Below are 72,089 nucleotides of genomic sequence, written 5' to 3' on the forward strand. Positions count from 1 at the left end.
TGAACAGATCAAAACAAGCTCCTCATAGAAAAAAGCCACCCTAGTGGGCATCAGGCATACTGTGACACCCATGCAATGGCCCAGCAATCAAGGAGCCTCAACCCTCACCACTAACACCAGTGAGGGGCATCCATATAGGGGAAAGGATAATAAATACACAAACAGTAAAGTACAATTTCCCTTAAGAGCTCACACAGATCACAGTCTGGGGCTGGTTTCTTCCTTTCTCTCCAGGTCCCCAATAAGACTCCCCACTGGCACAGCTATAAGGTCCAGATTTCAGCCTAGTTGCTAACAGACTCTCAGAGGTTAATGGCCCCTTTGATCTTGCAGCTGGTCAGGAACCAGAGCAATAAATAGAATTTTAGCAGTGGTGGTGCTGCGGTAGCATTGTCGCCTCATAGCAAGACGTCCTGTTCGATTCTCAGATAGAGCGTCTTCTGTGTGGAGGCATACGTGAATGGGGCATGCCTTCGTTGAAGGTTGTGCATCAGGGCTGGTAACCCGGTATGTAAAAATCCACTACCAATCATTAGCGGACCGGAGTTCCGCTGTGGCGACCCCTAACCGGGAAAAAGCCGAAAGACACAAACATACATGCAAATTCTAGCCATTAACTCTGGCCTCAAAACAATAGGCAGAATTCCTTCATCCAGACATATCGTCTCTGAGTTTTGACATCAAAGAACTGACTTGTCACCTTTTTACAGCAGAGTGCATTATTGTTACATTTTTGCAGTTCCACATCTAACAACATTTTTTCCCATTTAATAGAACAAGCCTGTGGCTTATATTAATATTTACAAATGACAGAATTATCTACAAAATTCTATCTGGCTACGCTGGCAGCCTTCACCTAACTTCACACACCCCCTCGCAGAGAACTCAAGCTAGTTTTTCAAGTGACCCTTGAGAAAGATTGTTTGTGAGGGTTAGGTCTAGCTGAGTATACCTTACCCCATTCCCTGTCTTGACAGCCCATCTGCATTGGCATTGCTAATCCCACTGCAGTGCTGCACTGACATATATACTTGCAACCCTAGGCTCCATCTTAGCAACTTGGCATTTTTCCATTTGGCTTTGTTTAACCATGTTAAGGGAATGTGATCTGTCTCTACTGTGAATTTTCTTCCATACTGATAAGGCTGAAGTTACTGCAGTGCCCACACTATGGTTAGACATTCCTTTAATACAGCTGCATAGTGTTCCTCCTTGGGATGGAGCCTATGACTGAGATAAACCACTGGGTACTCTTCTCCCTCTGAAGAAATATAGCTAAGTACAGCCCCCACCCCATGGTTCAAAGCATCCACCTGCACAACAAATTCTTTGCTGTAATCTGGACTGGCTTACACAGGAGGTCCTCCCAAAGCTTCCTTAAGCTTCTGGAATGCTTGCTCACATGCTAGGATCCACACTACCATATCTGGCCTGTTCTTCCTCATCAAGTCTGTGAGGGGAGTAGCTATAGTACTATAACTGGGGATGAACTTTCTGTAGTACCATGCTGTCCCTAAGAATGCCCTCACCTGCTTTTTGGTAACAGGTGCAGACCATGCCTGAATGGCTTCCACTTTGGCAGGTTCTGGCCTGATCTTACCACTCTTCACTCCATGTCCCAGACAGGAGACCTTGGCCATACCCACCTGACATTTGCTCGGCTTAATGGTCACCCCTGCCCTCTGTAGTATGTCCAGCACGTCCCTGACATGTTGAAGGTGCTCTTGCCTGGAATGGCTGTAGATGGCAATATCATCTAAGTAAGCAAGGGCAAACCCTCTTGCTCCTGCTAGGATATGATCTACCAGCCTCTGGAAAGTTGCTGGGGCATTTTTCATCCCGAAGAGCATCTTTATGAACTCATACAAGCTAAAAGGAGTCACAAAGGCTGACCTCTACCTAGCACTGGGAGTCAAGGGCACCTGCCAGTAACCCTTGGTAAGATCAATGGTTGTAAGATACTTAGCCCCACCCAGCTGCTCTAGGGCCTTGTCTGTCCTAGGCATGGGGTAAACATCTGACTCTGTGTGACTATTTAATTTCTTGTAGTCCACACAGAACCTGGTGCTGCCATCTTTCTTTGGCACCAGTGCCACTGAGGAGGCCAAGGGACTGCTGGACTCTTGAATTACCCCCTAGTTCCAACATTTCCTGTATCTCCTCCCTCGGAGTCTATTTGACTCTCTCAGGCATCCTATAAGGGGCCCGCTTAATAGGGCTTTGGGGTCCTGTATCCACCTGGTGCTGCACCAGGTGGGTGCACCCTGGTTTCCCAGTGAACATGTCCCCAAACTCCTGTAACACTGCTCGGATTTCTCAAACTTAGGTAGGAGATAGCTGCTGGGACATTGCTATTCTTTCCACTGAGGTGTTAGTCCAAGCCTGTCTGAGAAGATCAGCCACCAGATCTCCTTCAGACTCCTCCTGCAATCCACTGCAAATACTCAGCACAAGGGCCTCCATATCATGGTAAGGTTTCATCATGTTAACATGGTACAATTTGTGCTCCTGACTCCTGCCAAACAGTTCCACCATGTAGTTAACATCATTTACCTTTCATACCACCTTGTAGGGTCCCTCCCAAGCTGCTTGCAGCTTGTTGTGTCTGACGGTAATGAGAACCATTACCTGCTGCCACACAGCATACTCTCTAGCTCGAGCATTCCTGTCATATCGCACCTTTTTCTGTTGTTGGGTTTTTGCCAGGTTCTCCTGGCAACATATGCTACAACAGACTCCTTGTAAGATTCACACTCACCTTCACACTCATCTCAAATTAAATCTAGAGATCCTTTCACTCTATGCCCATACAGCAACTCAAATGGTGAAAAACCTGTGGATTCCTGGGTAAGCTCTCTGTAAGCAAACAACAGATGGGGCAAATATTTGTCCCACTCCCTCTTCAACTAAGGATTTGATTGTAGAGTTTAATGTCTCAACAAGAACATTAGTCTGGGGATGGTAGGGGGGTGGTCTTCAGGTGCTTCACCCCAGAGTACTTCCACATGCAACACAGCAGGTCAGACATGAAATTGGCAACTCTGTTAGTCAGTATTTCTTTTGGGAAACCCACCCTGCTAAAAATCTCTAACAAAGCATTTGCCACCTTTTCTGCCTCAATGGAGGACAGATCCACTGCCTCAGGGTATCATGTAGCATAATCCACTACGACTAGAATGTACTTTTCCCCTGTGGAACTTGGAGTAGTCAAAGGCCCCACAATATCCATAGCTACCCTCTGAAATGGCTCCTCAATCACAGGCAAAGGCATCAAAAGAGCTCTCACCTTGTCTCCTGCCTTGCCTACCTTTTGGCACTGCTCACAGGTTTTGCAGTGCCCTGTTACATCACTGGAAATTCCAGGCCAATAGAAGTGCATAATACGTCTCTGTACATTTTATGCCCATATGACCTGCAAAGGGAATATCATGGGCTATGGCTAGAAACTCCAGATGGTAGGCTCTAAGCACTACCAACTGCTGTACCCTCCTCTCACCTTCTATCCCTCCCTCAGGACTCCATTCTGTATACAGTAACCCTTTGTCCCAGTATAAAGATTCCCCCTTCCCTTGAGAATCAGGTGCATCACTAGCTACTTGCCTCAGGCCTTACAATGTAGAGCCTGAGAGCTGAGCCTGTCTCAACTCTCTCTTTGTAACCCTTCCAGCTTCCTTTTCACAAGAAGTCTGGCATCCTCTAACAGCGGTGCCTCACTGTCAGCCGGGTGCTACTATTCACCTCTGCCTTTTCAGTCACTCTATCCAAGGGAACCTCAGTATCCACAAGCAGCTGTGGCTCACCTTCAGTCTCACTGCTACAGTGTAGCTTCTTCCCTGAAGTATCCACCTCACCAGTCCTGGCTGCAAGTATGCAGCCTGTTTTTGTCTCCCGCAGGCTACCAGTCCCACATTCTTGTCTCCTAGCTGAACTGTGTGTAACTGCATAAACACATGGTACTGCCTCACCCAAATTCTTCCCTATCAGGACATCTGCAGGATGGTAGTTCAGTACCCCTGTTGTTTCAAGACAACCTACTATTGGCATTTTGTCTTCCCCACTTACTGGCTCTCTCACCTTTTGTTCCCCACATTGCCTCCATGGACATCTGTATGCCACATGGTCCCACTAGTTGCATCCAAAACATTTAACCCTAGGTCCTGGACATGTATCTGGACTAGTGGCTTTCTCTGCTACTGACAGATTCTGTTGAAGCAGTCTGTGCTGCCCACAATGAGTTCTGTTAGACCCAGGAGCAATACTGGGGGTCCCTTATCTGTGCATGGATGCCCTGCTTGCTAGGTATAAGCCTCCCTTTTTCCCCAACTCATCTGAAGTAGCACATTGTCTATCAGCTAACCAGATCCTCATGTCCTCAGCCAAAATGCTAAGGGCTTGTTCCCTCACCAATAGGTCTGCCATCCCTTCAAAAGTGGTCACCTAACATCCACTCCCCCACCTATGAAAATAAGTGCTCAGTTCAGCAACATATTCACACAAACTTTCATCTGCCTTGCGTCTGTGCTCACAAAACTTTTGCCTATAAGTTTCAGGTGTTAGCGTAAACAATTCTAGCAAATGATTTTTAACAGCAGTATAATCAAAATATTCACAATCTGCAAGTTTAGACAACACAGTTGCAGTTTTACTATGGAGTAAGGGGGTCAGGAACCATACCCAGAGCCTTTGGTCAACATCATACAGTTTACATACCCTCTGAAACATATGAATGAAACTATTAAAATTATCCCCCTCTTTAAATGCGGAAGAAATTTACTGAAATTTTGTGCTGCTGGGGTCCAGTTACTCCCTTCTCCATTACCTCCATGACTCTGGCGAAGCATCAGCATCTCCTTCTCATGCTGCCTCTGCCTCTCCTTTTCCTCAGCATCCAGGCATAGCAGTTTCTTATTCTCCTCAGCCTGCAACCATCGAAGTTTGTCCTTGCCCTCACTCTCTAGATGCCTCAGTCTCTCAGCTGCTTCTAGTTCCAAATGCCTGACCTCCAACTCAAGTCTCTTTAGCTCCAGATGGAGTTTTAAGTCCTCTGCAGAAAGGTTGAGCTGTCCATTCTCTGAGTGTGGTACATCTCCACTGCCCATCTGATTATCCTCCTGGTTGCTGTTTTCTGATGCAGCTGTGACCAAGGCTGCAATCAGGTCTGTCTTATTCAGGTTTCCATGCACTAGTACCCTAGCCTGGCACATCTCAGCCAGCTGGCTCCTTGTCAGCTTTCCATACTTCTCTGCTGACATGCTGCCTACTCTCCCAGACTAACTAAGCTAACAAAAGAAATAAAACAATTGTGATCTGATCTCTTGAGTATTCACTGCAAAACTGATTTAGAGTACAAAACACCTTCAGAGATCACTGAACACAAGCTACAGGAATTCACACTACCCACACCACTACAAGCCAATTAAAATTTGCCAACCAATTAATATGTGGTGTGGATATCCCACCACTGCCAAACAATCAATATGTGACACCCGTGCACTGGCCCAGCAATCAAGGAGCCTCGATCCTCACCACTAACAACAGTGAGGGGCATCCATATAGGGAAAGTATAATAAATACGCACACAGTAAAGTACAATTTCCCTTAAGAGCTCACAGAGATCACAGTCAGTCTGGGGCTGGTTTCTCCCTTTCTCTCCAGGTCCCCAATAAGACTCCCTATTGGCATAGCTATAGGGTCCAGATCTCAGCCTAGTGGGCAAGCTAAAACCTCCAGCACCCTCTCTGTCCAACCAGTGCTTTGTGTCCCTGCCTAAGTAGCTGACAAACCCACACTTTGAAATGTGTTTATACAACCACACAGAGACTCCTGGGGAAGGCTGGCACAGGTTCTCACTGTCACCACCAAGCTAATATTTATCAGTTACTCAAAGGCCCTTATGAAAGGGTGTTCAATTATACTGTGCAATATTATTATCCAAATGGTAAGTGCGGCAACAGTCAAGACTTATTTGGAGCGACTTGGTGCAGTATCACTATATACATGCAATGTACTCTTAGACCTTAAATTATCTCTACACAAAACAGCCAGAGTTGAAAGGTTTAAAAATATTTAATAATACATAATAAAAACCCAATACAATACTTTTTACTACACAGTGATAGTCAAGAGTTCAGAGATCACAGAGAAATACTTAAAATGATACAGTAGAAAAGTTCTGACATCATATAAAATCAAACTAGTCTATTCTTCCAATTTCCTGGCTATATGTAAGAGAAAACACAGTTCTAAATAATTCACATAAAGGGCAAGACAGTGCTGGTAATGTTGGATGTTCTCAAGATAAATGCTCTAATGTTCTCATTCTTTCTGTCCTTAAATTGATAACACAGTACCACTGATTCATTTCAGATTACATAATTTCTTTCTGGTTCCCAGGCTAACAGACTCTCAGAGGTTAATGGCCCCTTTGATCTTGAGCAATAAAAGAAATTATATATGAAAATTCCAGCCATTAACTCTGGCCTCAAAACAATAGGCAGAATTCCTTCATCCAGATATATTGGCTCCGAGTTTTGACATCAAAGAATTGACTTGTCAGCTTTGTTACAGAAGAATGCACTGTTGTTACATGTTTGCAGTTCCACATCTAACACCATTTTTTCCATTTAATAGGACAAGCTTGTGGCTTATATTAATATTTACGAATGACAGATTTATCCACAAAATTCTATCTGGCTAGGCTGGCAGCCTTCACCTATCTTCACACATACAACAAATGGAAGAAACTAATGTCTAAGAACAGAGGGAACTGACTCAGCAGAGGAAGGATACCCTCCACAGCATGATCAGGGAAATTAGCTATCTTGAAAAGTCATCTAAAGCCATGTAGAAACCTCAAGTAGCATCCCTAGCTAAATATGATCAGGAAGCATTCTTTAGCTATGTCAGACATCTAAAAGTGAAGGCCCAGCTTTGTGCCCAATTATTAGTGGATGGTACAACTCTTACTGACACTGAGGGCATTGCCAACCTGCTACCAGAGAGTTTGCAGCAAACCCATCCCCACCAGACATACCCTAAAGTATACCTGTCACCAGTCCTCTATCTGGTAACTTCCTATGAACCTAAGGTGAAATCTGCCTGGGCTCCTGGCCAGTGCCTGATCCTGGCCTAGTGGGATGGTTGCATATGCAACAATCTGATATAGTTGATAGCATTGTCTGTTGAGCATATGGTGATAACAGTGTCCTGCATGCTGGTGTAAAAGGATCCCTGTAATGTCAAGTAGTATCTGTCACACACCCACAGAGTTGATTGCAGTGAGAATAGTAACCCTACTTATCTAAGTACAGAGGATACAGAACACAGTACTATACACAAGCATCATGTCATATGTCTGTCTTTTACAAGTATGCAAGCCAGCTTATAGTGGATGATATCAGCATGCCATGTGGGAGACAAGGGGTTGGGATGGCTGCATGAAATGCATGTGTAGACTTCTGCAAGTATGACAGGACTAGCAAGCCATGCCACTGGAGAAAAAGATAGCACATCTCCACTGCTGAGTAGAAACACACACACACACACACACACACACACACACACACACACACACACACACACACACACACACACACACACACACACACACACACACACACACATAGATGACTGCAGCGAGAACAGAACTCCTACCTATTTAAATATACAGACTATAGAACTCAGTACTTTATGTAAACTCCATGGCACAACTCTGACTTTTGTATGGCTACAGGCAAACTTATATTAGATTGCATCAGCAGGCCATGTGGGGGACAACAAGTTGCGAGGCCTGCATAGGCACATAGTTTCATAGGTTCATATGAGGCCAGTAACGTAACTGTAGATTGTGTCCCAGGTGTGTAGAAGCCTAGCTGTGTAAAAACACAAGTACCCTTATTGAGCATAGTTGGATGTTTGAGTATAGCAGAGTGAGATTGTCAGCACCACCGATTGGCCCTGTTCTTGAGGGAGCACACAACATTATATATTACACTTTGTAGTGTGATTGATATATGTGTGTAAAAATTACTGAGTTCCCAGGTTTTTATTTCTTAGAGTGGGTGAATAGCACATGTATGTAATTGTGAATATATGATGTATACTGAGAATGTGCCCTGAAAAACTGATCATATTTACAGAAGATTAGCTGAACTTGGACTGTCACCTCTGGAGAGAGAGGTGACAGCAACATGATCATGTTGTATAGCCAATTGTACCAAATCAAGTGTGTCAAGTAGACATGTGTTCTGCATGGAGAGTTATGTATGGGGCATTTTTTTGGGGGGGCTGACGGGTGCCCTCTTTTTTTTTTTTTTTGAGAAGAGAGAGATTGGAATGTTGGGGAAAGGACACAGGTATGTCTGAAGCAGGTAGTTTGGCAAGGTGATAAAGCAATTGCTGACAGGCAGGAAATGCAAGACAAGAGACAGGGATGGTGAAGAACCCAAGAGATGGGTGAACACCATGGTTGGGGTAAGGGTGTGAACCTTGCAAACCCATGGATGTCAAGCCGGGTGACAGTGAGAACTGAGTCCTCACCCACTGGACTGTCATCACTGTCACCTCACTGTGCTGATGGTTGCAGTGTCTGACATCTGCATCTCCTTGTGTTATTCAGTACCGTGATGGAAAGTAGTGTCCCCTTCTGGTGTAGGTGTGTAGCCACAATGCGGCACACAATCCTACATACCATCCCTGGCAATTCTTTTCAGTTGATAAAATCACCCCCTATGCCACTGCTCCAGGAGGGAACCACAGGCCTGTCCTCTGCAGCAAAAGTACCTGAGGGGCCAGGTAGTACAGGGGCAGCAGAAAGGGTGCTACCAGGTTGTAGCACAGACATGCTGGGCTTTGGTATCATAGACAGTGGAATGGGAGCAGGTGGATCCAGTGGGGCAGGCCTAATGTGCTATGCTGTGGGGGAAAGAAAAAAAAGAAAAAATAAGAGTTGGGGTTAGAGATTGCAGAAGTTGTCTTATTTGCTTGTTTAGGCTGAGGAGGCTGGGCTTCCAGTTCTGGGTTCTCACTTTTGGATTTGTAGACAACTTCTTTTTCTTACTATACAACCTAGCAGGGCAAGATAACAGTGTCCCACAAGCTGCTATAAATGATTCACTGTAAAGTACAGTAACAGCTCATACATACACAAATAAACCCTCCCCATTTGACTACAGTGAAATTAGAATCCTTATCTATCTAAGTACACACATTACAGAACACAATCCCTAACTCAAGCACCACAGATCAAGTCCAACTTGGAGAGTGTCAGACAAAACTTTATAGATGATGGCATCAGCAGTGTCTGTTGAGGACAAGAAAACAGTGCCCCACAGGCTGCTGTAAAATGTGCACCATAAAGTCCAACAACAGCTACACACACACACACACACACACACACACACACACACACACACACACACACACACACACACACACACACACACCCAGATGACTGCAGAGAAAATAGAACTCCTATCCATCTAACTACAGAGACTACATAACACAGTACTTATTGCATGAGCCACTGCACCAGGCAGATTTCATTAAGACTGCAGGCAAACTTATAGTAGATGACATTGATAGGCCATGGGGGGAGACAAGAATTTTTGAGGCCTGCATAAAATGGATGTGTAGGCTTGTGTAAGTCTCAAAAAATGAATAAGTCATGCCATTGGAGACAAAATTGTGAGATGCACACTTCTGCTCTTCTCTATAGATACAGACAGATGACTGCAGGGAGAATACAACTCCTATCCATATAACTACAGAGACTGCATAACACAGTATTTTTTACACACACCATGGCACAAGTCAGATTTTGTTAGGACTGCTGGTGAACTTATAGTAGATGATATTGACAACCATGTGGTAGACAAAAGGTTTGGAGGCCTGCATAAAATGGATCTTTAGGCTTGTGCAAGTCAAAAACAAAATGGACGGCTAGGCCATTGGAGAAGTAACTGTGGCATACACACTCCTGCTCTTCTCTGCAGACATACACACACACACACACACACACACACACACACACACACACACACACACACACACACACACACAGTTAAATGCAATATGAATAAAACCTCTTCCTATCTAAGGACACAGACTACATAACACATTATGTATCAAACATGCCACTCACAAGCCTGATTTTGTCAGGATTGAAGGTGAACGTACAGTAGATGACATCAACAAGCCATATGGGAAACAAGAGGTTGGTAGGTCTACATAGGTACATTACTTTATAGTGTTATTTGAGGCTACTAGCCTAATAGTAATAGGCTGTTTGGAAGCCTAGCTGTGTAACAACAACACAAGTACCCTTACTGAGCAGACCTGTCTCTTTGAGTTTTGCAGAGCAAGGCTGTGAGCAGCATGAGGAGTACTCAACATTATGTATAACACTTTGTATTGTGGTTGATATATGTATGGAAAAAGTAGTGAGACCCCAGAGTTGTAGTGCTGGCTTAGATGTATTGTGCATAACATATAATAATAATAATAATAATATTATTATTATTATTATCATTATCATTGCTAATAGTATTACTATTATTGGCATAACAATATTATTATATTATATTATATATAATAATATATTATATTATATTATATCATATTATATTATATCATATTATATCATATTATATTATGTTATACTATATTATATTATATTATATTATATTATATTATATTATATTATATTATATTATATTATATTATATTATATTATATTATACCCTTAGTTTGCAATGTTTCCACGTTTAGTTTTATGTCATACAAAGGAAGTGGACAATAAACAGCAATAATAAAATATCATATGTACAATTCCATAGCGCAACGAGCATTGGATTTGCGTGCTGGTTAACAAAATGTGCACGCATGTGAGATAGGCCTGTTAGTGAACATGGAAACAGTGGAAACAGGGAAACACATTGCTAATGCATACCACTATACCCTGGTCCCATCTGTACTCCAGACTGGCTTTTCACAATGGCTAAGAGCATTAATTGAATGTATCCATTTTCTATTTTTCTTTCTAGGAAGTCTGGTTTTCCCCTTTTCACAATGCTGCAGATTGCGCAAACAAGATAAGCTTAGCCAAACAGTTTTTTGGGATGTGGTGCATTGTGAAAAACTGGAATAAAAAGAAGACAAATAGCAAACAAAACTAAAACTAAGGAACACGTACACAAAATCTATACAAGCACAGCAAAACTTAATAGCACACATCACAAATTTCTACATATGTTAGGATTTGAATCCCCGCACCAATACAGCTTGAGAAAACAGGAGGGTTGTCTTAATACTCTTGGCCACACAAACAGCTTTGCATAAACAAAATGGAAATTTATTCTTCACACAGTCAACTGCATCAGAATGTACACTGCTATCAAACCGTCAGCTGTGATTTGTACATTTAATTCTCTTTAGTATATTTGGACATAGAGCAGTTAGTGATCACACAACTTGTCATAACTGTGTTACCTTTCTGTGTTTCTTGATTATTCATCAGTTATCTAACACATGTGGTGTGTAAGCCATTCTATATCATTGGCCTTAACATGTGAGAGGATATTAATTGGGAATAATATGATATGCAGTTGCCAACAAATTAATCCAGGTTGGAAGGCACAAACACACATATGTCGTTTTTATGGGGCTAGCATATCTGAGTTACTTTTATGGCAGGAAAAGGGTAAACTCCTCTTTTTTTTTTTTTGGTGGGGACAAAGCTTAATTACTGTTATGACACAAACAAGTCTTAAGTCTGAAACTGCAGTGTGTATCATCACTTTCTAACTTTTGTCTTTAATGCTTTACCAGTACAAAGGTATAGTGATAAACTGAGGCAATGCAGGGAATACCTGAATTCTTCAGAGGTATGACTATGTGAACCTTTCAGGCCTGAGGCCTAATAATTACTAATGGACAAATATAAGTAATGTAAGTGTCTGGTGTCACGTTAAGGTACTTTCTGTACAAATCCACCACTATTTACTTGGTTATTGATCCAAGTTAGGAGACACAAGAATATGCCATAATATTATTAAAGAATGTACTCTAGGTTCAGGACTTACCTTGCAAATGCAGCAGTTGACACACCTTTAATTCAGGGCTGACTTTGTCTGATGCAAGCAATACACAGCCAATACAAGTGGAGGTAAAGGTTGTTTGAGTTGCCTGGCATCAATTTTATTAAATGCATGTGAGTAGGAGAAAGATATTAGGTCCCTGGGTGGTCAGTGAATGTGCTATGCATTATCTCTTAGCCAAAGCAAGGGCATACTGAGCATGCCTACATCTGTCTACAGGGACAGCAGCTGGGGGTTCCTCCTCCATCCTCTGAATGTGGCTGTGGTGACCTAGGCATTGGATTCCCTTCCCATTTATGATCTTGCTGCAGCTGTTTCCACAGGATCAGATTGTGGAGCATAGCACATACTGTGAATATTTCTGTACATGTGCATGGATTATACTAATCTAGGCACTGGAATCGTGACTTCAGAAACCCAAACACACACTCTATGATGTTTCTAGTTTGAGCATGTGCTCAGTATGGCAGTCTTCTATTGGTATGTGTGCACTTCTTATAGGTGTCATCAGCCATGGTTCCAGGGCATAGCCAGCATCGCTCAATAAATGGCCCTGTGGGATGCCCCCCCCTAGCAAAAATCTGGTACAGCTGTGACATATGCCAGATATGGGAGTCATGATAATTGCCAGGGTTGCCAGCATACACATTCAAGATAATTCCATGGGCGTTACACATAACTTGGCAGTTGATGTAGTTGTATCACTTGTGGATAATGTAGATTCTACCCTGCTCATCAGGTGGTGCCTTAATATGTACATGAGTGCAATTTGTGGCACCCAGTACTTTAGGTTAGTGAGCTACATGGTAAAACAGTTCCATATTGTTGTCCCTTTCTTCAGAAGTATGTACAAAAATATGTGCTCACTGGCATGTATGAGCATAGAATTCAGAAACTGGTGGAGGATCCTAGAGGTTGATACCTGTGGCACATCCATCATTTCCCCAGTTGGTCTTTGAAAGGTACCAGTAGCTAATATTCTAAGGGCTACACTTGCCTTAGTTTCCCTGGATGGGTTCCTCTCAGTTGGCTCTGGCTCTGAGTTGATGGTGGCAGAGCACAGAGAGTTCTTGTAATGTGTTCCTGTCCACACTGTAGAGCTTTACAATCTCCAGCTCATGTAGCTCCTGGAAGGTTACCCCAGGTTTGAACATTCTTCTTCTTCTTGGCCTAGGCCTATTGTCAGCAGCACTGGCTTCAGCCTTTAACACATGCAGATGTAGAATAGCTGCAGCAGCCCCTAGAATTGTGTCAGTTAAAATTTCCTTGTCTCTACTCCAATGGCATTGAAGGATAAAGGAAAAACCAGGATGAAGGCTGCATGGATACTTTATACATTGTTGAGTAGTTCCACTGTGTTGGCATGTGATTCAACTGTTTATGCTGTAACTCGCATATATTAAACACATCTGTTACTTGCTCATTAGTGCGCTATGCACAGCTATGCACACTTATGTGCATCTCCATGCACCTTTGTGCACCTTTAAATTGATATTTCCTCCATTCTCAGGATATCGCACAAACATGGACCATAAAAAGTGAAGGAAAGGTTGCATCATGGAGTCAATGTCAGGACTATCCATATTCCAGCCCTAACACATACATGTGCTGCCACAAGAGTAGTCACATACCAACATAGAGAAACCTGTCATTCACTCCTCTATTCCTTGTGGTTGTGCTAAGCATCGTATCTCACAAACTAGGATGAAAATTAAAAAAATACATTTTAAATTAATGTGGACAGATCTGATTTTAATTGCTGGAACCTGTGTTCTGAGAGACTGCATTCCAGATTATCTGCAAATATACAGAGCTGAGTATATATATATATATATATATATATATATATATATATTTTTTTTTTTTAGAGTTTGTACTGTTAGTTGTTGCTTAGATCTCTGTTGAAACTGTTTTGTCCTACTCATCCTCCCTATTTTTGGTTTGTAGTTTAAATTTGGTGGCTTTTGCAGTTGCCCACCCCACTGTAGATTTGATCTGGAACACTTTCCCAGTCCCATCTCTTTAACACATTCTACCTAATAAACTCTTTCTGCACTTGCTTTTAGTCCTTTTTAATTTAATTGCATTTTTTAAACTGTGATTGGTCTAATACCAGATACATTACTTATTTCTGTTTATCTTAACCTTTTAGCTTTTTTACACCATTTTGACATACTCTTTAGGTAGCAGCTTCTTTCTGTTGGCAAAATAAACTGTAAACCTGTTTCCTGCATCCTGTGGTCCAGGGTTTCATTCTCTCAGTCTCCATTTGATAACTGTGTGACTCTGAACAAGTTATTTAATCAGATATTGCTCCCTGACTGAGTCTCAAAAGCCCATTATTAGGGTGTTTGGTTTAAATTAAATTAAATAAAAATGTAGACAAATAATCGATATCTTGGGATAGACAGGAAGTAACTGTCTGAATTACATGGTAATGATGTGAGGTGGTGAAGATACAAACCTCCCAAAAGGAAACAAAAAGCTTTCATTTGCAATAGTGGTTTAGTGGTAGAATTCTTCCTTCCCATGCAAGAGATCTGGATTCAGTTCTTAGCCAATACAATGCTCCTGTTTTGTCTAGCAGTCAGTGCAGAAGATTAAGGCTGTGAATTGTAATTCTTCTAGTCCCGTGTTTGATTCCCTCAACTCTCATGTGCCTACTGTGTGACCCTGACAAAGTCACTTAACCAGACAGTGCTTGGGGGAAACTGAGAATTTGGGTTAGGCTCATCAATGATCCCTCCTGGACTGCAAAATTAACTACCTATGAACGTATTTCCCATAACTGGCCAAGACTTCACTGTAATAAGTGTGGGGGAGGGAGTATATGAATTATGCTGTGACCTGGGGGTGCTAAACTCCAGGAAGTCATAGGGTTTTAGATGCTCAGAGGTGCAGCTTAAGCAGCTTTTGTTTTTAACAACCTTTTGATTCGATGATGGCCCGAACAAAAATTATGAGCAAGGAAATAAATTTATTCTTAATGTTTTTTTTTCTTTCAAAGCAAACTAAGTTGTGTCTAATGCTTACTGTGCAAAACTAACAAAACAGCAGTTCCACATAAACTGAAATTACAATGCTTGCAAGGATAAATAGTCCCAATCTGGGAATAGAGCCTTACTCCCTACCGTTCCAAAAAAAGGTACCTTCTGAGTGCCTCTTTGTTGTTAGAGCAAGACGGGAGTAAAAACACTACTGGCCACTGGCATACGTAATATAGTCGAGTGTCTGGGGAATGAAACCAGAGTATCTAGATAAAACGTACACCAAGATAGGGAGTATACACAAATTCCACGCAGAAGGAGAAGCAGGGAAAAACTCAAGAACCTAGTGCTGTGAGATAATAATGTTACTCGCTTCACCACTATGCTAGTGATCGCTTCCTAGCACAAACATCCTGCCCCGACTGCCACTTGCAATTGTGTATTGTGTACGTGATTGATATTTGTGATCAAATGAGGACAAAAATATGGCCAACTTGCTACTTGAAGATACAATGCAATCCCTTTTCTTCACAAATAGAAAGCTAAAACATAACGGGGGACTAAAGGACCAAGATCAGAGCAGATATAGGCCTTACATATTTAGAAAGTTTCTAGAATAAATGACTTTGCATTATTATGTTTTTTCTAAATGTTATTAAGCCTGAGACCCAAACATTTGCCATAAGTTAGTGATTGTAATACCCACTGATTTTCTGAAAAAACATAAACTTTACAGACCAAAATATGAGGTAAAATTAGAGATATTTTGTGAAATCCAGGACAGCTGAGTAGTTAAGAGTGTAAACACACACACACACACACACACACACACACACACACACACACACACACACACACACACACACACACACACACATACACACACACACAAATTCTCACTCACTTGCAGCATACTTAAATACATAAAAATACTTACCTTAAAAATACACATCTATATCTATATTTATATTGATATGGACATAGTTGTAGATATAGATATAGATATAGGGGATCTGGACACATGCTCGACTAGCATATGTCCGAATCACAAAACATCGAACACACATACACAAAAGTGCTTAAAATCGACAAGTGCTTCTGTGTATGTGTGCCTGTTTTGTAGATCGGACTACAGTGTGGGTAAGGGAAAATTCCCTTTTTCCCACTTTGGTGCAATCTCGGAGTGAGGGTGGCCATGGTGGTGCAGTGGTTAGCATTGTCACCTCACAGCAAGAGGTTCTTTGGTTCGATCCTCAGCTGGGGTGCCTTCTGTGCGGAGTCTGCATGTCCTCCCTGTGGTCGTGTGGGTTTCCTCTGGGTGCTCTGGTTTCCTCCCAAAGACATGCAGTAGGTGGATTGGACACTCAAATTGGCCCTAGGTGTGAGTGCATGTGTGTGTGCCTTCTGTAGAAGGTTGGGTGCCGGGCTGGCAACTTGACACTGTAAAACTCCACTGCCAATCATGAGGGGACAGGTGATCCACTGTGGCAACCCCTAACCAGGAAAAGCTGAAAGGAGAAGAAGAAGTGCGATCTTGGAGTGAGAATAATAAAGTGGGGTTCAGGGGTGAAGCCCCCTGCAGAAACGTAGATTTTTTTTTTGAACTACACATACATGGAAGCGCTTTTCAGCGTTAAGTGCTTTTGTGTATGTGCGTTCGATGTTTTGTGATTCGGACATATGCTAGTCGAGCATGTGTCCTAGACCCAGATATAGATATAGATATAGATATAGATATAGATATAGATATAGATATAGATATAGATATAGATATAGATATAGATGGATTCCATGCAAACAGTGGAGTGGAAGGAGGAGTAGTTGAGAGTGTCTTGTCTCCTGAACATGACTGACTTCTTTGAATCAGTCTCCAGAGCCGTGGACGAGGGTAACGAAGTCCACACAGCCTATCTGGACCTCACCAAGGTCTTTGACACCATCCCCCACTCTGGAATCATAGATAAACTTACTAAGCTGGGCATTAATCCCTACATCACTCGATGGGTTGCCAACTGGCTTACTGACAGAACCCACACTGTAAAAATAGCTGACTCCAAATCCAGCTCCAGACAAGTGATAAGTGGAGTACCTCATGGTTCAGTCCTGGGACCACTCTTGTTTGGCATCTACTTCTCTGAAGTACACCAATACTAAGAGACTCTGGCTAACAAAGTTCACAGATGACTGCAAACTGAGAGCCATTATTGAATCTCCAAATGATGTGGATACTCTACAAAAGGGCCTTACAGAAACAGATTATTGGTGCCAGAGCCATGGACTCAAGCTCAATGCCAAGAAATAAATAGTTATCCTCTTTGGGAAAAAACATGCACCCATGAATTACCACATAGGTGGCAGTACAATAAACACCAAAAGTGTGATAAGAGACTTAGGGACACAGGTGGACAGTGGTTTCACCTTCAATAACCACATCACCACAACAGTCAGGAAATATTTGTATGTGGCACACCTCATCACTAAGTGCTTTTCATCCAGAAAAAAGGAGGTCATTGTCCCACTGTACTCATCCTTCATTAGACCCATTATAGAATACAATGGCCCATTTGGTATGTACCTCTCAAGACACCTGCAACAACTGGAAAGGTCACAGAAGTACCTCACTAAAACAATCACAGGCCTAAAGCAGATGTCCTATGCTGACCGCCTTAAAAAACTCCAGCTATACTCTGTCTCATATCATCTACTCAGAGGTAATCTCTGCTTAACATACAAGGCCATGTCAAACTCAGTGCTGTTGGACATGCTACACTTAAAGAAATCCCAATCCCTCAGAGCCACATGCTCCAGGGATCTAAACCTTGTCATCATAATAAACAAAACATGCTGGAGGGATAGGTTCCTGACCCAGAGACTCCCCAGACTCTGGAATAGACTGCCCATACATGTCAAGCAGAGCGCCTCTTTGGCCCTCTTCAGAAGGAACCCTAATGATTGGATGGGAGAAAGGAAATTCACCCTGGGGATCACATCAGTTGCCCTGCTAGACAGGGGTCCAGGAAGTAAATACTGTGGGAAGAAATAGCCAGGGAATTGTTAGGGCTAGGCTTGTATAGGTCGTAGGGCCGATAGCCTAGTACCAACCTATGAACCTATGGAAGTGGGATATGCCCTCTGCAAAAAACATTTTTACTTTTTAACCTTAAAATTTGCCTGCTCTGAGGCTATTTCTCAACACATAGTTGTACATCTACACTGGTGTTTTTGATGTTCTTACATAGATATTTTGCATGTTGATGTTGGGTGAATCTGACCTTAAGTAATACACCTAGATTTCTATATCTATCTATCCATGTATCTAGCTATCTATCTATGCTCTTAACTGTGTTTTCCTGGGTCATGGACTGCTCTGTGTGTGAGATAACAGTACAGCAGGGTTAGGGAATTTCCCTTTTGTCCACTTGAGTGTGACTTGGAGTTAGCACAAATAATTAGCAGTGGGAATGGGGATGCAGGGGGCAAATAAAGATGTTTTCATTTTTTAGCTATTTTTTGCCATCAGTGTAAAATGCACCGGTGTTTTTTTAATACCCTTTTGAGTATTTTCTACCTCTTTAGATGCCCATTACTTTCTTTCTCCTTTCAGTCTTGCTGTCCCAGTTATCTGTGGTAACTTTAGCTGATAGAAACAGCTCCTTCCTGCATTAGCCAGCAGCCCAATGAGCCACTTCTTGCGTGAAATTCCTGCCTCCTACTAAAGAAGGCCATTTATTTTATATTTAGAGGTGACACATTGCCAGGCTTTCAAGCAGATTAAAGTAATTTTATTTTTATTTGCTTGCATTCAGATGTTTTTGGAACTCTAGCATGCAAGGAGTCCTGAGCTCAAACTAAGAGTAAGCTACTCTGAAAAAAAAAAATAACAAACAGCGCAACAGCCAGAACCATGATCCTCCTCTGGTACAACAGAATCCTTATCGGCAAGATGCACACATGATAGTGCATCATTTTATATTCAGTAAGTGGCTCTACAAAGTGTGTAGAGCTGCACAAAGACGGTAAACACCATGGTATGCTAATTACAGCATAAGCAGCTGAATTGTATGCTAATCAAGCAATCCAAGATGGATGAGCTATTCAACAAGCTATAAAGCAAGTGTGTAGACTTAGGGCTGGTTTTCCCTGAAAAATTCTAAAACCTATTGGAATACAGCCACGGAAAGGAGTCTACACCGAAAGAATGATAGGCAATTCATGTCTATATGCAACAGGCTGAAGTCCATGCTGCTACTGCTAATAGACCAAGGCTAAGAAGGAGAAGGGTTTTTAGACCCTGTTTAACATTTCACAGTCTGCATGAGGTGGAAATTGTGGGCACTACAGGGTGGACAGGGACACAGTACAAGAATTCTGCAACCTCTGTCATCAGTCCAAGGGCAAACCCAGGAGAACCAATACAGGTGGAGACAAAGGTATGTGTAGCACTTTAGCTACAGGAACCTTTCAGAGACCAACAGGGGACATGCTGGGGATATCACAGGCATCAGCATCCAGACTCCTCCATCAGTTCCTGAGTGCTATGCTCCAATATTCCAGTGAGTACATATATTTTCCCCAAACACCTGTAGCATACTACACTGAAGTGCTGGGTGCCAGAGACTGTACACAAATAGAGACCAAAGCACCACCTGGGAAAAAGGGAAGAGTGTACATAAATAGAAAGAATTTCTACTCCATTAACAGACAAGTCATGTGTGATGCTAAGGGAATCATCCTGAATGTGTGTGCTGGCAACCCAAGCAGTTACCATGACTCATATATTTGGCACAGCTCCCAACTATATGACATGTCCACTAGGGGTCATTTACTGGGGGATACAGGTTATACACTGGAAACATGGCTGATGACATCCATCAGAAAAGCACACTCACCAGCTGAAGAATACCATAATGAGGCACAAGCTCAAACTAGAAATAGCATAGAGAGTAAGTTTGGGCTGCTGAAGTCAAGGATCCAATGTGTAGATACATATGTGGGAGCCCTGAAGTACAATCCCTGTACATGTACTGAAATCTTCACTGTCTGTGCAATGCTTCACAACATCATCCTGATGAAACAGCTTGAGTAAGATTAAGAAGCAGAAGGGCTGCACATCCCACCATCACTAGCGAGGTCACCATAGCCACACACAGGTGAGGAGTCAGAGGGGAAACTAGCAGCTGCCATGGGTGCAGGCGGATGTAGGTGTGCTTAATATGCTCTAGCACTGGCTAAGAGGCAATGCATATCACACTCACTCACCACTTAAGGGGCTAAAACCTTTACCCACACACATGCATACAGTAGCACTGATGCCAGGCAACAGTCACAACCTTTACCTTCCCATGTAATGGCTGTGTACTCCTAGCATCAGACAGAGTTAGCCCTGAACTAAAACTGTACCAACTGTCGGATTTACAAGGTAAGCGATGAACATGGAATATTAAAAAAATTGTGTAATAATACAAATGAATGGCATATCCTTCCATACTGCGACTTGGTAAAGTAATAAAGTAAAAGGTGGTTGATTTGTACAGAAATGACTTTATGTGACAGCAGTGACATATTAATACATGTGTCCTTTATCAAGTAATAGGCCTCAGGCATCAAATATGCAGACATTCATACCTCTCAAATGTACCAATTGACACAGAGTCCTCAGTTTGGCCTCATACTTTTGTACTGGCAAATCTTGAAAGAGAGAAATTAGAAATTCATGATACACATTTCAGTTTCAGACTTCATAGCCATCAGACCAATCTTAAAAAAACAGTGATGAAACGACTGTTATTCTATCAACTGTCTATGTTTGTAAGACCTGGATATTTAAAAACTCTCCCTATTTTCCAACCTTTTGCCCACTTTATTTATGGCTTGGACCAAGTTTGCTGCTGTAACAGATTGGGAATCAAGTACAGATTACAAACACCTGTACGAAAGTAATGTAAGAAACAGTATCATAAACACATGTACACTAAGCTCTAAGTCAAGTATGCACCCTGAGCATCAGACAAAAAGACTTATGTATCCCTGAATCCAAAAGATAGAAAACAAGGATATGGCACAGTTATAATCATTTGTACACATTGTGTGTGTGCGTGTGTGTGTGTGTGTGTGTGTGTGTGTGTGTGTGTGTGTGTGTGTGTGTTTGTGTGTGTGTATGTGTTGGGGGCAGGAGACAGGAGGCTTACACTGACATAAAAGGTAGTGAGTGCACGTGAGTATATAAGAGAAACAGAAAGAACATTTTCATTAAGTATGAAATGTCCACTGAGACACAATGAGCTGTAAGCCTCATGACTGACCCATTTAATTGTTATAAGTGTGTGTCTGTATGGGCCCTGCAGGTGAAATTGGTGTGTGACTGTCTGCAAGAACACAGCCAAGCACTGTGCTAGCTCTGCATCCTGGTATGTTGGACAGGTGTGAAACATGCATGGTAAAGGTGACAGTTCATTGTCGTCCTCCCTGACCCCGAGAACTGGCTCTGCCAGGAGTTGCAGTTATGGGAGCATGATCAAGGACAGCCACATTGGCTAACATCAGATGATGTAGCTGACTAATGCCCACGTGGATGCCATCATCCTCCCAGCAGACATTCCATTACAGATACCACCCATTCCATCGTGTCATACATCTGATCCATTGAATCGGTAACATGGAAACGTATCCTCTGAGGCCTTATTGGAACATGCCTGTACCTCCATGATGGCCCTATACATATGTCGAGTGGCATGGAAAGACACACCTGGATGAGGTTGAGGGTGGACAGCAGGTCTCCTCCGAGCAACCCAACCAAACTTCATGAGTGGCACCTCACTCACAATTTGGCTATGGTCACAGAAAACAGACACTGAAGCCACAGTAATCACACAATCCTGATCAATTATCTCACTCTCCACTTGTCTAATAGCTGAGTGCTCACTGGAATGAGTTTGGGTAGGCCTACTGGCTATGCCTGATGGAAACACAGAGAATGGCTGAATGTCAACCTTAGTGTCAGATCCAGCCTCTGCACCCCTGACTGTGCCTGTGTTTGGCCACCACCATCACCAGAGTCTGGTGATACTCTGATACCAGGTGGTAAAAGTCCTAAACTTCCCTGTCAGGATCACCTGTGATAATAAGCAACAAACACAGTAAAGAAATAAACAGGTACACTACTACAGTTCAATATATGCTAACAAAATAACACTGGTGCCACTATCACACATGGTACAGCAGTACACACACAGTCCTTACACCAACCTCATACATATGGATAAAGGAATATTTCTGTTAAATGTCCATGAGCACTGAAATAAAAAAGTTTGACGTACCAGGTGCAGATGAATAAAATGTTTCTATGGAGGATGATCCTGGAAGAAGTTAAGCAAAATTTAAGGACACCATCAGCACAATAACAGTAACAGAGGAAGAAACACATTTTGGCCTATATATGTCCATTAACAATACATTTTACTGAAACCCGGATGGTACCTCCACCACAAGTCCATGTGTAATGAACCAGAATGTGTTAAGTCTATAAATCTAAAACTAGTCCCCCCTTACATAAAAAAATATTTTTGACCTACTGACGTGAGCATATCCAGTATGCAACAGAAAGAGTCAATCAAACATTAGCAAAAGAAGTAGTCTTCTGTGCAGATAAATCCAAAGTAATAGCAATGTTCTTCTGTGTTTTCCACATAAACCAGTCTCCTCACCTTCAGATTTCCTAGCTACACGGTTACCTTTTATAGTGTAGATTCAGGGCTATGTGCATGGTGAAGATGCAAATGAGGTGTGAATTCATTAGAATTGCTGAATCCCAAACTCTTGCCTCTGTATAGGAGATGTAAACTTAGTGCAGGCACTCCATCAGTGTTTGTTGCTAATGGATTGCAGCTGTGACTAATTACTGATAGGGAGAAGGAAAACACAACAGCACTTCTTCAGATGCCCTTAACTCCAGTAGGTGTGTCTGCCAGGTTAGACTTACAAAGTGTGGAAGTAATTGTATAAAGGTTTTAAATGTAGGTAAGCGGGACACATTTCACAATTTCTATTCATTAACAACCAAACTCCACTGCATTTTTTGAAAGCTGTATATTATTGGCGTGTAATATTTTCACATACTGTAAGGAGAATGATAGAAAAATGCTCATATAGAATAAGAATGAACAGGATACACAGGTAAGACAGGGCTGCATTTGCACAAGTATTAGTCCCAAATGTTTGTGTGATCACTCATTGTACTTACATCTTAAATTAATGCATGTACAAGCAAGTCAGAAGTGTACAAGTGACATATGTCTTGTTAATACTGTGGGCGATTTTAGACTTGCTTGTATGCACAACAGTTTTCATCATATGCTGCTAAGCTGTGGCTGTGGGAAAGAGGGATAAGATACTCTTATTTTGTTTTGAAGGTCCATTGGTGTAAGAATTCAAATTCAGACTTCTACAAAATTGTTTATGTGTATCAACATTTACTTTGTAATGGTTGTTTATTTCATATATCTGTTTTTTTTAAATACCACTGTTTGCACAATGCACAGCTTAGTGCAAAGAGGGAAACAGAGAAATACAGTAAAATGTACTTCTATGATAATCAAAACATCAGTTATACCTTTGAATCATCTGCATGTGTAGTACATCTGCTAAACACGTTGATCTACACCTCATAGGCTATATGTAGATCTTGGTTCAGTCTCACCTTTGTCTTTTAAGGGTGAAACTTGATAAACACTGCTCACAAGGCTAAAACAAGCTTAGCTCTGCTTCTCACATTTATGCGATGTTTACCATTGCACAAACTTGGACTAATGTCTGACTCACAAAGCAGACAGAACATTTGTGGACAGGATGCAGACAGTTTCAATTTCCAAAAGGATGCATTGTTGCATTTTTTGCTTTCCATTCTATAAGCTCACTAAGCGGCATTGTGTGGTGGTTAGCAACCTTCCCCAACACCTGCAGGTCCAAAACATGTGCAGCCAGGAAGCAAACTGTCAACAATTTCAAAACAGATACATTTTATCAATTTTGTTGGGCATTGTACAAACATGCTAAGTGGAGATGCATGGTGATTAACACCCATAAGTTAATAATGAGCGGGGAAATATCCAAATGTTTTATAACTGTTCCTGTGGTCACAGGTGTAGGGCTGCAATACAGATGGTCATGAGTTCTAATACAGACAATTCCAAATATTTTAACTGTTGTTCCATGTAACTTTGTATTAACTGTCACATAAAAAATATATATAATTATAAATAACAATAAATAAGTATGTATAGCAGAGGAGCTCATATGAATCATATGTATGACTGAGGGTATAATGACTATGTTTTTGTAATTAAAATTCTGGTATCTGTCCTTGGATGGCCTTCAGACATCAATAAAGCTCATACACACATGAATGTATAAACCCCGGGATCTTGTCAGGTCGCACACATACATGGTTAACCCCTCAATCTGTCATGTGTATTTAAATGTAACTCTTGAAAAAGTCTGAGAAGCACTTCTTCTGTGGCACGGATGATAAATCACCACTGAGGAACAAACGGGTTTGTCTGTTATGCATAGGTTTGAATTTCACATAGTAAAAATTAATTTTATCAGTGTATAAACCCATACAATAAATGTGTCAGGTCATAACATTTATGCCAGCAGTACATGTTTGCAGAGTTAAATCACCTGACAGTCACAACAGCAAACAACCCTAAAACTAATGACAAGTGTCAAACTAACCTTCTTCTCTGTTTGATACTGTTGCTCTCTGCTTAACATCCTGCCAATGTGGTTGGCATCAATGTTCAGGTTTGTGCACTACCAGTATATGCGATAGCATGTATTGGCAGAAAATCATAGGTTCATATGTTCACAGGTGTGTACTAGGCTAATGGCCCTGGAGCCTTTACACGCCTAGCCCATATAAGTGCCCTGGTATCGTGCCACCTGAAGTTAGTTCCCAGTGCCTCTATCAAGTAGACCCGCTGCAGTGATCCCTTGGGTGAACTTTCTATTTCCCATCCACTCATCAGGATTTCTGTTGAAGAGGGCCAGTGAGGTGCTCTGCTTGACATATATGGGAAGTCTATTCCAGAGCATGGCAGTCTCTGGGTTATGAAACTGTCCCTCCAGCATGTTCTGTTGATTGTGGTAATGAAGTTGAGCACATTTCTAGTTATTGCAGTTATCTGTTGCAGTTATCTCTAGCCAGACATGTCTGCTGCTAGAAGGGAAGGCACCCAATTTAGGGTGCATGGCTGGGTTGTGGAGGAGCCCAGGATGTTTATTGGATTCCTTTTAATGCACCGTAACTGAAGGTTTTTGCAGGGGGACTATACAATCTCCCAGTACAAGTCTGAAGCTTGGAATAGTCTGGCCAAGGCTGTGTCCAGTATGACTGGCATTCCACATACTAGAGAACACTGAAGAACAGTGTAAGGATAATTTTAATACCTAAAAACGTGAAACAGGGATGCACTCAACCAGTGGCTGGACGAGTTCAGGACTGGGAGTATCCCACAACTATGTAAGCATACTAATAAAGAGAATTTATTGTAGACAGAAAGCTACATATAGGCCACGTTGGTATGCAAAACTCTCTTCTCTTGTTCTCATTCCTTCACAGCTAATGATGAGACATCTGTGAACAGGCAAGCCCATGCTGAGTGTATGTAGAGTCTGGGGGAAGCAAGGAGTATGTATGCAGCACAAGAGCAGTATTATTGTATTTTTTCAATTAAAATTCTTGTTTCTATGCAGTTGTATCAAAGTAAGCATGCATATTCTAACTGTAAATCAAACATGCATGCTTCAGTCTGTACCACAAACCAGGTGTAGAAGTCAACTTTAAGACTGCAGTCAGATGTGGTAGGTTCAAATACCACATGTAGAAAATAAAAAATGAATACAAACATCCTTCAAAACTTTAATTGCGTATATTATTTACTACACAACTGGTATGAATGGCCTTCTGTTAAGCTAATCTCTACAGCTGGACCAGGCATATGTGCATTAACTGTACATTGCAAAAGATTAGTCTAAGCAATCAGTAATCATAGTTAGTCTGTGTTAAAAGTATAGTTAAATATAATGTTCAGATATAATAACAGTTATTATTGTGATGGTGAATAGTATGTCACATATGATGGTACTAATGTTGTCTCTGTTTTTTGTCTTACCCCAAACCTTATCTCTTTTTTTTTATTTTGCTATGTGTTGTCAAGACATTTCCATGTCATCCATGCCTGAAAAATCACAAAATGCTTTACAGCACAGAGAGGTAGGCCAACCCCAGTGGCTCAGCCTGCCCCTGCTCCACCATCTCCGGCACCGACACCCAGCACATCTGGGACCCAACCTGGTAGTACTGCATGTACTGCTGTCACACTACCTGCACCCTCAGGTAGAACTACCCTGACATCTGGTGCTGTGGTACCCTCCAAGAGTATTGGCAGAGGTGATGATTTTATCACCCACCAGGAGATGCCAGGGTTGGTCTGTAAGGTCACGCACAGCACCATTGGTGCATACCTATGCTGGATGGAGAGGCTGCTCTCTCTCATGATCTATAGAGGAGACATCAAGCACTCCAGCAGCCAGTGGAGTAAGATGATGGTGATGATAGCCCTGTGGTGAGGACAAAATTCTCATTATCTCCATGTTTGATGGGTATGGGCCTGCATTGTCCCCTCCCTAACCCCAGTCATGGTGTCCCCGAACCTTTTGTGTCCCTCACCATCCCTGTGTCATGTCTTGTTTGTCCTGTTTGTTTGCATATGCTTATTCACCTACCCTACTTACCTGACCCAGAAAAACCTACATCCCTTACACAACATTCCCATCTTATTGAATTAAAAACGTGGGCATCTGTCCCACAAAACAATCATCATCCTATACAGAGTTCTCCACTTAGTCTTGTTGAAACACTTGATTTGGTCCAATTGGTTATACAATATGATTGTGTTATTGTCACCCCTCTTTGTTGAGGTGACAGTCCAAATCCAGCTAATATTCTGTACATATATCCCTTTCATACTATTGAAGAAATTGATAGCTATGGTTCTTACCTACCCCCTCCTGCATATTCCTGTATTGATTTTCCTTTGTTCTTCTCCCTGCTTGCTTCTCAATTTCACCACTTTCCTATCTACCCCATTTTAGCACCTTTAGTCTGGTCAAAAAATAGAATCACACACCACACACATAAGTACAAAAGGAGCAATGGAGTCCTTCAAATTTTGGCCTCTGTTTCTGTGTGGAGTTTGGCATTGAGCACCAGTGCTAAAAGCTAATGGTATAGCTACCTCCACACAATTCCATTTAAACAGACTGTGCTAAGGTAACACACAGTGAATGTAGACTTAAGAATGATTTCATTGCTGTATAAATACTTATTTAAAACTAATACATACATTACAATTCAAACGCTATCTCATCTGGGCTCCAAAAGAAATGTGTCAGTGCATTTAAACCTACTGCCACAGAGTCAGCTAAGCAGCATATGTGTTCTATACACGCAGTGCTCAAAACTCTAATAATTTTAGAAATTACACTCGTGTCTGCTTGCTGCTTAACTACATGCAAACAGAGAAAGCAGTAGAAACTTTATCTATCACGCAAACTCACTGCTCAACAGTGTACTATGGAAAGTACACAATAGCATGTATTACTTATGTTTATCATCTATTTAGTCTTCATCCCATGAAAGTACATGAAAAAACATAAACAAGGGGAAGGCACTTATTAAGTAAAAAACACATAGTTACACTGCAGCCATCTCTTACCTCCCCCATAGACTGCAAACTTGGTCTCACAGTGCTTGTTCACAAAAATATCAACTACACTACAGAAGTAAATCACAAATGCCATATTATATAATATATATGATATGCACATCTTTATAATGATAGTACACATTCAGATTTTCGAGTAGTTGTAGTAACTGTAATATGGATAGCTATTCCATACACTTTGTAAAGCTGGCTCATAAAGCGCACCTGTACATTTATTTATTTTATTTTATTTAACTTTTTTACTGGGAAAGTCTGACTAGGACAGAACCTATTTTCAGTGGATCCCCATGGAGAAGTGCTCCAGAAGCATGTCTTTGTAACGTTAGAAGCACAACAGAAAATATTACACTTTGCGCACTCATCAATCTGGTAACATGCAGAAATCAAATATCCTGACAGTTAGACATGGCTAGCTATCCATTTCATGCAGACTTCCCAACAGCTTCTCTCTAACATCCAATGATGATGTCATCCACTGTAAATTGTCCTGCAGCCTTGTGCAAGTCAAAGTTTTGCCGTGGTGCTTGCATTAACTACTGAGTTTTCCAGTCCATGTAATTAGCTAGGTAGGGTGTCTAATATGACTGCAGTCAACTGGTGTGTGCATCTGTTTTCTCAGAAGAGCATAATTCTGTATCTTACAGTCACCACTACAATCCCACAGAGTACCATTATTTTGACATTTGAACATACCTACACAAACATTTCATGTAGGCCTCCCAATATCTGCTCCACAACATCTAATGATGATGTCATCCTCTATAAATTGTCCTGAAGTCGGGAATAAGTCAGACTTGTGCCATGGTACTTGCACTGATTACTGAATTCTCTAGTCCATGTACTAAGGCAGGGGTTCTAATCTCACTGCAGTCAATTGGTGTGTGAGTGATTGTTTAGTCAGAAGAGCATAATTGTGTATCCTGCAGTTATCACTACAATCCCATGGAGTACCAATATTTTAAAAAGTAACTAAACAGCTCAGAGTGCAGAGAGGTGCAGAATAGCAAGACCAAGTGAAAAAAGAAAGCTGCATCAAACTTACACAACCACCACATTTATTAACAAAAAATAAAAATAAGATAACGTTAATGTTTTCACGACTCCTCTTGTTGCCTCTTCAGACAAACTGAACAACTCTCCAACCAGTTTATATCACATGTTAGCTATCAGCTGATAGGAATCAAATGTTCCAATTATACAATTAAAGCAAGCTAATGTTCTAGTCAGAGAATGCTATAGCAAATTACATCTAAAATTTTAAAAAGCCAGCCCATAAAAATGCATATGTGAAAAGATAAATAAACATCTCTAAATATATATATGTAGGAAAACCTATATACATAATATCTATTAGAATATACATAAATATACTATAGTAAATAGTTTAAAAATACAGTCAATAAGTATGCATATCTAAAAGTATATACAGACATCTCTAAATACATATATAGAAAAGCTTGTATGCATACTATCTATTTAAATGTATATATATATATATATATATATATATATATATATATATATATATATATATCAGAATATATTTACATAAAAACCGTATAAAGACAAATTCTTAAAAAACATATATTGCTATCTAAAAATACTAAAACAATCATCTTGGAACAAAAAAAAATTCTTCATATTCTCCATATTTTGGCAGTTGGACATACCTACACATCCATTTCATGCAGTCCTCCCAATATCTTCTCCACAACATCCAATGATGATGTCATCCACTATAAATTGTCCTGAAGATGTGTAAAAGTCAGACTTGTGCCATGGAGCTTGCTTTAATTACTCAGTTCTCTGGCCTATGTATTAGATAGGGGTTCTAATCTCACTGCAGTCAACTGGTGTTTGTGTGTGCATATGTGTGTGTGTGTGTGTGTGTGTGTGTGTGTGTGTGTGTGTGTGTGTGTGTGTGTGTGTGCGTGAATGTACTCTTGCTTGATATTGGAGAGTCCATTTTACACCAGCGTGTGAAATACTGCTATTACCAACTTCCACTCCCAGACACTGCTGATGTCATCAGGTATAAAGTGTTGTCTGACACTTTTTAAGTCAGACTTGTGCTGTGGCCCTTGCATTAAATATGGGGTCTCTAGTCAGTGTAGTTATGTAGTGGCTCGGTTCTCACTGAAGCAAACTGGTATGTGCATGAGTGTGAGTGTCTGAGTGTGTGAGAGTGTGAGTGAGTGTGTGAGAGTGTGAGTAAGTGTGTGAGTGTGTGAGTGTGAATGAATGTGTGTGTATGCACTTGCTGGATATTAGAGAGAGCATTTTACACCTGCATCTGGGATACTGTTACTACCATCTTCCTCTCCCCAGACATTGCTGATGTCATCAGGTATAAAGTGTTATCTGACACTCTTCATGTCAAACTTGTGCTGTGGTACTTGTGTTTAATATGAAGGTCTCTACTCAGTGTATTTAGATAGGTAGGGATTCTGTTCTCAATGCAGTCATCTGGGGTATGTGTGTGTGCACTTGCTTGACATAGGAGAGAGCATTTTACACCAGTATGTTGGATACTGCTATTACCATCTTACTCTCCCCAGACCCTGCTGATGTCATTAGGTATAAAGTAGTCTCTGACAATATAAAAGCTGTAAGTAGGTGTCTTTAGAACAATATGTGAGTCCACAGCTTTTACTGACACTCCTCAAAACATATTGTTGCAGCTTACAATAACTATGTCATCTTGTGTAACATGCCCTCTGACAATATTAAAGACAAACTTGTGCTGTAGGTGTACCATTAACTACTGTGTTTGCAATCTACTTTGACTATGCATATAGGTGTTCTAATCTGGCAGCAAGCTACTTCTGTGTCTATACATAGAACTATTACTTATGATACAATTTTACACAGGGATGTGACTCCACATCCATGCCATACAGTGCTTGCAATATGTTCCCCTCAGCATAAAATGATGCTATCATATGCCATATACTGCAATGTGACAGTGTTGCAGTCAGATATATGTGGTGTTGCTACTGTGACATTAGATGGCATTCACATTCTATTCCTACACAGTTGTAATGTTCACATCAGGCCCAGCGTACTGCTGTGTGTTTGGTTGCTGATACATTCTGGTCATTGTGTGATTTTTAGAATAGCTCTTCACGGCACTGCCTCTCGGGGTCCATTCAAGTAGACCCACACATCCTCCTTTGTCATCTGACCACCTGACATCCTTCCTGCAGAGGAGTGAAGCATGTCCTCATGTCAAATATGTGTACACATATCATGAGGCAGAGTCCTTCCATGAGCCTATGTAAGACATCTCCTGACAACTGCATGTGTGATTGCCAATTCTGTTATGGTGTGGTGCACATATCTCATATAGACTGTGGCAGAATGTAATGTGATCTAAAAATATACATATACACACAATAATGCTACTATCTTCCATAATATACATATAGGGATTTTTAAGTTCATTTTATAATAATGGCTAGGATTTTGTGTGATGTTGGCCATCAGACTAATATTGTCCTATGATCATATGATCACTTAACATGTCAATGTTGCTGTCAGTGACATATGCTATATTGAGATGTGGCTGTGCTGTATGGCTACAAGAGGGCATTATGACCTGTGACATGAGCTACTGTGCTGATGCTCATTGCTGCCATTACATTACATGCTCTGTCTATAACAGCTGTAATAATATACTCCCTGAGAACTGATGACATAGGTTCATGGTTTCAGAAGTGGTAACTAGGCTGGTGGTCCTACAGCCTTTACAAACTTAGCCATGTTAATCAAAAGTGCATCAATTGTCCTCATTAGGTTGATGCAATTCACCGAGTGAGTATATGGTCAACACTGACTTCTCTGTCCATGAGGGACATGGGTGCCACATCTGGGGTGAATTTGCAGACTCTTATCCATTTGTCTAGGTTGTTCTCAAATAGGGTCAGTTAGGAGTTATGCTTCATGTGATTTGGAAGTTTAGATTGCCATTAGATTTGCAAATGTGCAGCATTTCTATCAGTGCAAGGTCAGAGCTTATCCTGTAGGCCAGGCACATGTCACCTCTCAAAAGCCAATTTGATACAGAGAACAGTGACAAGGCTTTCAGTCTATTCATGTACATATTGGATTGTTTTGAAGGCCATGTATATTCCTGTTGAGAAATCTCTGTGATCTCTCCAGCTAATGCAAGTGTCTGGTGGGGTACATGGAAAGGGGAGCATTGTACTCCATTAGTGTTCTACTGAGGGTCAAGTACATTGGTGTTATAACATCTGCAGAGCTGGATGTGATGCCCTTACTTTTAAGGTGCACAATGTAGAAAGCTTTCCTCACCAGTGTGGAAACTTGTTGGTCGAATTTCAGATTGCTATCTACCTGTGTTTCCAGGTCTGCTAACACTGGGTTGGAGCTTAGGGGTAGTGTTGTCAATAGATTGCTTAGTAAGCAACCTGGGATGTTATCTGGTAACTGTGAGACCATGTTTCTAGCCTTAGTCAGTACAGATATGACCTGATCTCAACAGATGCATGACAGAGGACTGTTGTCAGGTATGCTTTGGAATATGGCCTGTGGGACCAGGGGTGTGAAGTATTTGCCAGATCTGTCATCTTGTAGCTTGGCAATTTCCTCTAGTGCAGCTTCACATTTATACACCTAGCATTAAACAACAGAACCTTGAGTTTGCCTCTAGTGGATTTTGTTATGTTGGAATTATTTAAACTGTGACATTGCCTAAAAAAGCCACTATGGGTGAGGCAAGCATAGGTGCAGACCATCTCTGGAAAAGCAGCATAGCCTGTCAATCATCTAATTTCAAGGTAAAAGTTACTGGATCCACCAGGATTGACACCAGAAGCTAAGCCAATTGTTGATGTTGATAATTTCTTGTTTATAATATAGCATAATCCTGGGTGCCAGTACATTCTACATATGCATTCACTGTGCAGTCTGTACTGTATCATGTTGATATGTGATTAGTGTTCATGTCACAACTGTCTTCATTGACATGTCCTCATCTCCTGAATTAATGTTTCACATGTCCTTTTTCCCTGTGTTCATTCCTACGATTCACCTCTGCGTCCTTATTCAAGACACACTATTTCTCCTAACTGCTGATTTATAATGTAGTCTATGTACCCTTACTGACTGATCATTTACACAACTTTTGTTCAGTATACATGAAACAGGTTTCCACAATACCCTACTCTGTATAGACTGTCATTTAATATGTTGGCACTATGTACAATTCCTTATTAATAACCCTGGTAATCACTATGGTGTTTTGTACAAACTCACACACCTAATTTACTCGTAGGTGAACAGGTTTACAAGTTTTCTGTTGTCTGTGCTGCTTTACATGATTTCCTGGCCAGCAACAGTGTTGCTAGCCAAAAAACAGTGCCTATTTACATTTAGACATGGTGCATGGCATGAATATATAATTAGCACTCATCATGCAAACGCATAAACTCCATGTAGGCTTCCTGGTAAGCCTACAAGGAGTTTCTTGAATCACCTAACCTGAACAATTTTTGCTTGCTGTTGCCAGGAAAAGTATTACAAGAAAATTTAAAAATCCTTCAGAACCACAATTTGAAGAATTTTTGTATCTGCTTGAAAGATACTGCCATAAAGAAATAACAACTAAAAATTATAATTTTTCTTAGTAATCTTAAGAATAATCCTTGAAACTTTTGTATCTTAGATAGGCACATATTTGATATTTGAAATCTTATTAATAGTTTGTGTCAATTGTTTATAATCTGGTCTCAGGCATTTTGTAAATATGTTAATACTTTATTCATATTTTCATTTGTTTAAAATTTGTATTGTTAAATGTAATTAGTATAAGATATTTAAACGCTGAATACTTTATGTAATCTTTTATTAATAAAAACAATAAAATATTTTTGAGCAAAAAAATAGTACTAGAAGGTTTTCGTTTAATATTTTTTCAATTGTTTTTAACTATTTAATGTTTTATAACCTCACTGGTTGGTTTTTTTTTTTTTTTTCTTGCCTAAATGTTAATTGTTAAAGGGACTTAATTAAACAATTTTCTTTCAGGAGAATTAGATGTTTAATGCTGATTTGTTTGTATTGGATGTTTGTGAGCAGATGATTTAATCTAATTTTATTTAAACTCAAACTGAAACTCTGGGTTGTGATGAAGTCCTATGAAGTGTAAAGGACAAAATCTCATAACCTGTTGAGTTTTTTGTTATATTAAAATTTTACAGTTTTCAGATTTTTTTTCACCAACTGTTTTTTTTTTTTTTTAATTTTGGATATTATTCTAAGAAGTATGTGGTATACAGGTAATGGCTAAGGCTGGTACACTATGTGAGCTTTGAACTTTTCTTGGGTTTACATTTTGGCTGCATGTATACACATACTTTTCTCTGGATAACTACATTTGCTAATTTGCTGACTAATGGATGTTGTCAGAAGTCTACTGTTACCTTCCTATAAGTTGCCTCTCTGTCTGTCAGTCTACCAATAAAGATGGAGTTTATACTGGATCAGCTAGATGTTCATCTTTTGGTAATTTGTCTGCTTCCTTTCTCACAGATCAGAATGGACCACTTCACATTATGTCATTTCATGGTTTCATATTTTTGGCACCTGACACCTGTCAAAGTGATTATTTATCAAAATGTATAACTATGCTGGTTGGTGACTTCTGTCAGGCTATGTGGAACATTGCCTAATTTGGTACATTGTTATTGCTTCTCTCTAAAAATACACTCATGATTTCACAATGAAAGTTGTGGTCTCAAATTGACATGGAACTTCTCATTCCTTTTGATAATTGTCTGCAGATCATGTGGGACATTGTCTGCTTTTAGGATATAATCCTTGCTTCTGGGTTAAAAACTCAGTTCATAGGTGAATACTAGGCTAGCCTTGCAACCTGAAGGCATCCCACGAGTTATGCTGCCTTAGATGTTACTTGAAGGGGGTATATGCTAGTTACAGCATGATTTAATGGTTGTTTTTTAAGGACAAATTTTTGATTTCTCTTCCACTGGTCCAGGTTGCACTTGAATAGGGTCAGAGAAGGGATCTACTTCACATGGATGGGAAGCCTGCTCCAGAGAATGGGTATTCTCTGAGACAGATATCTTTTCCTCCAACATGTCCTATTTATATCACAATTGAAACTTAAACCCCAGATTTAGTAGTTTTAGTACTGTTCATTTTATGGATATGTAAAAGGTCCATCAGAGTGGGATACATGGATTTTGTGTATGCCATAAATCACCTCTCAGCAAATTGTAAGACATGGAGAACAGAGACAGGGCTTTGAAGTGACACTGTGTTTCTGTCCTGTATTCTTTTTGTGAGGAACCATTGGGGACATTCCAGTTATTGCATGTGTCTGATCAGGTACATACAGAGGACGGAGTTATGCTCAATGATGAGTCTGATAATGGCTATGTAGAATAGCACACTGACTTCCCTGGACCTAAATGCTATGCCCTTACTTATAAGTTGAGTGACACAGAATGATTTTTTTACAATCTTAGACACATTATTAGTTGAAAGCCAGATTACTATCTACATAAGTCCCCAAATCCCTGACTACTGTGTCTACTTTTATGGGTGTTTTATCAATGAGGTAATTTCCCTGGGTGTCTGACTTCCCAAAAGGTACTATTATGCATTTCTTGGCACTGAGTTTTAAGACATGGCTTTGACACTAGTCATTTGTGTTAGGCCTTCCTGTAAAATGTTAGTATCTTTGGGGAGGGTGTTCCATGATTGTTCCTAGCTTGCAATCATCTGCAAACCTGATAAGCTAGAGGCCCTTGGCATTGGCCTTGACTTCCAAAAAATTTGTTGTACAACCTGTTTAATTTTGGATTCCACCATGGTGGTTTGTTTTCTGAGTTAGTTTTGGGCTTACTTCTGGTAGGCACAGCAGCCTCTCTACAATCACTGACATGGTTACTGGATTGATTCTTATTATGAAGGAAACTGATTTGTGGTCTGACCTTACCAGAGAGGACATGACGCTTGAAGGGTGCAGTGTTCTCCCATATTTGTGAGTACCACACCCAATATGTTTGTACCTCTAATAGGTGTATGCACTAACTGGTCTGGAGTGTTTGTGTTTACAAAGACTAGGAATCAGTGCACCTGCAAATTTAGGGTCATGTAAGATTCCCAGTTTATTGAGGAATAATTAAAGTCCTCCATGAGTATGGCATTTGTTTGAATAATGAGTGTCTGCAATAAGTCTAATTATGAGCTATGGGTTTTATGGGACAGAGAGTGACCTATAGCTTGCTAGGATCTAGGATATGATATGGGACTTTGCCTGTGGTAATCTGGACATGGAAGAACTCCAGTACGTCATCCAGTTTAACCCACCAAGAGGTACACTTGTAATTAATGTAGATCAAGACACTTCCATATTTAGTCCCTGTCTCTGCTGTTGTTAGCCTAAATGTGTGGAAGGCACTGAAACTTTGTACTGTTAGGGTACTCTGTGCGATAGCAACAACACCTTTAGATTTTCTTGGGGTGATTTTGTTATGTTGGAAGGTTTGTCAATCTGGCATTGTCTAAAACAGGCTCTGTGGGGAAGGACAATGTTAGCCAATATTCTAAAGCCTAGAGGGGACAGGTGCAGACTATCATTGGTAAAATGATGTGGTTTCCTAACCAAGAACTCCCACACAGACAAATATTGTGAACCCCCCCCTAGAAAGACACCAAAAACTAAGCCAGTTGTTAAAGTCAATCATCATATGTTTGCATAGTGGCATCATCCCTGGTGAAGGTAAAATGTTGCTCAATGTTAGGCAGACACCAGCCTGTGACACATAGACTGAGAGCTCCATAAGCCTCTCTTCATATAGTCAAGGGAGGTATGTCTTAGGTCATTTACACCTAGATGGTTTATGACTGAATCATACTGGTACCTGTGATGCAGTGTCTTGAGTACATGCATAACTTGGTGGATCCTGGCCTCAGAAAAGGTAGCTGACTATTATTTTCTCTTTATTTACTCTCATGAGTGGGATATCAGTATGTCACACAATGGAGTCTCCTATAACAGAGTCCTGGGTAGTATATTGGCTTGCTTATGGGTTTGCTAGTTGAGGCTCCACTGGGTGTGGCTCTATGTCTAGTGTTAGGTGTTGTTTATGTTGAGTATTTTTGGGATTGCTGAGAATAATTTTTGCAGATGGAATGTCTTGGAGTTCTTGGGGGTTTGGGAAGATTTTATTTAATTGCCTCAGCATAAGTAAGTCTATGTGTGGCGTGCATATTGGGTTGGGTGCATATTGTATATGGTTCATACTATATGTGATGGGCATAGCATGTGTGTTTCTTTCAACCGAATTGTTACCATGAGTGTTTGCACATGAGTTTTGCCTACAGAGTCAATGTGTAGCTACATCTCTTGTATACTGTATTAGTTTCTTTGAGGATTAAATGGTTGTCATTGAACATTAGAAAATTGTCTCAATATACCCATATCCACCAAACTGACTAGGGATTATCAGGAAAGTGCATATCCATGATGCCAGGTACTTTATTGGGTGAGCTACAAGGGTACGGTGCACAGGAGGTTTGTAGTTGGATGACTAAGGGTGTTTTGGGGGCTACTAGTTCCAGTCTCCTTCCACATCCCAAAAAATGGGCTGTAGGTAAACTAGTGACCAGAAATAGGTATATGTCCCATGGTACAATGAGTGAGAGTTTGTGTGTGTGTGTGTGTGTGTGTGTGTGTGTGTGTGTGTGTGTGTGTGAGTGAGTGAGTTAGTGAGTGAGTGAGTGAGTGAGTGAATGAGTGAGTGAGCAAGTGTGTGTGTGAGTGAGTGAATGAGTGAGTGTGTGAGTTTGTAAGTGAGTGAGTGAGCGAGAAAGTGTATGTGAGAGTGTGTGTGTGTGAGTGTGAGTGTGAGTGTGTGTGTGTGTGTGTGTGTGTGTGTGTGTGTGTGTGTGTGTGTGTGTGTGTGTGTGTGTGAGTGAATGTGTGTGTGTGTGTGTGTGTGTGTGTGTGTGTGTGTGTGTGTGTGTGTGTGTGTGAGTGTGTGAGTCTGCGCGTGTGTGTGCACGTGTGTGTGTGAGTGTGCGTGAGTGTGTGTATGTGAGTGTGTGCATGTGTGCGTGTGCACGCACGTGTATGTGTGTGTGTGTGTGTGTGCGCGTGTGTGTGAGTGAGTGAGTGAGTGAGTGAGTGAGTGAGTGAGTGAGTGAGTGAGTGAGTGAGTCTATTTTTCAGTGGATTGACAGTTTATTCTGGGAATTAAAGATCTTCTGCCTTTGCATGTTTTGGGTCCCATGATAGTGTCTAGCTCACCACTGACCCTGCTTTGGGTTATGTATGTAAATTAAAAATTAATAAGTGAGTGAATGAATGAATGCCAAATGAAAATAGAGACAGAAAGTGATTGAGTTTACAGTACCCTGGTATATTCCCCTAACTCCAAGGTACATCAATCTCATAGTTAGCATATATAAATAGAAATCATGTGTGGAGCAAAGTGCCTCTTTTTTGTGGGAAAACAAAGTGGAAAAAAATGCAAATATATTTTAATGGCATTTTGGAGACCTTTGAGATTCACTGCATTTTTGGAAATCAAACCTCATATCTTATATTTACAGAACTTGCAGTTACGGGCATCAGACTATGTCCACAAAGCCTGTAAAACCACATATAGTGATATCTAGTATTATGTATTCCACAGATTAATCCCCTTATTGTCTAGTTGCAGACAACAACACTCTTGTTTACTAATTTATAATGAAATGTCACTCTGCAGTGTAGTTAATCTTATTCTGGTGTTATTTGTAATCATTTACTATTGTTAAATTCTTACAAGCTACTGAGTTCTTTTCAATTTGTCATTTCCACTTGTTTCCCTCTAACAACTTAGATCAAGATTCCAAGAGTTTTCCGGTTCATACCAGATGTTGTTTCATTAAGGAATTTGTCTTATTTGTGTGAGATAGGCCAGCATTGAAAATTCTGTCATTTTTACTGTTGAACACAGCCCACAATGTTATATCTTAAGACTGGATCTTGCTGTGGTTTTTAAAGTGCTATTAAGAACATTTTAAAAGTTAATCTGAAACTCTTTTTCCAAAATGTTAGCTGCTGGATAAACTCTAACATCACGAACAGGAAAGAAATAAATTATTCTGCAACACTACATAATCATGTCTACAATTGCCTTCATTTTGTCTCTTTTTAATTTCTCCAAATCTTTTGGGTTTCTAATACCATGACAGGATTGGACCCCATTCCTAAGTCAAAGTATGATTAAAGTTCATGAAATTAGTATTGTTTCAATCTTTGATGTCAGCCAGAAGTGCTGTTCACAGCACCTGCAATGTGCCCAGTAATGACTCCTTCTGCAATTCATACGGAGTTACATGAATCAATAACATATCTAAATATGATTGTAGATTCTTTTTTATAAGACCCGTTGCTCCTACTACTACTGGAACTGTCTGGGTATCTTTGTTCCACATTGCTCTCATTTCTGCCTGCAAATCCCAATATTTTATGACTTTGTGTCTCTCTGTATGCAAGACACTGTAGTGACTGGATGTAGCGATTTCAATGATCAATGCTACTTTTGTCTTCTTTTCATGGACCACTATGTCTGGTTTTCTTGCCTCTGTCTTTTGAACTGTAGGTAATGGGTGATCCTATGTGATGCAAACTTCATATTTTCTATGATGATTTGTGGCTCATGTTTCCAGTGTTTTTCAGCTTCTTCAATATTATAATTTTTGCACAATCCCCAGTGCAACATCTTGCCACATTATTATGTCTTTCAATATACAATCTTTCTGTCATAAGTATTTCACAACCAACAACAGGGTGTGCAACTGTTTCCAATTTGGTTTTACAAAACCTACATTTGTCTGTTTCTCCCATATGTTCCATGCACTTTGTAAACCAGCATGTACTTAGTCCACTATCTTGGGCTGCCACTGTTAACCTTTTGTCTTTTGGTTTGAATTTACCTCTCCTTAACCATTCCTGCATTCGATCCTGACCAACATGAGGTTGTTCCAGGAGTTTTCTATACTTGCAACTATAGTTATGCATTTTCCACATTTCTTGCCTTCTCATCTGATCCTTCACCTTATATTCTTTCTTTTGTTTTCTGGCACATTCAGTTGCTGCCTGATTTTTATCTACTTCTGGTTTGATTTCCATTCCTGCTTGATGCTGATATGCTTCTGCTAGACTAAGGGAAGACATTGTAGATTTAGTCTCCTCATGTTTCAATGCTTTCACCATGTTTTGGTCTACTGAGGTCAGCAGATGTGTATGCAGTCCCACGATTGCAGATCTATACTTGCAATCAATTTCAAGGAGAAATATACTACCTTCAGAATGGGGAATATATAATCTTGGTATGCACTGATTTTTATAAATCATTTGAGCATGAAGCAGCCTTCTTGTTTTCCTGTCTAATCTATCCAACACCTTTTGGGGCCAGTCAGTCATTTCAAAACTGTAAGTTAGGACAGGAAGAACAAATCAGTTTATAGCTTGAACTTTGTTCCTAGATGTCAGCATTGTTTTCAGGATTAATTTAAGTCTTCTAAAATATTCCTTACTCAGTTTTATTCACATTTGTTCATGTTTTATTTTTGATCCTTCATCAGTTCGCAAATATTTATACACTCCTCCTTGCTCAAGTTATAACATTCTTGTCCCAAACTGATGTTTTCTCTGTGTTGCAGTTTTCCTGCTTTAAATGTTGCTTTTGCACATTTATCAAGACCAAATGACATTATAATATCATCTGAAAAAATTCTGACCACTTGCAGCTGGGCTTTTAGTTCCTTGTTGGATGAACTATACAGTTTTAAATCGTCCACAAAAAGATGAAAAGTCTTTATACTTTGTTGTTTTCTGGGAGCCAAATTATAGCCATGACCTAATCTGTTAAGCAGATAGCTAAATGAGTTAATGACAAGACAAAATAGCAACAGTGACAGAGAGTCACCCTGGAATATCCCCCTTTGGATTTTTATCCCTGGAATAATAGTTTGTCCTTTATCATGGCTTAACTACAAAGTGGTTTACCACTGTCTCATGGTCACTGTGATGTAGTTTATCAGTGCAGGGTGTGTATTATATATTTTTAAGCACTTGTTTATCCATGAATGTGGGATACCATCAGATTCTTTTTTTTTGTAGTCTGTCCATGTCATACTTAGACTCTCCCCCTTTTTACAGTTCTCCACTATGACTTTATTTAACAACAAATGATCCTTTCTATGACTTTCTTTCATTAGCTTTTTGTTCTATTGCCATAATTGAGTTTTCCTCTAAATGACTATAAACTGTCAGCATCATTTCCAGTGTATAGTTTATATGTCATCAGAAGGCAAGTTATCTGTCTATAGTTTTTAGGGTAGCTTGCAGGTTCACTCTTAAGTAGGAGCATTGTTTTTCCTGTTGTTAGCCAGACTGTTGTCTGTTCGGAGTGCACATATAAATAATTTTTACTCATGGCTAAATCTTCATGCACAGGTGTTAAAATTTTTAGCCTGAAGTTAGATACTACCTCTGAGCCACGGGTTTTCCAATTAGAGGATGTTCTTAACTTTGTTTCAGTCTCTCTGGCTGTTACTTCATCCCATTTCATATCCTGTATATTTGAACTTGTTATTCTTTTTTTTTTTTACTTCTATCCATTTAGCGTCTTCATTATGTTCCATAGGATCTTCATAAATATTTCCCCAAAATGTATCTATTTTTTTTTTTACTTCTTCTATCTATTTTGCATCTTTGCTATGTTCCACAGAATCTTCATAAATATTTCTCCAAAATGTATCTATTTCTTCTTTTTTTTTTTTTCTTTTTGGTGATCTTTCAATTCATTTTACCTTGTTTCCCAATTCTCTATAAAGCTTTTTCTGGTCATCAATAAATTGCTTATTTTGTACTTTTCCTTTATATTTATCTGTGTATCTTCCACATTTTTCTGCCTGGGCTGATATTTTCAGTTTATTATTTGCAATAGTTCATGATAAATCCTGATCTGTTATAATACTGACCATTGCTTTTATCATGTATATTTTTTTGAGTATTTTTGTAGATCTGCTCCCTCTTCGATACTCTTCTAACAGTGACACTTCTTGTCCTAATTGCTTTATAGTTTTCTCTGTTCGATACTTACATGATGGCATTTGATTTCTCCCCATAATTTCCCTCACTTCCCTGTGTTCTTGTGGTAGAACTTTTATCTGTTATTAATTTGGCTGCACAGTAATGTATCCTATTTCCTTCTGTTATATCACATGAATCTCTATGGACAGTCCTAATTACTGTGTTCATTTATTTTATCAAATTTTTAACTTTTTGGGTTTTATTGACCTTCTGCATTCTATTTCTTTCATTGATCTTAATACCTCTATCCATCTCTATTAAGTCATGTAACTCTTCTCTTAAATCGCTTTCTTCTAGACTGAGGGCGCATTCTTTGTTCGCCATTTCCTGCTGGCATTCTGCAGAAAGTGCAGAGCTTCTTCCTGTGCCATGTTCTCTTAATTTTCGCCCTGTGTCATCCATTGCTCCTTCATAAGTCCAGTGTGGTGTTGCTTATATCCTTGCAATTCCAAACAATTAAGCACAGTATAAAAATTACAGGCCCTGTCATCTGCCTGTCATGCTCTTAGGACTGACAGTGTTGAGACACTGATAAATAGGAAACATATTGTACCTTGTGGTATGTATGCTCAGTAGTGATTCAACGTACTTGTAATTCATTTTTGTCATGCCAATTATTCTTTGTGTTCTTGCATTATTTGTATTATTTTGGAGCTTTTCTCCTCAGGTCTCCACTGAAAAAGGGCTTTTTGCCCAGTTGGACTAACCCAGTTAACAAATGTTAGATAAATAAATGAAATATAAAATAAAATTGACAATTTTTCAAATAACAAGAGCACAGATGAGTGAGTTTATTGGCATCTTGTTTAAGGAGAGAAGCTTTGATCACTTAACATAGTCCTACTGTTTACTTTTTTTACTTTATTAAAATGTAAATGGGACATGAAATGCTTTTTTCTACCTTACAGTAAGCACAAATTAGAGCAGTTCAATTAACTCACTCAATCTTATAACACCTTTTTGTATACTTCCAGTTTACACCCATACCTTCTTATGCCATTCAGAACTTTTTTGGATCTAGCTTCTTTAACTAAGTGACTTAACAGCTAATAATAGGCAATATTAGAAAGGGCATGGAGTTATTAACAAAATGGCACTAAGATTGTTAGCCTAGGATGGCCTGCAGTGGAGAAAATAATCTTTATTTGCCCCTTTTTATTCATATTTTTATAGTTATGTTTACACTTTCATAACTGCGAGTCCTGCAGGTGTATAATGTGAAACACTAATGTGGGAGATATGACAATTCACTGAAAATGCCAGCTTATATCATACCATGTTTGAAATATTCTTAGATTTTTGTTAGTAAATATGAAAATAGAAGTTCTATATGTCATTAATGCTTCAAAAACCAAGTGGCTTACAAAGTTTTGCATGAGCTTGGGTGCAGAAAACTGCCTTTAATATTGGCACTGTAAGTTGCACATCTTGAGAAATATCCAGTATTACTTGTATTACAATTATACAATTAAACATATGGTGGGAATTGAGGGAAGCTTACATGATAATTTTTATTATGTATACATCACAGTGTGATGCATACATGGGTCCAGCAAGTTTTGGATTCCGTAAGCTTCATGTAGCGGCTCTCAATCATGCACACTCACATGGAAATATGGACATTTTCATGGAATACAAATTTCTGCATAAGTAGCTGAAATTCATGCTAATGAAGCAAATAAACATGACTGAGTATTCCAACAACCTAAAATGAAACCATGTACATGTAGGCAGTGTACTCAGAAAATACACGAGTCTACATGGAAACAAGGGCATGTAAAAGTCCTGAAATACTGACCAAACTGACCCATACAGGTAACACCACACATATTATGGGCTCAGTACATACTGTGGACGCTAGAAAATCATTCTTTCAAAAAAATGTCACTATAACTGCCATGACATAAATGCACCTTTGGTCCCCCACCCCAAAATGAAGAATAAACTTGTATGTAATGCAGGCTGCTAACATGGTGAAAATGCATGATACAGAGTATTTTAATGTACTGTAACCATTATGTCATATGCATCACATATTTAGGCAAAGTAATACCTTGCCTTGGGTTTATAACACTGTGCTTATGTGCAGTTTCCCTACTTACACGGCTTCTAACCATGTAGATTCCAGGTTGTCAGCATGGCCATTAGGCAAATGAGGCCAAAACTCAGTAAATTTGTTGAATCGCAAAAAAGAGTAACTCTGTAAGGATGATAACATTGTGTAGGCACCTACACAGTGTTTTTGTTTTCAATGGATGTCAACAGTGAGTGATGACATGGGGGTGTCAGCTTCCCCCTCCTTTTTTTTCTTAACATGTTTGCGCATTGGTGCATTGTGTTTATGTAACTATTCCTGTGGCAGCACATGTATGTGTACGGCTATAGACTCAATGATCCTTGGTTCAAGTATAGAATGTACAAACTTTACTTCACGTTTTATGTTCCATGTTTGTGCGATATGAGGAAAACAGAGATAAAAATATGAATTTTGCTTATGCTTATGTTATTTCGACAACTGTGCATGGAGCTGTAGGAAGGTGCATATAGTGCACTACTGAGCACTAAGCAGGTGTGTTACATTCATGCTAATTACAGCCTAAGCAGGTGAATTGCATCTTAATTAGCCAATTCCACACTGTGAACCTATTCAACAAAAGTATAAAGCATCCATGTAGACTGCAGTTTTATTTTCCCTCTACACTTTAATATCATTGGAGTAGAGACGTGGACATTTTAACTGACACAATACTAGGGGCTGCTGCAGCTATTCTACATCTGTATGTGCTAGAGGCTGAAGCCAGTGTTGCTGGTGCTGCTGGCAGCAGACCTAGGCTGAGAAAGAGAAAAGTGCTCAGGCCAATGGTAACTTTCCAGATGCTACATGAGCTGGAGATTATAGAGCACTACAGGGGGACAGGGACACATTACACAAACTCTGTGAGCTCTACTGCCCTCAGCTCAGAGCCAGAGCCAACTGAGGGGAACCCATCCCAGTGGAAACTAAAGTATGCGTAGCCCTTAGAAAATTAGCTAAAGGTTATTTTCAAAGACCAACTTGGGCATGATGGGTATGTCCAGGCATCAGCATTCAGGATCCTCCACCAGTTCCTGGATGCTATGCTCATACATGCCAATGAGCACATATATTTTCTTCCTTTGCTGAGGAGAGTGTCAGCAATATGCAGCAGTTCTACCATGTAGCTCAGTACCCTGAGTACTGGGTGCCATAGACTGCACTCATGTCCACATCAAGGCACCACTTGGTGAGCAGGGTAGAATCTATATTAACCACAAGTGATACCACTCCATCAACTGCCAAGTCATATGCAATGCCCAGAGCATTATCTTAAATGCGTGCGCTGCCAACCCTGGCAGTTATCATGACTCTCATATCCGGCATATATCACAGCTGTACAGATGTTTGCTAGGGAGGACATCCCACAGGGCCATTTAATGGGTGATGCTGACTATGCCCTTGAACTGTGGATGATGACAACCATCAGAAGTGCACACACACCCATGGAAGAATGTCATAATGAGGCAAACACTCAAACTAGAAACATCATAGAGCATGTATTTGGGCTGCTGAAGTCATGGTTCTGGTGCCTAAATGTATTTGGTGGAGCCCTGCAGTATAATCCATGCACATGTATGCAGATATTCACAGTATGTGCTATGTTCCACAATCTGATTCTGTAGAAACGGCGGCAGCAGGATCATCAAAGGGAGGGGGCACATATCCCCACACCAACTCCTAGATCACCACAGCCAGAGTCAGTAGAGGACTCTGAGGAGGAACCACCAGCCACAATCCCTGTAGGCAGACCTAGGCATGCTCATTATGCCCTAGATTTGGCAAAGAGACAACACATAACACATTTGTTGGCCACCTAGAGACTTAACACCTTTCTCCTACTCACATACATATATTAAAATTGATGTCAGACAACTCACACAACCTGTACCTATCCATGTATTGGCTGTGTACAGCTTTCATCAGACAGAATCATCCCTGAACTAAAGGTGTGTCAACTAAACCTAGACTGTATTCTTGAAAATTATTATGACATATCCTTGTATCTCTTAACTTGGTACAGTAAGCAAGCAAACAGTGGTGGATTTGTACATAAATTGCATTAATATTAGACTACAGGCACTTATTTTACTAATATGTGTCAATTTGTAATTAGTAGGCCTCAGGCATGAAGCATTCACACAGTCCTACCTCTACAGAAAACTAGCAAATCATTCAAGAGAGAAGTTAGAAAGTGAGGCTACACATTGCAGTTTCTGACTTCAGACTTGTTTGTGTCATAACAGTAAGTGCGCTTTGCTCCCCACCCCCAAAAGTGGAATGTTCCCTTGTAACTGCCATAACAGTAACTCAGCTATGCTACCCCCAGACCCACAGTATATGCATGTTTATGTCACAGTTAACACCCCATCACATTTTCAGGAATATTATATAGAATTAATTAGAAATTGAATGTATTAGGTAACTATTAAATTAACCAAAAACATGCACATGTAAGACAGCTGCATATTTGTATACATAATTATGACAGGTTGTGTGACTATTAACTGCTGTATGCCCAAATACAACACAGAGAAATACCTGTACAATATACAGTCCATGCTTTGATAGCAGTGTACATTTTTTTGCGGGTAGTGGTGTGATGAATGATTCCAGGGGTTCTATTCTCAATTAATTCAAATATGTGTGTTTGCATGTGTGTGTCTCTAACTGATTTCTCCAAAGACATGCTTTTGCAGTGTTTTGCTGCTTGCAAAACTTCTATTTCAAGCAGCCCTCCAACCTCTTGTCCTTTACATGCCCTGCTGATGTCATCTACTATAATATCACTTGCAGTAACGTTAAAATCAGAGCTGTGCTGTGGTGTTTGCATTAAGTACTGTGTTCTATAGTTTATGCACTTAGATAGGTAGGGGCTCTAGTCTCAATGTTGTCAATTGGTTGGGGGGGGGTGGCTTGTCTGAGCTGTTATTGGCCATTACACTGAGAGTTTTTTACAGCAGCCTATGGAACACTGTTCTATGCACATTCATCGCGCCATTGTTTTTAGCCACTGTTATGAAGTGAAAGCCCTGCAGTGTGCCTAGTTGCTGCTTTTACTTATGTAACTTCACTTATGTAAGAAAAAGTATTTTTTGTGTTGCTATTATTAATTGTGGAAAATATGGTGCTGGGTTTGACTCTGTTGCCTATGTAATGTTATGAACAAAAAATTGTCAATTACTGCTTTAATTCTGTTACAATTGTGTTGCCCGCACTATACATTGGATTCACATTGGATGAATCCAGTTCAGTTCAGTGCAGCTATTGACAAGTAAACATCATAACACATGATTTCTGAGAAAACACCACTGTATCCTTGTGACTGGAGAGTACACTGAGACTATATAGTTGAAGGTAACTGTTTCTGGTCTCATTTTGAGCTTTAACAGTGTTTCATTGTCTTAGCTGCTCTGCTCGCTTTTATACAGAGAGCTTAACTATTTGCAGTTTTAGATGCAGAAAAAAATTATACAATTATTTTCCATTACAATCAGCCAATGCTATCTAGCAGAGCAGATCTTCAGCATCTCAACATAGCTGGTCATATGTCAGTTAAACAAGCAGTAATGTCACATCTAATTTCTCCACAACAGAACTATATATCCCACTTTGGATACACCTCTTAATGTACACCCCATATGTTAGTTCCCATAAAATAGCACCATATCACATACCCCAATCCTTTTCCCATTCTCTATACAGATACCGTGACAACACCTCACATTAAGAGCTATCAGTTCCCCTTTTTTTCGTCTGTTAGCCTAGTTGACATGTTTGTATTGACACAGTGTAGATAATGCCTCAGACCTGTACTAAAACATCAGTGAAGTACCACCATGGGTGGAGGTACTGTCCAACAACCTACATAAAATGCAGAGACATCCAAAACACATGCATGGTACCCCTAACTCTAAAGTCAAAGTACACAATGCACATAAAAGAGGACCACTAGTGTCTCACTCAGGTAGTGCCTAAGGCAATAGTTTTCTATTGCAAATATTGTCCTTATAGTTAATTGTACAGTCAGCCATACACCCGTCCCACTCTTCAGCTTTAACAAGGTGAAATTTATGGTCAGCTGTGTGGCAGAAGTTGTCACATTCCACATGCAATCAAGTCTCACCAAAACAAGTCTCATTATTAATCCATCAATTGGTATGCACAACTTGAGACGTATCTCTAGGGAATATATGGAGCAGACAAGATTGAGCTCACCAAATGCTATGTCCCTATGTTTGACCAGCATTACAAGCTCACCTAGGATGAGACAACAATATAAAGAACAAATGATCTTCTGAAATTGGTTATTTGTCTGGTGTCATTCTAAGGGGCTCCAGTTCCTGTTGGTGTGGGATGAAATTGTGGATAGACTGTGCTGCTTGACAAGACATGGACTTCACATGACACCTCTAGGCTTCTTTTTGTTGGCTATACACTTGCCTCCACCATAATGCCTTTATTAGGCAAGGTCACAAAAACAGAAGTTAGTATGTACAATATATAACTCCAACAAAGTAAGGGTCATGCTGCTAAACTGTAGAAGTTAACATCAGAAACTGCACTCTCTGTCAAAAATTTTCCTAAAGGAACTGGTGGCTATCTGTGATATAAGGTCACAGTAAGTAACCCGGCATTGCAAGGCTACAATGCCTTCCACACATTCAGACTGCAATTTAAGGTTGTGGGAACCACAGGATGTGGATTCTCTATCTTCATTGAAGATAATTCCTCATCTACAGGGGGTTAGACATCATAAGTGTATGGAGTTAATGTAACTCCAATTTACTGTGGCTAAGAAACCCTTTAATGTTATCACCAGTTATATGTCACGTTCCATGAACAAGAAAGGCCACACAGCCTATTTATAAGCACTTACAACAATTAAAGTTGAACAAAACAACATACTCAGGGATGATTTCAACTTTAACTACACTCATTGTGAAACCTATATGAGGCCAAACTCACTTGCACAATAATTCATGGGCATTGATAACTCATATCCCATGGAAATAAGACTGCAGCACCCCACACGTTTCTGTAATATTGTAGATGTAGTCCTCACAAATAGCATTGACCAATGCAAACCCTCATGTGTAGGGCCTGTACTGTTTAAATCCATCCATAAAGTAGTTTTCTTATAATTTGCAATAGGTACAGAATTACAAAATGAGAGGTCAGCTGAAGATACATATTCCAATGTAACCACACCATCCTTAGGGATGGTATCATTTTCTTCCAAATCAAAGTTTCCACAGAGGATATTGACAGCTGTGATGCCTGTGCCCTGGCCCAGCAATCCAGGAGCCTCAATCCTCACCACTAACACCAGAGAGGGCATCTCATATATGAGGAAAGGATAACAAATACACACAGTAAAATGCAATTTCCCTTAAGACCACACAGAGATCACAACCAGTCCAGGGCTGGTTACTCCCTTGCTCCCCAGGTCCCCAATAAGGCTCCCTACTGGCACAGCTATAGGGTCCAGATCTCAGCCTAGCTGGGCAAGCTACAATTTCAAGCACCTTCTCTGTCCAACCAGTGCTTCATGTCCCTGCCAAAGTAGCTGATACACACACACTTTGAGATAAGAGTTTGCACAACAACACAGACACTTCTGGAGAAGGCTGGCACAGGTTCTCCAGCTGTGCCCCTTTTAGCCAGACTATATGGTAGTAATTACTGCCACCACCCAGCTAATATTTATCGGCTACTCAAAGGCCCTTAAAAGGGTGTCCAATTATTACTGTGCAATATTATTATCCAATTGGTAATTGTGACTAAACAGTCTTAGGCTTATTAGAGTGACCTGATACAGGATCCTTATATACATGCAATGTACTCTTAGAGCTTAATGTATTTCTACACAAAACCAGCCACAATTAAATGGTTTTAAAATATTTAATAATAAATAATTAAAACCACTAGACTATACTTTATGCTACACAGTGCTAGTCAAAAGAGTTCGGAGATCACACAGAAATACTTAAAATAAATCAGTAGTGCAGTTCTGACATCACAGAAAAATGCTTAGTCTAATCTTTATAATTCCTGGCTACTTATAGGAGAAAACACAGTTCTAACATACTACTTACATAAAGAGAGCATAAGACAGTGCTGTGTGTTGGATATCAAGACAAAAATGCTTAATGATCTCTAGTTTCACTGTTTAAATTGAAACTGCAGTTCTGATAAAACATTACATCATCTTTTACACTTACCTGGTGTTCCCAGGCTGACAGAAACAGTATTTACATTCTTTTACACTGGGATCAATAAAGGACATTCCATATGTAAATTCTGGTCATTAACTTTAGCCTTAAAACAATAGGCAGGATACTTACTCCAGACTCATTGACTCCAAATTCTAACTTCAAAGGAACAGACATAAAGTAATTTTAATTTCAAAGGACCAGCAAGAAATGCTTGACTTAGCGTTCTTTACAGCAGTGGGAAATGTTGCCACATTGTTTTAAGTTCAACATTTCACAGTATTTACAAATGATAGAATTATGTACCAAATCTGTTTGACTAGGCTAGCAACCTTCACCCATCTCTACCAGTTTTCACAACAACTATAGTAAGGTATACCCTGATGCCCTGTATAAACACCTACACAAATGTATAGACACAGACATACCTGATAGGATCAAAGAAGATCCTTATGAAAATAATAGCCATGCTGATGGATGTCTGACATTGCTTGATTATACAGTAAGTGAACAAAGCTGATGTCTACAAATACAAACTTGTAAATCCCAAACTGGAAAAAGAACATTCCCAGCTCAAATAAGACAGTAAGACACCTTGTAAAGTCCTCACAGAGTAGCTATGGGAAATATGTTGAAACCATAGCCAAGGATAACCATAAGGCTTTCCTCTGATACATCTGCAACATCAAAGGTATAACTCAAACGTGTACTGACTTAATTGTGGATGGTATGGCACACACTGATCCTGTGCACATTAAACACCTGCTAGCATACATGCTTGTATAAAGTTATCCCCCACCCTTCCCCAAGCTTGCCACAACATGTCTTCAACATCACCACCAGCCTCCCTCTACAAAGAAAAAGCAGCAAATGCACTGTGTGCAAAATTTCATCTCTGTGTCTTGGGAATTCGCCCCTATTCAACGCTCATAACAGTCCACAACACCTTCAATGAAACCAAGTAGAAGTAAATAAAAGTTTATTGTAAACTCTACAAAGACCAAGTAATCACTGCTCTTTCCAATATTAGGAACACAGCCCCCATGGGACCAGATACCATTCCAGTATGTGTTCTTAATGTTCTTAACCAGTAAGCTACTGAACTAGGTACCCTGTTCAATCACAGTCTGACTACTGCCTTTTTCCACATAAATTTGAAATCAGTGACCTATTTCCCCATACACAAGGGTAGACCAGCAACATACACATGTACTTATAGTCCCTTAAGTTTCGCAAGCTTCAACTGTGAAACAACGGAATGGATTTTCATGAATGTCACATACAAGTGCAGCATTGTCATCTGAAAACTACATCTCTTCCAACATGGTTTTCTCAAGGGAAGGTTGTGCATGCTAAAACCATGGGTATTCAATAATGTGACAACAGACATAGCATGTGTACACAGCATTGACCTTATATTTCTTGACTTGGCCAAGACCTTTCACACAAACCCACATTCATGCATCAGTGAGAAGAGAAGACATGAGAATATCAACTGCTATGTTGTCTGGTGGGTTGCAAACTGGCTCACAGACAACACTCATTCAAAGTGGGAGAGTTCACCTCTACAGGAGAACCATCATCCATGGGTTACCACAAGTGTCACTGCTGTATCCATTCATGTTCGCCATGTACTTCTCAGATGTCAAGACCAAAACTGAGTGTTTGCGTCTTGGTACGTTTGTGGTTGAAGAACACTTAGGTGCTATCATTGTATCCCCTAACAATGTGAAGGTTTACCTTTGAATTGTTGTATGCCATGTGTCCGACGTGCATAATGCCAAAAGTATGGCTGCAAAAAATAACAATACCAATTTGCCATGTGTTTGAATGGCAAATAAGCACATTTTTTATGCCAGACACATGGATCAAATGTTGGAACTGGCTTTCTAGCAAACCATTTTCGACTTTTGATCCTTCGACGTTCTCTGTATTTTGGTAATATGGGTCGCACAACAGAATGATCGCACATACCATGTCTGACAAAACTAAGGTAAACCCAATGTGAATGCTGTTCAAAAGGGGCTTACACAGACTAATGACTGATGATAGCTCTGTGCTGCTAAACGACCTTCATACAAATGCATCGTCATTTCCTCTAGTATTAGCAATGTTCCAGCTTATTATGACATACCGTGAATACCCTAGTCATCAATTCCACATTGACAGACCTGGGAGCACATGTAGACTACAATATGTGTCTACTGTGGTGAGGAAGGGTTTCTACATATTGCATCAGATTAGCAAAGTCATTGCAGCATTATCAAATTCAGTTCTAAATACCCTGTAGTCTTCACCCCTGAATATAATGCTGCCTTTCCTATGCAGTGTAACAAACACTTGCAGAAACTTCACAGACCTCAAAGATTTACAGGTAATGTAAACCAGGATCTCAAACATGTGTCTAATAAGGACAGACTGATGTAGCTGTCACTGTACTCAGTATGATATAGACTGATTCTAGGTGGCTTATGTAGGCCTTACAGTGCTACCTCTAACCCAGTTGTGATGGAAATGCTGGCCCTACATGTCATTTGGGACTACAGTGAGCTGTTCCAGGGCCATCAGTGCAGACTGACATATATAGGACATGCTGGAGGGACAGATACATCTCCCATACATTGCCACTCCTCTGGAAAGGGCTTCAAAGCCATGTCAAGCTGATCACCTCCATGAAACTGTTTCATCACAACTTGGATGACTTGATATGAAACTGTTAATCTCTGCCCTGCATTGCCCCTGCTTCACACCTGGACATGGGTAGTCCTTACTAGACAAATCTTGCCCATGCATGATATCTGACATCAAATGTTATATTGTGATTTAATGGTTAGGCTTCTAAACACCATCAGTACAAATATGTACCTATGAAGCTATGGCAAGGTACATGCCAGAAATACTGTTATACTATATTACTGTTTTGAGGGGAGTTGACTACAGCGCATACTTAAAATCCTGATATCTGAATCTGATGCTGTGACACCTGATGTGCACCACAACTCTGTAATAAAAATAATTCCAGGGAAAGTTTCAAATTGTATGATACAAATTTCAGTTGTTTAATTTCACAACCCGTACAAGAACATCCACTGTAAAGTAGTGAAATTATGATGGCAGTATCTGTATAACTGGCCAAGTACACTATAACTGACAGATGCAATCATCAGTTCAACACCACACATGCTGATGTAATCATCATTTATGTAAATAGTCATCCTGTGCAACAGACACATTGCTTTACTATCCCTAAATACAAAAGATAGAAAACCAGGATATGGCACAGTTGTCATCACTTGCACAGGTTACTGGGGGGGGGGGGGCAGGAGGCCTAGGCTGACACAAAATGTGTGCAAGTAAGGATGTGAATCAGGCAATATGGACCGTGAAAATGTTGTGTGTGTGTGTGTGTCTGTAGATGCCCGCAATGTAACCTTGGTGTGTTAGTGTCTGCATAAACACAGCCAAGCTCAATGCTAGCTCTACATGTCTATATGTTCGACAGTTATGAGCTGTGCATGATAGAATTGGCAGTTCATTATTGTCTCCCCGACCATGAAAACTGCCTCTGCCAGGAATTGCACTGGCACCTCCATGCCCAAGGTCAGATGCAGGGCTATGACCTGGAGGAGAGGGATGTCTGCTGGATATGGTCCCTTCAAAGGAATTCCCAGGACCATGACCCCATAGCTTGCCACATCTGGGTTTTGACAGCATACTCCCTGATGTTGCAATGGAACTACTGCCACTATGGGAGCATGATCAGACATGGCCACGTTGGCTCACAGCAGATATAATTGCTGACCTATGCCTATGAAGTCAACATTCCACTCCCAGCAGACATTCCATCAAATATAATGTGCATTCCATGGCAGATACTCTGCCCTCCATTGCAGACACACCTTGCTACAGTGTGTTATTTGTCCAATTCACAGAATCAACAATATTGCGGAGGCAGTCATAGATGTCTGACTGTGCCACATCTACAACCCTGAGCATTTATCTGGAGCACCTTCCTGAACATACCTGTGCCTCTATGATTGCCATAAATATACATTGCATTACATGTGAAGAGACACCTGCATCATGGTGGAGCAGAGACAGCAGGCCTCCTTGAGCAACCCTATAGAGTTTCCTACATGGCACCTCACCAACAGTTTTGCTAACAGCCATAGTCAACAGGCTCTGATGTCTCAGTAGCTACACTTCCCTGGTCAGTGTCCTCGCCCTCCACATGTCCAATATCTGTGGCCTTGGTAGACTGGGGACATGTAGGCATACTGGCTATTTATGGGTGAATATGAAGGGGGTCACTGAGTGTCAACCTCACTGTCAAATTCAACTTTTGCAACCCCTGGCTGTGCTTCACTTTGGCCACCATCATTATCAGAGTCTAATGACACACTGACATCAGGTGGTGCGGGGGACACAGAACCACTTCCAGGATCACCTATGATAAAAGGAAGAAACATGGGAATATATTAGCACCTGCACTAGTAAACTGCAATATATGCTAAACAATTTGCACCACTGCTGTCACTCTTACAGACAAGCATACCTCTAAACCTCTTAGAGCAAAAAATCTGGACAGAGCTAGGAATAATGGGTGGACAAAGGCCCACGAATAGGGACAAGTTTGAAATACCACTCTTACAAACTTAGAAAGTTAATAGAATAACAGCTTTTGTTTTAGCATGACAGCTCTGAAGGGTAAGCCAAGTGCATCTGTTTGCACGATGCTAAGCAAATGTATCATAAAGTAGACGGTGTGCATTTTCAAGGTTATTTCATATACAGCCACTTGTGCAATTGTATTATTCAACTGGGAGAGTAAATATAATTTGACGTGGAAAAAAACTAAATAATTAAAGTAAAGTAAAATGTGTATAGAATATACAATATTCAGACCCAGGACCATCTGTATAGTAGTCCTAAACTTACAGCTCTTGCTACAAGAAGGTAGAGACAACCCTTTTCTGTGTAGCAGTTTATTTGTATAATCTGCAGTGTTACACCAGTATAAGAAAAGATTGCATACCGTGTACTAGAACCCATCTGCACTCCAGTCCTAGACTTAACACTTGTCACCACAGGATTAGTTACGTGAGGCCACCTATATTAGTAATAAGTGTTAAGTTCACGGTATTAGCGCAGTGCAGCCTCTTACTGGGTTTGCGGGTTTGCATGATGCTCAGCAATATTAACTGAATACACCCGGTTTCTATGTTTGGATGTCTGGGTCTTGTCTGATACATGGGTGGTCCAGTCATGCAAACGAGGTAAGCACAGCTGAAGCCATTTATGGCAAGAGGAAATTACAGCAAACCTTGGAAGAAAAGTAAAAAAAAATACAAAATAAAAAGAAGAGATGATTAAACAATTACACAAAGCCATACATAATGGGAGACAAAGGCCAAAACACAGGAACAATTTTGACAAATTGCTCTTGCAAACTTTGAAAGTTGATAGACTAACAGGTTTTGCATTACATGACTTTTCCATAGTGTATGAAGTCTGAATCTCAAATGTTTGTCATTATTTTCTGACTTCAGTCCTCAAAGATTTGGCAGTGATTTGCCAGTAAACCACAAGTTCACAAGTAACAGGCCAAAAATATGAGGCAGACATCTGGACATTCTGGGAACGTCTGTACAGTTGAGAGGTATGCAGAAGTACAATCTGCATTCACGGAGAGGTTTTGCAACCAGATGTACTGGGGCATGCTGCAAAACCATGTTTAAGTGCACAGAGCTTCATTAATACTGATTGCATACCACTGCCAGGGACACTATTTGCTGTACACAGTAACACTCTATGTAGGCTCTATATGGACCCTACACGGACTTTACTGAATCCTGGGGATATGTTTTGATAATGGAAATATCTCAATAAACATGTACTGATAGAAAATGTTCTTGTTATCATGTGAAAGCTTTTATCTGATTAACAAAAATGTTCTAAAACTATATGTCTAGGTTGTACAGTTCTCAAGATATGAAAATGTGTTTGTGGAAGTTTAGAAAAAAATATAATTTGGGGTTTGATTGTATTATAATATAGCATTTATGAGAAAGATTATGTAAGCACTGACTATTATCACTGTAAATAATTCTTATTGACAAAATTGTTATTTGTACTGTTTTAATAGTTTTCACTGTTCATAAAATGTTTATATTTATTTATTTTATGTTTTTAAGTTTATTTTTTAGGAAATAGAAATGCAAGATGTTGGCTGCTGGAGGTATGCATTTCATATCACTCAGGTGTTAATGACTTAAATAAAAGCACTGGCATTGTCTTCATAGAGCATATAAAAATTCAATCAGTCACACCACTGTTGTCATAACTACATGGTATATATCACACACTCTCACACACACACACACACACACACACACACACACACACACACACACACACACACACACACACACACACACACAACATCCAAGTTGTATCATATCACAGGGACCCAAACTTTATTCTACAGAGAGAACAAAAAGATTTAGAAAAAAATGAGGTCATTACAGTAAGCCATATTATGGCTGGTTTTGGGGCATAAGTAATTAAAATATGAAAAGAAAAACAGAATGACAGTGAGGCATTAGTAGTCCATAGGCTACTAAGACATGTTGAAACAGCTATTGTTTTATATATATATATATATATATATATAGTTGTTTAGTTTTGGTATACAATGCTTCTTTAATCAGGCAGTATTCACAGTGCATCCCTGGAAAAGTGATAGTTTTTACCAGGCCTGTATTACTTCACTATTAAAGGTAAAATGTTTTTTTTTTTTCTTACCTGTATCTCCTTTGTCACCTTTTTGACCAGTGCTTCCCTTTGGTCCTTGAGGTCCTACATCTCCTGGAGATCCAACAGAACCTTTTAAACCTTGTATTCCTATTCAAAAGAGCACAAAAATCCACATTAGATCTACTTATGCAAAGGTGTGACACTGACAAAATATATCGCTCTGTGGGATAATAATAGTTCTGTCTTTGCAAAAAAGTAATTTCTCATCCTTCCTTATAATTTATTAAAACATTGAAATGCAATCACAACAGCACTTGACAAGTTTGTTTTCAGAACTACCTTAATCAGCTTTGAATCTTCAGTTCTATTATAATTTCTACTATGATGCTTATAAAAAGCTATCACAATCAGTTCTTGACTTGACAAAGGCTGACTCTGTTCAGTTTTGCTTGTTTTACATCAGACAAAACTCAAGGTACTTAGTAAAGATAAGGGAGAGAGCGAGAGATGCATTGTCCCTGGTCCTATCTTACTTGGTACTTTTTGGCATCATCTATACTGTAGTTTACAATACTTAAATAGCTCTCCCTATAGATCCCATTTTGCACAACAACAGTCACAACAAAAATATTTTACAATTTATTACACTATAAACAAAATGTAATAGAATAACAGTTTGTCAGCCTTTGTTTTCAAAATTTGCTTGATATTGATGGAATTGTTTATTCAAGGTGCAATGTTTGCTTTGAAGCATATCTGACAATTAAAGTTCCTTAATGTCCAAGAGCGTTTCCACATTACCCTATGATTATACAGCTCCAGCTGCACCAAAGCAAAAAAGAAAATCTTGAAATTATTGCAAATTGCAGAATATTTAACAGGAATGTTTGTGTTTTGTGCATTTTTGATGGTGTACCCAGACCCCGTCTGTTACCAGTGAACAAGATGTTCTACTGACATACAATGACTCTGAAGAAATATTCTAATAAACAGGAGGAGACACTCAGTGGTATCCAGGCTGTGGTTCTTCTTCTGGTGTGTTGCTTGTTTTATTTTCCAGTTTATACACAGTGATGGTGTTTTGGCTATGTTTTTTTTCATTATCAATGACATATCCTTGCTACAGATAAAATTACTTATAGTGCTCAGTCAGGTCTTACTTTTCATTATATTTTGGATATGATTCCAATATTTGATTCTTATTTGTATAACACTGAAAATAATTGCTCTTGATTATCAAAATGGTCTCAGAAAATAAACTTCCAGTGGGCATTTTCTGTCAGTGATCTTCCCCAATATGCACCACACAGACAGCTCTGGCCCCTTAATATCTTTATAAATATTATAACAAGGGCTATTCTCTAACAGTTCACATAGTCAGGTATAAGACTACCAGAGAATGAAGCAAATCCTTTATATTTCATGCAGTTCACATTCATCGATTTGCTTTAAACAGATACCTAAGGATTAACAAAAAAACTAGATGTTGCTTTAAGGACTGTGGTAAGGCTCTGTTTCTGTGATGCGGTACTATCATTCAGAGACATATTAGTCACAACATGGAAAGACCTTATTAGCATCTAATTTGCATGTTTTTGAATCGCTGTTTACTACTGTGAGAACTAATCAGCATTTTCCTGTGGTAGTTAACACTAGTGTCCAATGCATTATGTTAGCACAGGAAGTCCCTCTCATCTATTATCCTACACAGTTGTACCCTCTCACACACCAACATACACACTACCAGAACATCCCCAATGTCTCCTTTTTTCCTGACATGGTAAATCATATTAGAGTTTCACACTTCATATCCTTGGGTAAATGCATGCTAAGTGCAAAGCTGTTGTCCTGGTGATTTTCTTTGTTTATAAGAGGAATATTTAAAATCAATCCCTGATTTTGTGTCTTTGTCCCACTATTAGTTCTGGCTTTGTCTAGAATTCTTGCACTACAAGGTTGTAAGGTATGCTTTATATTCCTGTCTGCCATGCAACTCGTGAGTTGTTACAGGCATTGAATAATGGCTATATGTTAAATAAGCTTTACTCCACTAGCTTATCAGTTATTGCACTGGGTTAATGATGATGCCTTCAAATGGTGGGTTGCAGGATTTGAAGCTTTCCCTCCCCTTTGTAATTTACTCTTTCCTTTGTTTTCCAAATTTTATTTCTTATGCATAATACATTCCTTGTGTCTAGTGGTGGTACAAAGAAATACTGTCTTCAGGGTACAGGGTTGGAATCCGGCTTATTGCCTTTAAGGTATACTATTTTACAGTCTCTGTTGTCTAGTGGTTCTCTATTGCACATTCATTTTTTTAATTAAGTGCTTTTAAGACACTTTTTGTAGAATATCCCTGGCGCCTGTGCCCCCCCCCCCCACACCAAACCTATGTAATGTGTAAATGCTGTTAAGGCACAAGATAAACGTGTAAACCCTAGTATTTCCCTGGCCCATGTCTTCAGAGTTATGCCTGATGTCTAGTATTCTCTTGAGCCATGTTATGAGTAAGAGCAGTAAAGTCCTGAGATGACAGTTATTCTCTGGTGCCTAGTGGTCTGCCCAACTGACATTGTCTTTCTTTGTTTTGATATAAGGTCACTTAAGGCACATTGCTAAAGTGTTTTCACTGGTGATTATTGCTCCCCCCAATCCCTGTTAAGTGTAAGTGCTGCTAAGGCACACAATGTGATATATTTCTGTTTATCCCCTGATCTCCATTATGTTTAACTGCTGTTAAAGCATGAGATGACAGGGTAGTCCCTGGTGGCTAGTCTTCACCATGACCCAATGTTGCAAGCTTTGTTTGTTAGTTTAGGGATCCCAGGCAGCCACACACAGTGATAAATTCAGTTATACATGCAGCACCTCACATACAGAAAAGCACCCTCAAATGCTACCTGACCACTAAACTTTCCAGCATTTATCTGTACGGTGATGGGTGAACAGTGCTTTTTGGGAGTGTTCATTACTTCAAGTGGCCAGAAGTGGTCTTGTTAATTTATGAAGTCAAGAAATTCTCTGAATTTCTTGGCTGTGCAAATGCCTTACCACAGACAGCTTTGGGGTAGAGCACATGTCTAGTTAGCAGATATACCTCTCACTTAGAATGCCTCATTAGCATCTAGTATGGCTGTGGAGACAGCTGACCACAGTGCTGCATGTTTTTGTGTAAATGAACTGTGGTCAAGCTGTCTCTGAATACGAAAAAACAAGTTAAAGGGAAGTATAGACCTTTTGCACACTTTGTGGTAACTTTTCTGAATATGGCTGTCCAGTACAGTGCAAGTATTTTAAACTGTGCCTCTGCCAGCTTATTTGGTGAATGCCCCATTGCACTGTTTGGACTAAACTCCTTTTTTATTGCAGCATTCATATACTCCTGATCTTGGACCTTCTATATCAAAATGCAAAATTCTACAGTTCAGACTGTTAACCTAATAGAATCTCTCATTTTTCATTCTCCTGTCTAGAGCAAGGGTCCTTTTTACATGTGATGTTACCCCTCTACACTTGATGTGGTGTTTACCTTTTCCATTTTCCTTAAATAATTCTGACTGCCTTCCTTGGCTTGTATCTTTCTTTGCTCTTTGTTCATAATTTTCTAGTGGTTTAAGGATATTCTAATTTTCTATCTTTCTTTAGTTTACCCTGTCTTACTGTTGTCTTTTCTTTTCTGATGTTGGGCAGTCTGATCTGTTCTGCTATATAATTCTTAAGAGTCTCCTACATCTAATTATTTTTGTATGTTATCTTTAGTATTTCCTTCATCTACCTTCCTTCTGTATGTTGCCATTAAATTCTTTCTACATCTAGTAATCTTTTATATGTTTTTCATGGTACCTCTTATGACTAACTATTTTCCCATGCTATTATTAGTGTATCCTACATCTAATTTACTGTTGTTTACGGTTCTTAGTAGCTCATAAATCTATATCCCTAAGATATAACACTACCCTGTCTCAGACACAGATCATCATTGGATGAGTGCTTGGCCTGCTGAAAGCCCGATTCCATTGCCAGGACGAGTCTGGGGTGCCTTTCAGTATGACTCTGCTACTGCATGCAAGATGTTTACTGAATGTTGCTTTCTACACAATGTGATCATGTGCTTGTCTGGTGGTGAAGTGCCCCCTGATGGCACTGCAGCTATCAGTGCAGGTCATTCCATAACTGGTAATGATGTCAATGGCCAGCTGGAAGCAGTAGAAAGAGACCCCACACAGCAGGCTTATATACAATATACAGCTGTGCAGTCAAAGAGGTAACATCTAGTCCACAACTATGGACTATGGCATTCAGGTCAGTTTTACCTTTTAGTATAAAAACCACATGGAGTGTAAATAATGCATGCAGTGCTATGTGAGGGCTATGGTGGGTGGTGCAAGGCTTATTGTCAGTGTTCATCAGATAGTCCCTCTTATCCTGCTCATGTGATTTATGTATATTTCCTCTTTCTTGTCACCATATAGTAAGAGTCATGCTTGGCTGTTGACTGAGATCTGTGTAGTGAATGTGGTAGTGTAGTAAGGGTTGAGCAAAGGGGGCAGCTGTCCTGGATAAAAAATATCAGAGGACACGATCAATACATCCTCACCTTTTTTCTGTACTGAAATGCCAAGTTTCAACTAAGATGTCCTTTTTGGGTATGAGATAACTATAGCCCTGAGTGAATAGAAATGGTGGCATTTAAGGAATATGTAATTTTGTAATGTATTGCTGCATGTGTCTTGTTATGGACTGTAGTGAAATACACAAGTATTGATTCTGCCGGGGTGTTCATTACTTGATAATTCCTGTTATACTACATGCCTGAATAGCTTGAAGAAACTGCTGGTATTTAACCATGTGTTATTGCTGTATTCCATATTACAGTTTTCATGAAATGCTCTCTTCTGCTGGAAAAAGAAATTGTTTACATTTCTGTTGGTATGCTCTAATGTTTCTGTACTTCATTTCTGCTCCATACTAAATAATTTCTGTTCTCTATTAAGGTACTTCATGTCAGATTAATTAATTCTATCACAGTCAGCAGCGGTTGTGTCTACAGAAGAAATAGCAATCTGAGGGGGAAGTGGCAACGGTGTTAGTGCTGCTGACAGGATCAGTGTTACTCACGTAATCATTTATTTCCACTGTGTGTTAGCACCTTACTCGTGCTCTGTATTGCAGTCTGTTGCTACCCAAAACTACCTTTTAATTACCTTTCTTGTTATTGTAGGCATTAGCATTACTCAAATCAAACACATGTTGCTGAATGGGGCCTTAGTTAAACCTTGCAGTCTTCAAATTCCCCCTATCCATTTTTTAAAACTTTTTTTTTTATGTTTCCTGTTGTTGTAAGCAATGCCTTTACTTAAGTCAAACACAAGCTGCTGACTAGACCCTTAATAATAGGTTATATTACAGTCTGCAGATTCCCCACCCCCCTTTTTCCTTTTATTTAAACCATTGACCTCAGTTTAGTGACACATTCCTGTGAATTGCCAGATGTGATATTTTTAGGGGTTACAATGTCTACCCTGACTTGTACTAGGGCAAACGTCCCTTAAGGATAATGTGGGTGATGGTGTCTGTGATCATAATAAAGGGCTGGCATGTGGAGTTGAGGCTGACTTACTGTGATGATGTGGCCAGCTGGATGCAGGTGATCCTATAGATAGTGACCTCACAATGCTGCATGACTAGGACCTCGAATGAGAAGTTCTGCTTTGTATAGATGAACACTGACAAGGCCTGCCTGACTTCTGTTGTGTTATATCCTCCACACATTTTCCTATATTTTCCTGAGATTCACATAGTGTGAGACTTACTATACTCCCATGCATCCAGCCAGTACCCCATGCTTGCCCCATCCACTAGTTTCCTATATGAGTGTGGTAGGTCCTGACTACTGTACACCTGGAGGTAGAGATGACTAATGTGTGTGACACCATACTGCACATGAGAGTATCCATGACTTTATCCCTACAATCTACCATTTCCATACTGGTGTTAATCCTTATGTGCACCCTTCATTATACTGACAATCTCTAGCTAACTCTCTGTAGCAGTGGACTGAGCTTTAACAATATCTTGTCACACTTACTTCTGAGTAGCCAATTTTTTTCATGTTTCTGGAGGTAGGTGTGACATGTGCCTGTGCCTGGCACCCCTTTGCACTGGTGTTAAGTTGACACTGCTATCTCTGAGATTATACTTTCCTCCTGTGGGTGTTCCTGTGGTTGTGGAAACACTGGATTGGAGGCACATGGAGTCTCTCCCTGTACTGCCTGAAATGTAATATTCTCATCTCCTTGTCTGTGTGACTTTGTGTCAGTTTCTGCACAGCTGTGTACCTGCTCTGCAGTGTGTGATCCAGCCATTATACTTGGTGACTGTGTGCTGGTCTCCTTCAGATGGCCCATAAATATAACAGTTATGTTATCCTCATCAGCTCTTCCAAATCTTCCAGCTCTGCTGGTACAGTGGAACTGCTCATTTCAGCTGCTGACCATGTAAATTAATAATTTATGACATTATTACTGAGACCATGGAGCACAGTAATGAAATGTTGTATAGTGAGGTGTGGAGGACACATGCACACTCAGACCACCTTCTTGATTGGCTGAAATGGAGGTTTCACCTGTTGATAAGAATTATCATGTGCTGAATGTAAGCAGTTAATTTATTTAATAATCTTCAATATGTAAATTTTTCATGGAGGGATGCATAAACCTTTCTGACTTCATGACTGTGGTTGCTGCTGAGGTGGGTAATTGCCAGTGACCACAACACCTCTGAGTAAGCATGTGGCATCTTCATTGATGTTCTGGTCATCTCGCATGGAGAGGTGGTATTCCTCATTTGGTTTTGAGGGGATAAGTGTAAGAGCTTCCCTGTCAGTACTGCTATGGGCAGCTGTGTTTTGCCTGGCCTTTGCACTGGCACATCCCACCATGTCATTGTCCATTTTCCTGTACTGTGTCAATATGCAGTTCATCTCCCCAACTGCATTTATATCCAAAATCACTTAGTTCCACACCTTAGCTCTCAGTGTTTTTTGTCCTCACCCCCCCTTGCCAAGTAGGTGCTTTCCATATGTCCTGTGAGCTCCCATGAGTATGCAGCTCTCATCAAGGCTGAAGCTGTCTTTCCTCTGTCTGGATCCCCACTACTGCATCATGTATTCAGCTGAAACATAGGTGAACCACTATTGCACTACTGAAACTTGATTTATAGAAATGAGGCCCACTCACCTCTCCTTCAACAAAGCACGGAAACAACTTCCAAAGTAAATGTATTAAAACACATTTGCAGTCTTAACAACTAAGTCTCTTGCTAAACCGTGCTTGCAGCTGAATACCCCCCCCCCCCGAAACATAAGATCAAAGCAAAAGCCTGCCAGCAGTATCATAAAGAATGAAAACAACAGGTGTACTAATTTCCTTGCAATATCTGGACAGCAGATAACATTCATATTAATAAAGTAAAGCAGACTTTCACACGTACTTCTATTCAGTGTAATATTTTCCACTGGTACCTTGCACGGTATCATCGATAAGTGAAGGCACCAGTGTAAGTATCTATCATTTTTATATCAGCATGTATTTGTCATCAGCTGGTCAACACAGAATGAAATGTTCAACAGTCTCTTCCTTAACTTTCATGAACACATTACACTGCCATGTATACACAACTAATAAATGCCACTTCACATTCACAACAACTCCTGTCTTTGACATCAACATACAGCAGTTGCATAGTAACTTCACTTAGCTGTAAAGCCAGTGTTTTTTTTTCAAAGTAACTTATCCATTGAAAACAAGCGGAAACCTTCCAGTAACCCTCCTGTAGTAGAACGAATCAACAGGATAGCATAAACTCACTCGAAACGTGGAATACATACCACACTTTTATTTAAGCTTAACAACTCCAGCTTTTCATCAGATTAAAAAACAAACTTCCTCAGAACGGAACCCATGTCATATCATTATAACCACTACTTATAGTTTTGTATCCCCTCACATGGTCAAATAGAATCAGGCTACATTGCTATTGTGATTTCTAAAAACATCTAACAAGTAAGTAAGTAAAAACTATATATAAACACAATATAAATCAGGATAAAGCACAACTGAATTTGTTAAAAAATGTGTTAAAAGATATGTATATAAACATGCACACAGATCCCCCACAACTTGATTCTCTATGATTTTGTACAATACTTAATAGAACAGAATGGAATAAAAATAGAATAGAACAAATTACTGGAATCATCACCCAATGAATAGGAAGAAATTAATTAAACTGACTACTGTAAACTGACTGTTATATATATATACAAAACTGAAAACTCAGCCAGTAATTTACTCAGTGCTAATAGGGAGAAACAGAAACAGGAAAATACGATGTGTTTAGAAAACTCCGCAGACACTCTAGAAACGTCAAAAAGTGTCCGGTTGCTATAATACATATGACATATAATTAGCTAAAATAACGTTCAAACAAAGTAGCTAAACACCATTTGGAACAGCTTGAACTGCATGGCACTGCTCTTTGCCATCCTAGATAGACTCTGATTGTAACTCATGGTATATGGCGTACGGAACTCTACGTGACAATCATATAGTTAGATAACTATTGTGATAATGCTATGGTGTGTCTGTGTATGACTATACTTATAAAGAATGCTAGAAAACTACTACTGAAAATCTCCAGGGGAAATAATAAATATTCCTGTATGAACCCCTCCCATTCATAGTCTTGGCACTTCGTATAATGGAACAACCCTAAATAATTGAACAACTAATAGCCTATACTGTTCGTATGCCAATACAATATAGCTGAAAATATAAATGAAAACGAAAATTAAAATCTAAAAGTTGAAAACTGGAAATTAAAAATGTAAATTATATATATATATAAAACTTAACCTTGGGTTTCATCTGTCCAGACTCTTGAGTTTTAACAAGCATGTAATAGCCAACATGCCATTTAAACCGGGGTAATGGCAGGCATCTAAATTCAGTTGCCATAGCAATTCCCTGATCTCCAACCGTAATGATTCAGGTCCCTCCCTTCCTTCTGATTGTACCTGATTGATAACTGTAAAAGAAAATTCATGTTGGAGGTTCTCCATCACATGTTTGGCCAAGGCATTCTCCAACTTGGCCTTTCTGATAGCATACATGTGTTCATACATATGTTCCTGTAGTTTCCTTTCGGTTTTCCCAATATAAAAAACTGGGCATTGGGAACACCTGGCCATATAAACTACTTGGGTGCTATTACAGTTGAATCTGCCCTGAAGGCCAAACTTTTTACCCCTGACTTCAAAGTTGGAGCCCGTTTTGATGTACTTACAATATTGGCACGTATTGCATTTATACATGCCAACTCTGGAATTATGAACCTTAGGTTTCATCTCGAGTATGCTTTTAAGGTTGTGACCCCTTTTAGAAACTACCCTAGGATATTCAGCCAACTTCTTCCGAGCGGAACTATCTTGTATCACCAAGTTCCAGTTTTTCTGGATGATGGAAACTATCTCCTTTGCATCCAGTCTATATGTCAAGATGAAACTACAAGGGTGAAATCGTCTCGGAACCTGACCAGGACTGAGGTTTTCTTGGCTAGTATTTTGGATATGGATTTTGGCTATAAGACAATCATTGGCCCTGTCTTTCTCCAAATCTACATCTAAATATGCTATCTTGTCCACAGCAAAACAGGAAGTAAACCTGAGAAACTCAGTGGAAGAATTGAAAAATTCCAGGAGAGAATTAGCTACCCCCTTGTCTCCCTTATGGATGATAAAAATATCATCCAAAAAACAGGTGTACATCAACACTTTATCTTGAACAAAGGAGTTTACTAACACATTCACCCTTTCCCAACAGGCCATGACCAAGTTTGCCACTCTGGCACCACAAGGAGACCCCATCGGGACACCTATCAGTTGTAAAAAATACCTTTTATTAAATGTCACATAATTACAAGACAAAATGAGGTCCACTGAGTTTTTATGAATTTTGGGTGAACCAAATATAATAGGTATCCTCGGGGCTGGTAAAGAATGGTGATGCAACCTGACAAGGGAGGTGGGATGGTAGTAATGAATGTAGAGGACTACAATAGAAGAATGGAGGACATCTTAGTTTCAGAGACATATAAAGAAGTGTCGAGAAACAAATTAAATATTGGGTTATCCATGGTATCTACATATTTTAATGACATGTTCATCAACAATGTGATAGATCTAGATTTATTTAATTACATGTCTTTACCAGCCCCAAGGATCCCTGTTATTTTGGGTCACCCAAAATTCATAAAAACTCAGTGGACCCCCCCCCCATGTGACCATTAGTCAGTGCTAGGGGTAGTATCACTTATGCTAGTGCAAAAGTGGTAGACACAATTTTGAAAAAATATGTGGTGAGTGAACCCCAAATATCTAAAGATTCTTGGCCCTTTTTGTCTAGTGTTAATAAAGTACCATATAGTGTAGACAATCATTTTCTGACCATAGACGTGAAGGACTTCTACTCCTCCATTCCTCATGCAGTGGCTCTGGAATGGATCCCGGCCATGATGATTACCAAGCAGACTCCAACAGAGGAGATTCATTTAGTCAGTGAATTATTAGACATCATTTTGTCTTGTAATTATGTGACATTTAATTAAAGGTATTTTTTTACAACTGATAGGTGTCTCAATAGGGTCTCCTTGCAGTGCCAGTGTGGCAAACTTGGTCATGGCCTATTGAGAAAGGGAGAATGTGTTAGCAAACTTTTTTGTTCAAGATAAGGTGTTGATGTACACCCGTTTTTTTGGATGATATTTTTATCATCCATAAGGGAGACGAGAGGGTAGCTAATTCTCTCCTGGAATTTTTCAATTCTTCGACTGAGTTTCTCTGGTTTACTTCCTGTTTTGCTGTGGACAAGATAGCATATTCAGATGTAGATCTGGAGAAAGATAGGGCCAATAATTGTCTTATAGCCAAACTCCATCGGAAGGAAACTTTTTCTAACAGCTATTTACAATTTGACAGTTGTCATCCTTTTTCACAAAAGAGGTCAATTATAAAAGGTCAACTGGTAAGAGCAGCCAGGATGGTGACTAGGGATAGTGACTTCTTGGAGGAATGTGACTTTATGACAGGTCTCTTTCTCAATAGAGGTTACCTGGAAGGACTAATTGTAGACCTCTTAATGGAAGTACGAAAGAAGAGGGAGACGGGTTTTTATTCACCTATTCTAAATCAAACCAGTACTAGCCAGGAAAACTTCAGTCCTGGTCAGGTACTGAGAGGATTTCACCCTTGCAGTTTCATCCTGACGTATAGACTGGATGCAAAGGAGATAGTTTCCATCATCCAGAAAAACTGGAACTTGGTGATACAAGATAGTTCCACTCGGAAGAAGTTGGCTGAATATCCTAGGGTAGTTTTTAAAAGGGGTCACAACCTTAAAAGCATACTCGAGATGAAACCTAGGGTTCATAATTCCAGAGTTGGCATGTATAAATGCAATACGTGCCAATATTGTAAGTACATCAAAACGAGCTCCACCTTTGAAGTCAGGGGTAAAAAGTTTGGCCTTCAGGGTAGATTCAACTGTAATAGCACCCAAGTAGTTTATATGGCCAGGTGTTCCCAATGCCCGTTTTTTTATATTGGGAAAACCGATAGGAAACTACAGGAATGTATGTATGAACACATGTATGCTATCAGAAAGGCCAAGTTGGAGAATGCCTTGGCCAAACATGTGATGGAGAACCTCCAACATGAATTTTCTTTTACAGTTATCGATCAGGTACAATCGAAAGGAAGGGGGGGACCTGAATCATTATGGTTGGAGATCAGGGAATTGCTATGGCAACTGAATTTAGATGCCTGCCATTACCCCGGTTTAAATGGCATGTTGGCTATTACATGCTTGTTAAACTCAAGAGTCTGGACAGATGAAACCCAAGGTTAAGTTTTATATATATATATATATATATATATATATATATATATATATATATATATATATATACATATATAATTTACATTTTTAATTTCCAATTTTCAACTTTTAGTTTTTAATTTTTGTTTTCATTTATATTTTCAGCTATATTGTATTGGCATACGAACAGTATAGGTTATTAGTTGTTCAATTATTTAGGGTTGTTCCATTATACGAAGTGCCAAGACTATGAATGGGAGGGGTTCATACAGGAATATTTATTATTTCCCCTGGAGGCTTTCAGTAGTAGTTTTCTAGCATTCTTTATAAGTATAGTCATACACAGACACACCATAGCATTATCACAATAGTTATCTAACTATATGATTGTCACGTAGAGTTCCTTACGCCATATACCATGAGTTACAATCAGAGTCTATCTAGGATGGCAAAGAGCAGTGCCATGCAGTTCAAGCTGTTCCAAATGGTGTTTAGCTATTTTGTTTGAACGTTATTTTAGCTAATTATATGTCATATGTACTATAGCAACCGGACACTTTTTGACGTTTCCAGAGTGTCTGCGGAGTTTTCTAAAGACATCGTATTTTCCTGTTTCTGTTTCTCTCTATTAGCACTGACTAAATTACTGGCTGAGTTTTCAGTTTTGGATATATATAACAGTCAGTTTACAGTAGTCAGTTTAATTAATTTCTTCTTATTCATTGGGTGATGATTCCAGTAATTTATTCTATTCTATTTTTATTCCATTCTGTTCTATTAAGTATTGTACAAAATCATAGAGAATCAAGTTGTGGGGGATCTGTGTGCATGTTTATATACATATCTTTTAACACATTTTTTAACAAATTCAATTGTGCTTTGTCCTGATTTATATTGTGTTTGTATATAGTTTTAACTTACTTACTTGTTAGATGTTTTTAGAAATCACAATAGCAATGTAGCCTGATTCTATTTGACCATGTGAGGGGATATAAAACTATAAGTAGTGGTTATAATGATATGACATGGTTTCCGTTCTGAGGAAGTTTGTTTTTTAAACTGATGAAAAGCTGGAGTTGTTAAGCTTAAATAAAAGTGTGGTGTGTATTCCACGTTTCGAGTGAGTTTATGCTATCCTGTTGATTCGTTCTACTACCGGAGGGTTACTGGAAGGTTTCTGCTGGTTTTCGTTTTTTACAGTTTTTTTCTATCTTTGGTTCATTTTGAACTTATCCATTGAACTGCATTTGCATAGTTTTCCAGGAATTTCTATGTGAAAAGTATTTTTAGCTTACTTTAAAAATGCTATGCTTTCCCCCAGAAATTTCCTCTGGGTTTGGCTGAGTGCAGTTTTAAAATGATCGCTGTGCAACTACTGATGGAACTTCAGGCCCATTTATGAGTTTCTTATGCAAATGAAGCTCAGACAAGCTGTTGTCTATGAATAGCAGTTATACACATTTTCTCAGCCAAATTAATCTCTATGCATAGCAGTTATATACAGTACATTGGCCGAGCGAAGCTGATCTCTATGAATAGCAGTTATGTATATTGGTGTATGTGATCTAATAGGTATTGAATGACTTTGGATGGTCATAGGTGAGCTATATACATACATATATATATATATATATATATATATATATATATATATATATATATACATACATATATATATATATATATATGTGTGTGTACATGGAGTAAATTAACATTTAGGTTGAAGTTAAGTGAAGAATAATCCACATTCATTCATCACAGTATGACACACTTTTTCAGTTCCAACAATCACTTACTTTGACTGAAGTCATATAACAACAACAGTTACACCTGTTATCAATGCATTGCAGTTACCAAATTATAATCATGAAAAGAGTGCTTCAAGCACTATTTTAAAAGTCATGCTGCCGCAACTTGGTAATGCATCACCATACTGATGTTGTGAAATTCACATCAAAAGATTACGCTGCTTAAACAAATACACATATAAACACAAATGAAATTAATGGACAGATCCCTGATTTCCCTTCTCATACCAAAATATAGAGTTCACATGTATTAAAAGACTAGAGCATTATTGGACTGTTACAATGCATTAGTAAAACTTGACATGGCTATCACTTCCATGAGTAATGCTCCTATACGGTTGCATAGGTTGGTTATTGTGATGTCACATCTCAGAACATATGGTTCCCACTCTCTGAACCTCTGTCCTACGCTTACATTCCATACTTTGGTTCTGGCACTTCTAGCACCTTTAAAGAATGAAGTTGAGCTCCAAGATGGTCAGATAAGGATTCTAAAATCATGGGCTATCTCTTGCAGGAGAGGGGGTCTAAAAGGAGAGATGATTGGGGGTCTAAATGGAGAGATGATAAATCAGTAAGCAAAGTAAAGTAGTATTAGTGGAACTGAATATATCCTCAAGTCTTGGTGAGTACCTTCATGAGGTGGACCTTGTTTTCACAAAATCTCACCAAGACAACACTGATATATATAGTGTATTTTATATAGCATATATCATGGACAGAAGTAGGTTTAAAAATAAAACAAAGATAGCTGGATGCGCAAGACCAAGGATAAAAAGTGCCCAATCCTGGTAGGTGCACTGGTGTCAGGACTGGAAAAAATATCAGTGTGGAATCCTCAAGACACGGAAACATTTCTACGATGAGGTTAGCCCAGTCCCAGGGGGAGTATGGCCCCTTGTTGTACAAGGAAGTAGTAGTCCACAAAAATCAGAAAAACTGGGAGGTCAGAAAAGAACCATAAAGATGACAGAGTGGACTATTGTGGATAAGAAAGAAATTCTGTATTGTTACTATTATGCAAAAAGCCCAGAATTTCCAGACAGAAGATATACAAAAAGATTGAGGAAAATCAGAGGAAAGAAAAATACTTGTACAAGAAAAACTGTTAGAAGCTTCAAATAAAAATGTGTGTCCATTAATACAACAGATTTATGAAAAACACCATATAGACGAAGAAACCGTGGACCTTTTGGAAAAAGAAGTGATTGAGGAAGAGCAAAAATATAAAGAACAAACTCTAGAGATTTTTGAAAGGTATAAAGAAGGAATATGGACATGGAAAAGAAAGAGAGA

Source organism: Protopterus annectens, chromosome 16.part0 (assembly GCF_019279795.1).
Source record: "Protopterus annectens isolate FY-2018-M chromosome 16.part0, PAN1.0, whole genome shotgun sequence".
NCBI classification, from domain to species: Eukaryota; Metazoa; Chordata; order Ceratodontiformes; family Protopteridae; genus Protopterus; species Protopterus annectens.